The 72,089-nt window shown below is 40.7% G+C and overlaps 2 protein-coding genes, 1 long non-coding RNA gene and 1 gene segment (V, D, J or C); 2 read left to right on the top strand and 2 right to left on the bottom strand.

The window, feature by feature from the left end:
• The window catches only part of psen1 (presenilin 1), a 17,471-nt gene extending 7,065 nt beyond the window's left edge, over positions 1-10,406 (top strand). Inside the window, exons 6-11 of one of the 2 annotated variants that reach the window (XM_084045530.1) lie at positions 1-105; positions 1,417-1,515; positions 1,815-1,919; positions 2,041-2,238; positions 6,024-6,142; positions 7,293-10,406. The exon at positions 1-105 is cut by the window's left edge and continues 116 nt beyond it. In XM_084045530.1, coding sequence (XP_083901656.1) covers positions 1-105; positions 1,417-1,515; positions 1,815-1,919; positions 2,041-2,238; positions 6,024-6,142; positions 7,293-7,448 — 782 coding nt within the window. In that variant the 3' untranslated portion in view covers positions 7,449-10,406. The remainder of the gene's footprint in view (positions 106-1,416; positions 1,516-1,814; positions 1,920-2,040; positions 2,239-6,023; positions 6,143-7,292) is intronic. The other variant, XM_084045531.1, reaches the window with a different exon arrangement.
• A 7,662-nt stretch (positions 10,407-18,068) lies between these two features.
• paplna (papilin a, proteoglycan-like sulfated glycoprotein) lies at positions 18,069-47,834 on the top strand. 2 transcript variants are annotated; one of them, XM_084045078.1, is made up of 27 exons: positions 18,069-18,259; positions 20,847-20,909; positions 21,723-21,826; positions 27,293-27,353; positions 27,547-27,649; positions 29,353-29,483; positions 30,789-30,912; positions 31,164-31,244; positions 31,462-31,634; positions 31,990-32,113; positions 32,464-32,590; positions 35,240-35,444; positions 36,015-36,191; positions 36,473-36,623; positions 36,908-36,988; positions 38,386-38,599; positions 39,136-39,223; positions 39,597-39,723; positions 41,173-41,686; positions 43,079-43,237; positions 43,395-43,522; positions 43,869-43,920; positions 44,343-44,489; positions 44,790-44,917; positions 45,396-45,504; positions 46,192-46,367; positions 46,523-47,834. In XM_084045078.1, exons 2-27 carry the CDS (start codon positions 20,853-20,855, stop codon positions 46,681-46,683), a joined length of 3,702 nt encoding a protein of 1,233 aa, XP_083901204.1. In that variant the 5' UTR covers positions 18,069-18,259; positions 20,847-20,852; the 3' UTR covers positions 46,684-47,834. The 2 variants fall into 2 exon arrangements, with proteins under 2 accessions (XP_083901204.1, XP_083901205.1); XM_084045079.1 differs by having other exon boundaries at positions 45,399-45,504.
• Positions 47,835-49,888: 2,054 nt separating this feature from the next.
• Positions 49,889-53,844, bottom strand: LOC311036535 (T cell receptor beta chain MC.7.G5-like). The segment is given in 5 exons: positions 53,648-53,844; positions 51,371-51,706; positions 51,190-51,243; positions 50,823-50,929; positions 49,889-50,531 (listed from the first exon to the last, which is right to left on the bottom strand).
• A 7,375-nt stretch (positions 53,845-61,219) lies between these two features.
• On the bottom strand, positions 61,220-62,677 carry LOC311035958. Its single transcript, XR_014599814.1, has 3 exons — positions 62,473-62,677; positions 62,204-62,438; positions 61,220-61,522 (listed from the first exon to the last, which is right to left on the bottom strand). It is a non-coding gene; the product is annotated as an uncharacterized lncRNA (long non-coding RNA).
• Between the last annotated feature and the right edge of the window lie 9,412 nt (positions 62,678-72,089).

Below are 72,089 nucleotides of genomic sequence, written 5' to 3' on the forward strand. Positions count from 1 at the left end.
AGCAGGCCTACCTCATCATGATCAGTGCCCTCATGGCTCTGGTCTTCATCAAGTACCTGCCAGAGTGGACCGCCTGGCTCATACTGGCCGTCATATCTGTCTATGGTAAAACATACATGTTCCTTTGTCTTTGGCCCTCCAGCCCCCTTACGCACTTTGTTCGGCACGTGCCGAATTTGAAGTTGATCGGTACGAAGGTTCATGCAATACACAAAGGACAGATACACACACTCATGCATGCCGAGTCGCCAACGTTTGCACAATTTATAGACAAGTTACACTAAAACCACCACAGAACAGAATCAATTTGGAATTGAGGACAATAATTAATCTTGAGGACAAAACCTGGGATATCAGGCAATACTGTACATAGTTTTTGTCCTCTGTATAATGTTATTTTCTCTTTTTATGTTCTTACTGTGGTGTTTTTTCTCTGGTGGTATAGTGGTGTATACAGTGTATAAAGAGTGTCACAATAAAGGATGACAAACATCTCTTAATGGTTTATTGAGAGTAACGGTGTGGCTTTAGAGCTGCGACCTGCAAACAGAGAAAATGTGGGGAGCAAAACAAATATGAGAAGATGTGTGAGCTAAACTTAAGTCCACCAGTATGTCAGCTTAAGAGCCACTTTACATGCCAAGATAAGGGCTGATTTCCTGCAAGCTGCCTTTCTTCGCGAGAGGGAGACTATTGGATATACTGTCAGATTCTCAGTCTCAGATATGATGTGATTGTTTGAGAGGGGCAGAGAGAACAGACATCAGGAGGTGCAGCTATAAAGAATAGGACCACTGCAGCATATACAGTACATCATGTTAATGTGAACACTAGCAGTGTTAGAATATCATTATTACTCTGATGAAGACTAGTTTTATTTATTGTTTTTTTTTTTTTTTTACTCTTTTTTTTTAAATTAAGTTTGTAATTATATATTTTTTGTATGTTTCTGTATGTCTTTTTTTGTGGTTTCTTTTTTTACATAAATGGACTTTGTGAGAGCTTTGTGCAAAGCAAACTCATCTGGTCCCTTGAGCAGGTTAGGTTGAGCCTCATGTTAAATGCTTAGCTTGTGTTGACATTATGGGCATCTAACTGGGATTTGTATAGTATACATAGCAGCTTAGAAATAAAGATCAGGACACGGCCCAGCTTTTTGCCAAAGGACAAATAACTTTTGACAACTGCTGTAGGGATCAGACCTATGATCTTTATGATAAGGGATAGATTCCCTTAAGCACAAGGCTGCCCTGCCACCGTAAGTGAAACCAGAAACACAGTGTGTATTGACTCAAACTGAGGCCTCTGGTTATCACATATGTCATCTCTGCACACGGCTCTGACCCTCTCAAAGAGCTCTCTGTCTGTTCTCTGATAACATGGTCTGTCTGGACTCTGTCCCCCACTCCTCCATAGATCTGTTAGCCGTCCTGTGTCCTAAAGGCCCTCTGAGGATCCTGGTGGAGACGGCTCAGGAGCGGGACGAGCCCATCTTCCCAGCTCTCATTTACTCTTGTAAGATGTTTTTTTTAACTCTTGGTTAATATTGGATTATTTATTTGCATTGGTGATAACACACAGATGTTGGCTAATAAATACAACGCATAAATAAGAATTGTATTCATTAAAGATGAAGTACAGTATGTTCAAATGTGAAATGGTGGGGGAAATTGTCACTTATTGAGTTATTGTCTTACGCATATCTGGCAAAAGGAATAACATGCCATTTAAATGGTTTAAACTTTAAAGCTGTGCTGTTTTTCATGCAAAAAAAAAGAACTCCCTTTTATATGCATGTCTTCTTTTGATAACAGCTACCATGGTGTGGCTGGTCAACATGGCAGATACAGAATGGCCTCCTAAGAGGAATTCAACTGAAACAGAAGCAGCATCTCCACAAGAGAGTCAAGGTGAGCAAGGTGTGTGTGTCCACAAGAAAATAATTGGACTGGGTGGATGCTTCAATATCCGTTATCCAATCCCTTGCTCTAATTCTGCACTCAGTTTAATCTGTTATCATTTGTCCTGTGCTCGTTGTAGACTCGAATCCATCATCTCCAGTAGCAACTGCCCCACCGCCCTCCAGTCCTCCGCCAGAGGAGGAAGGAGGATTCACACCCAACTGGGTGGGACAGCAGCAGCACCAGCTCGGGCCCCTCCAGTCCACAGAGGAAACTAGGAGACAGATTCAACAGATGCCCTCTGCTCGCCCCCCTGTAGAGGACGACGATGAGGAGAGTGAGTGCAGAGAATCGTAATACTTAGTTTGGTTGCATTTAGTGTAGTTAAATCAATTCTTGGTTTGGCTTAGTAAGTTAGAATTATTTAGGTCTAATTTTGTTGGTCCAGTGTATTTTTGAACTTTGACTTTGAGCTTTGAGTCTATACAGTAGGCTATAGTACAAAAGACCACCATGAGAAGAAGTTAAGGGGATGGAGACTGGCAATTAAAGAGGCAATGCCATGATTATGGTACTTCTTCTGTTTTTATGTGTCTATGTAGGGAGTTGACATTACAACTTTAGACCACCTGGTGTGGTTAAACTGTGTGAGTATAGATAGATAGACCTTTATTGATCCCGCCAGCTCAGTCGCCTCGTGGTCAGAGTATCTGCCCTGAGATTGGTAGGTCGGAGTTTCAATTCATCTGTGGCCTAGTCATACCAAAGACTATAAAAATGGTACCGATAGCCTCCCTGCTTGGCACTCAGCATCAAGGAATGGTTTTGGGGGTAAGTCCCTGCGACATAAGTAGTGTCATGTCTGGGGGGACAGCAACAAGATACCTAAAAATAATCATAGAAAGATGCAAAGAGATGCGAAGGTGAAGAAACTGTGCATCCTGCTTTGCCGCGCGTCTTTACAAACACAATTGTCCCGTGTTCGGAGGAGGGAAGCTGGGCAGGCAGGGTGATATTTGTCAATGCACGTACTCCTACGGGCTGGGGTGGCAACTGTCAGCAGGGAGTTGTTAGGCGGGAGGAGTACAGTAGGGCAGAGGTTCTACGTCCTCCTGTTGGGGGCTCCTTACTGGCAGGTTTGCCAGTAGGATACAACCGCAGTGACAACACAGAAATGTGTGTGGGGAGGAATTAATTGAGATAATGACTAAATTGGGGAGAAAAAGGGGTAAAAGAGATCACTTGAATAGATTTTAAACTACAACCCAACTTTCACGCTCATATTCACTTTTACTTCACCAGGCACTTCAGGCTGCCATGCCCTGAGGTGCTTCTGTTTTGGGACGTCATGCACGTAGCGGCATGAGCTGTGGTTGGTCTACTTTCAAGGGGACAGACATGCGTCCATACACACATACAGACAAACCCTGTTTAGCCATGCTGTAAAAAGCATTGATGCAAAAAAAGGAATCATCACATATAGTTTGTTCACAGTGTGAACATGAGTGTGTAACTGCGTGCATGCATGCGTCAAAGCAAGAGAAAATGTGAATAACTGATGTTCACCACACTGTATTTTAAATTGCAGAGAATATAGTTACATTTACGTCAATGTGAATACATTTACGACAATGTGAATCTAACTTCCACAGTCAAGGCCCGCTGTAACTTATGGGGGACTGACAGTAATTATCCCCTAATCTATCATTTACTGTATTTGACACTCTGTTCACAGGGTGAATTGGGTGCTCTGTGTCTTCCTCAGAAGTAATCGCGTTTAGAAGTGTCATACATTTCATGGACCTTGGTATGGGTGGAGTTTCATGGACCTTGGTGGGGGATGATCATTATAGGCGGCCTTTTGGGTTGAAAAGTTCAAAGGTCAATCAATATATTTTTCATTCTATACTGTGGCATAGTTTTTTATAATATTTTACAGTATGACTTGTTTTATTACAATAGTTATCAACTTTATATTTTAATTAAATTAATTTTAATGCAGATAATGGAGATAATCTGCTAATATCTATCTTTAAACTATGGACCGTATAAAGAGTAATCAATTTGCTCAAGTCAAAACCTTAACTAAAATCATTATCTAGGCTCATGGAACTTCCATAAATTGTAAACAAAATCCAAATCTGTCATATCTACACAGCCACAAAAATACCCTTCTTAGTGTTATTACTATCGCTTGCCCCAGCCTCAGTATAAATCTCTGCCCCGTTTTTCACATCAGACAAAACACTTAACTCTTTCACTGCAAGATTAAATAAATGAATTGCCCACTGCCAGCGATTTTTGGTTTTCCTTACCTTTTTCAACTAGTCACAGAATATTTATATCCAATATGATCGATCCCCCGATGGTTGCTAAACACGGAGGGTTTCACTGTGCTTTCACGAGAAAAAAAAAGTCATCGCGACCCCCCGGTCGCTTGTTACAGGCCGTTGAATATAGCTCGTTTCGTCAAAAATGCAGGAAGAAAAAAAGTTACAGCCATTTCTCCAAATACGCTAAGCCAGGAAGGGAATGGTGGTGTAGATCTTTCGATCACGTGATCTCCTGGATCTGTGTGACTTGTGGATGAAAATGGTCACTTGTGTGTTAGAGAACAGCGCCAACTGGTGGAAACCACTGAAAACGAAAAAGTCTTTGTCTTTGGCAGTGAAAGAATTAAGATTACCCCTCATGCACAGAGTCTTTACTTACACTTACTACATGTAATCATCTTCCAGTTCCCCATTCTCAGTCTTTATAGGAATGTTTTATGACTTTCCCTTTTTCCGTGAAATGAGTGTGTGTGTTCCTGAACATGTGTCTCTGAATAACCTTGCATGTCTGACAGCGGGGACTGGTTTTGGTAATGGCAGATTTGAATGTGATTATTCACACGAATTACTAGTTTTCGTGGCTGTACTTTTCGGGGGGCCCTCCTCTGTTCCTTCTCTCTCAACACGAAGCCTCCCAAGAAAATACTAGGTAGGAACCCAAGTTTTACTGTATAATTACAGTCAAGAAGCAAATTTGTATGGAGAGTTTAATGTGAATTTGTCCCACCCTAAATGTGGCGCCCTGCCGTTTGTGGGCCCCCACTGTTAGGATCACTGTAGGAATATTGTCAGGGCTCTTCGTCTCTGAGCCTTATTCTCCTCCTTGCTACTGGTTGATTGTGATTTTGGTCGTCTAGATATTTTGAAACAATTATACAGCTGCAGTTATTACAAGAGGCATTGGATACAAACTAAAGTGTAGAATAGGTCATCTTATCTTGCTGATCATGGAAAAGGCCATGTTGCATTAAAAGGTGGTCAAGCATAAGCAAGATGCTTAAAGGCACAATAATTAAGTGATATTGTTTTGTTAAAATCGGCATTAACACATCCACCGCCAAAGACGGATATATTGTGACTACTTGAAAAGGTAAAAAAAATCGTTAAAAACGCTGGCACTGGCTGTACCCTGTTTTTAAAAACCTCTGGCACTCAATGTGTTAAAAAGATATATATATTCTGATAGCAATCATTGCTATAGAGTGTTTGTTCAGGAGAGGGTGTCTCCCTGTCTCTCCAGCTCTTTAATAAACAAAAATGCATTTTCAGGTCGTTATACCAATTTTATCCAATCAGGAGAGCGAACTCGTAGAAGATACTGCCTAAACAAGTAAAATTAGAAGTAATGACACAAAGAAGTGAGCAGACAACATTGGAACTAGAACACTATGAAATTGAAGCTGAATGGTACTCTCTCCTGATTGCTTAAAGAGCTGGAGAGAAAGGGAGATCCTGTTATTGAAGAAACACTCCATAACAATGACTAACTACTATTAGAATATAGAGATTTAACCTTTTAACAAAAAAGAGAAGAAAAGAAAAAAGTTTTGTTTTAACCAAAACATAATTTCACACTACCTTTTAAACATGGGTTTGCTGTAGGTGAATCCACAATGTACTACCTACATAATTGTGACACCACAGGTTCGAATCCATCTTGAGACCTGTTTAACATTACATCTCTTCTATAATGTCTACTTCCCATCTCTCCACTGTAATCTCCAACAGAGCAGAAATGTCTTTAAATAATCATTAAAATGCTTAAAAGTGAATGTTTTTGTATTCTCAGGGGGTGTAAAGCTGGGCCTGGGAGACTTCATCTTCTACAGCATGTTGGTGGGGAAGGCCTCGGCCGCAGCCAGCGGAGACTGGAACACCACACTTGCCTGCTTCGTGGCCATCCTCATTGTGAGTGACCGCACGTGTTTACTTTAGTGTCGGGCTAGGCAGCACTGCCACTCTATTATAGAGTGATAATATCTACTGAGCTGAGACTGGTACACACATCATTCCCATGATGCAAACCATACACTGTACAGTGCCATATATTAGGGCTGCCTGCCACGGTGACCGGTGTTACATGGTGTGCAGGCACACACAGATTACATTACCTGGCCACCGATAACGGTTTTACATTTCCTTTATTATTATTTTGAATAAAATTCAGTACTTATCCTAGTGCTCTCTGATAAGATATGTCTCTGTCTACTTGTATAACCCTGTGCCAAGTGTGTCAAGTTGGATATGTACTGGTTGACAAAGGTAATGAAGTTATATAAAGCTGACTGCACACGGAAGTAAAATATAGAAATAAATATACTGTGTATAGAGAGATAAAGTAGGCTTTGCACATGTGCATCCGCTGTTTTTTAATCATAGTTTATTTATTGGCCCCTACACCGCGGCAACCCTAACACACACACACACACACACACACACGCACTTTCTAACTAACTTCTTTCATGCAAGCAAACTGTGAAAGTAAGTATCCATTATTTACATCCATATATTCATCTTAAGGCATTTTCGCTTTATTTAGGCAGGATAGCGTACAGAGACCATTCTGTGCGCACCAAAGCAACAGAACATTCTGAAATGGTGAGAGCCCAGGTGGAATATCTTGTGGCCATTCTTGTCATGACCACGACCAGTTGTTTTGGTGCCTGACTCAACCACAATGTCATATCAGTCTCTCAACACTCGTGTTTATGTAAAGGAGTGTTTAGGTTGAGTAACGGTGTGATTTTGTCAAGAGCGGAATCAGTTTCGCAACCAATCTCCTATGATGTAGGTATTTCAGTGCGGTAATAAGAATAATGTTTATATATACACAGTGTATACTCTAGTGAAGATGCATTTTAGAATACATATGTCCAGTAATTCAAGATTCTATTCTAAAACATAAATATTTCAAAAGCAAAGATCAGTAACTCATGATGTAGTGCAGCGATCATAGGGTATATCCTTTCAAATGGTGGACATCACATTTTGATGTGATGTGATATGCTTCATGCTTACCTCAACATAGTTTAGAACATCTCCTTCTTCCTCCACACAGGGCCTATGTCTGACCCTCCTACTCCTCGCCATCTTCAAGAAGGCTCTTCCAGCCCTGCCCATTTCTATTTTCTTCGGCTTGGTCTTCTACTTTGCTACAGACAACCTGGTACGGCCCTTCATGGACCAGCTAGCACTACACCAGTTCTATATTTAGCAGGACTCTGGCCTCCATGCAACCCTTACCACCACCCACCGCACCCATAGCTCTCTGGTGAACAAGCTGTGTTCCCCCTCACATTCGGGGGAACAACGGGCAACCTCGGGGCCTCCCTACTTCCTGCCGGATCTTTCACCAGAACCCCAGTCTCCTCTTACGTGTGTGTTCATGACTGGACGCAAGTTTATTTTGGTTCTGCCTTGGATAACAACAACTGTTGTTTTTAAGCTATGATTTTCATTTTCATTTTCATTTTCATTTGGTTATTTGTTTCGCAAAAGTGATCTTGCGCCTCTTATGAGGCGATGTGTGGCCATGGTTTGACTGTGGCTTGAGGGAGGTTTGCTTGACTTTCGGACCTGAACTACTTCTACCTACCAAAGGCCTCAGGCGCAATCCAAGAAGTATGAGGAAATATGAGGGACTAGTTCATAAAATGGAAATGTCTCCAAGGCCTTCATTTCATTTTTATGGACATAAAGTGACATTCTGTGGACGGTGATAATGATGATAATACTGGAATTGTAAAGTTGAGTCTTTCCAGTTTATCCATTTGTGTATGAGCTGTCACATAAGAGCATGCTTCCACCATGACTCTTAAAGGAGCTTTTTTTTTTTGCTGCTTTTTGGGTGAAATAGTTGGTGGACTGTGGGAGGGGATGTTTTTTTTGTTCATCCTTTATAAAAAAGAAAAATACAAAATTAAACAAGACAATTGAATGGGGAATAACAGGGGATGTGCCCTGGAACCTTTATGTTGTTCTTAGGTCTTTTTTGCTGTTGCATTTATTGAATGTTAGGTTAAATTCTACCCCAGTGAAGCCAAGAGCAAACGTTCACATTAAATGGCTTGTTAACATTGTTGATGCTCGTCATAGTAACCATGGATGCACAGCTAACTGCAAACAATCTGGGCAAGGAAAACAACTTCAACAAATTCAAACTTCGAACTTAAAAATGTCAGAAAAACCGAATAACAATTGGCAACGCCTTTGTCCAGAATTTGTCTTCTTAGCTTTTCCACCCTCTTCAAAAGCTCACAAAACTGAACCAGAACTCGTACAGCTTGGCTACACTGGACATGCTACGTATCCGTACCGCCGGTGGAGTCGAATGGAAGCAGGCTAGAGCTTGTTACTGGCTACACCAAGAACGTTCTGCCAGTGTTTTGCGTTTGAGTTGCATTTTTCTCACACACCAGGGAAGATAAAGACTAAAGTGTTTTGCCAAGTTTTTATTTTATTTTATTTTTTGACATCTATGGATAAGTAAATATTTATAACGGATATAAAAAATGTTATTGTCTAACGTCCATTCAAGTTATTTAAAAAAAGGTTTAACTACAAATCAAAGTAGGCCAAGGAACTCAGCAGGAGTTTTTCATATTTATTTTTTATTGTCTGGGCATCACTTGGTGTGCAAAGGAGAACAACTGGAGGAAGCCTCTGTTCCTCCTCCTAAGCACGATCAACTTTACACAATTCCATATTTAGCTAAAGTTAATTTACTGTATCCTGTACATGTGTAAGTACTTGTATAGTATGCATGTTTACTCTTAATACCCATTGCATATCTGTCCAGATCATTATTGATTGCACATTTATTGGTTTTATAATACAAATTTTCATATCAAGCGTTTTATATTTTATATTTAATCCCCTCATTCCTTCCCTGGTGAGTGATCTACTCGTAGCCCCTCCCCCTCCCTCTGGCAAGAGATTCTACTGCGAGGAGAGCTTCTGACCAAGTTTTTATGGGCTTTCATGTTTTAATAGACTTCACAAAAACACAGTTTAAAAAAAATAATAATTTGATGTATAAGGGCTGCGTAACACGTGAAAAATGTAAGACTTATTTTATGATTGTTGCGCAGAACTTAAGCACGACCTATACCTTATCGCATTCGGTGTAGCCGGTTCCAGACATATTTTAGTCTATGGTTCCAGCAACTCCTCCATGAACGGAACGCATCTGTTGCGTGCCCAGTGTAGCCCAGGGGTAAATCAGACACTTTGACTGCACAACAGCTTATACTCAACAGGATGTATGGAAAATCGTGGATCAGTTTGATGTGGAAAACGTGTGTAGAGTTACCTTAGATTTATGTTGTGACGTGGCCTCTTCAAGAGATTCATTTACCTTTTTACCGTTCATTTTTTTACCAAGTTCACACACAACAAATTATTTTTCAGCAAATGTGTGGGAATGTAGTTTCAGGGTTAGGGAAGGGTTTTCCACAGTCTCACGTGGGACCTGTGCAGTGCCTTGCTCATGGGCGCTTCATTAGTAGACATTTAGGCAGGGGACAGTGTTATTTATTCACTTTGCCCTGCCCAGACTTTTCCCCAGCTCATCCCAGGAGTGAAACCTAAACATTTTCGGTTACGAGCCCACTCTCTAACCTTCAGGCTACTGCTGCACCCACTTTGCTTTCCTGGTGCTGTCTCGAACTGTGCACTTCATGCATCTAAGACTTAAGTGATGCAGAGTAAATTGGCAGATGCTGTTGTGTTTTGTTAAGATATGCAGAGAGAAAAAAAATAGTGGGGCTTGTCCTACACAGGGTTCCTACACGGGTTGGGGAAATGCCTTTTAAAAGCCTGGAAAATGTTGGAATAGGACCAAAAAAAGTTTGTTTAGTCTGGTACTGTAGACACAATTTTGGTTCAAAAACAGCTGTGAAAAACAATGCTAAGTTAGAGTGATATTTTGTAGTGTTGACTGAATTCAGCGGCCCTGTTGCTCTGCTTCCATCACATTAAGCATCCACTGAAATGACTGATTTTGAACTTGCAGCAGAAATGTGTAGGAACCCTGCTAGCCCTCGAATCCATGGCTTCTCATACATGAGATAAGGTGCACTGATGGCTCTTTAAATGTTGCACTCAAATGTAATGCTTCCTTCCTGGGGCAAAATCTGCACACAATGGGAATATTAAAATACATGTGCTGCGACTGTTTTTCTTCCATCTTGTTTCTGGGAAATGTTGAGTGATTGACCTTTATTTTCTGTCTTTCACATGTGTATGCAATTCATTTCAGATTTTGTTCCTTTTTTAAATAAAGAATAAAACTTAAAACTAAAGGCAGGGTTTCAGTAATTCTTACAGATTTTGTTAATGTCCAAATATCTACATTACATTAGGCCTACTTGGATTGGACTTGGTTCCCAGTCTATCCCCATTTCTGTCTTGAGAGCTTTATCATAGTGAAATTGCACTAGTGATGTCATGTACAGCTCAACCAGTATAAAACACTTCCACGTTTATTCTTTCAAATATGCTATGTCTTTTTAATTATGATTACATTTGTTATCACTCATTTTGTATGTGGTTAGTACGTGTCACTTTTTAATTGTGGCCATTTCACTTGAAATGAAATCGTCCACATATATTCTTTATTCTAACTATACCTTTGCTGTTTTCTTTTCAAGTTAAGTCTCCTATTTTGGCCATGTTGAGCATAGGCTCCTCATGTTTGACAACAGAATTGCACAATCGTGAGAACATTGCAGAAATTCCATTGAATACTGGTAAATACTGGCATTCCGTGCCTGTCCTCTATGCCAGCTCGCCACCAGTGTGATTGGCATTCCGCCTAGAATGCTTGGAAGTATTAACTATCGCCATGGGGACCATTTGGACTCACCACTGGGCCAAGACAGTGGCACAATATGGCAGTTTACCCAGATTATTTAGTCCCATGCTGTGGTCCCCAATGTGGCATAAGAATGTTGTAGCTCGGCTGGGAAGCAATTATACAGTTAATTCCTATATAAGGCTGCACTTGTATCGATTCCAGGCTGTATTACACAATCTACTTGAGACCAATTGGGCTGGATTCCCAGATTTAACATTAAACCTAGTTTAATATAGTGTTTCAACCAATAGAGGAGAAGCCCCAGTGGAGGAAATCTTGCTTCCTGGTCACACAATCCTTGGAACAAAATGTATATAATACTGCATATATTAAGAGTAGATTGAAAGGGGAGTGTTTATTGATAAGTGGAGTTGACTACAGTACAAAGAGGTCAACCTTCATCCTCTGGCTGGGTAGAGTGTAGGGTGTGTGTGTTGTGTGATTTTTGCATCACCACCTGTGTGGATCAGAAGCCTCCCAGGATAGTTCTCCTAATGGGATTAAGGTGCTTTTCCATGTATGACATGCAAGCATTTGGAGGGATTAGACTTAAGTAACCACAAAGACAGATAAACACAGACACTCAACTAGTTGAGGGCGAAAGGAGACTATAAAACCAAAACCACAGCGCCATATTCTACTCCAGTCTGTATTTCCAGACAGGCAAACCAACAAAGAAGTTGAAACTAGAAAGGAAGGAACGTGCAGAATGTCGAAGGACAAACTTGAGGGCCTGGTGCAGCGCATGGAGGAGACGCTGTTGGAGATGGAGCATCTCAAGGTGCATTGTGGCAAGCAGAGCGAGGAGCTGAGCCAGCTGGTGGTGGAGCTCCGCAGGGAGAACCAGGAGCTGGTGGAGAAATACAATCAGCTTGCTGTGGAAATGAAAGAGGCCAAGGAGATCATAGATCAGCTGCAGGACACCAAGCACGCCTTCAATGCCAAAGAGAGACAGGCACGGAAGCTCAGCCGGCATCTGTAAAGCCATACTGTATTTATGCAGAACATAACATGATTTTTAAGTGAAACATGTGACGCATGATAGTTAAAAATCTGTTATTTTCGTACACTGGTACAGTCGTGGTCATGCGAAGAGGTATAAATTAACGTTTTCAGAGACAAGGAAGTGGAGTGGATGGGAGCAGGACTGGCGTCAGGCTCTATTGGTGGATCTCAGCTGGAAATGGAAAGGCTGACAGCGCGAGGATGTTGAATGGAGGAAACTTTCACGTTTGTGGCAGGTTTTCAAGGGACTGGGCGTGTACGCCAGGCAGATCCATGTTCCCAAATGTACAGCAAATGTATATGTTTATGTCTGACTCACACGTGTGTGTACATTTTGTCCAGTATAGGGGATGAATGTAAAGCTGAGGTAATTTCAATGTTAACTTAAAGGCTGTGGCTTAGTGCTCTTTTTAAAGCCATGGCTAGACGTAATGACCAGGGATCAAAATTGGTGGTTTCCAAAAAAAAACAAAAGTGGATGTGGAAAATTTGGAATTTGGTTGCAGAGGGGCTTTTTCAAAGCAGTCAATAGATTACACGTATAGCATCGTGCTCATTAGTTTTCTATAATTAAACCAACAACAGCAATGTGCTTGGCAGCCAGACTACATTGCCCTTATAAAAGGTTTTTATTGTAAAGCAGACCTTGCTTATCACAATATATTGAGTGACCCGGAGAAGTGGGTGGCCACCTATTTTAAGTCTTTCGAAGAATCAAAGTGCTAAAAATGTCTTGTTATCCTCTCCCTCTCTCTTTCTAGGAGTTGCCTTAAATGTCCCTCAACACCGGATCAGAATCAAAGCCAGAGCAAAGAAAAATATGCTGCTTGAAAGAAAGAAAGAAACAAACAAACAAACAAACAAACAAACAAACAGAAAAAGAAACTCAATAAAGTATTTAAAGATTTAAAGTATTTAATTTTAAGCAGTGGGTATTTTATACCTATACATTTAGCTTTCTTGAGTGCAATACAAATAAAGCATTCCTGCAAGAGACGGGCGCAGATAGCAACATTGACATTTTCAATTACTTTAGTCATTTTTACATTTTTTACAATACATTTATCAGGAAAACTGTAAGCAGCCCCTCTCCATGGCAGGAATGATTGGCATTTAAGATAAAATGAACCTTTATTGATCCTCACATTTCTTTAATAAAGTAAATACCAAAACAGAACAACTGCCATTCCCGTCATAAAATGAAAGTTAAATATGTCAACAAAATATAAAATGTGAAGAAAAAAAATCATCCTATATAGCCACACCACAAAAAGATGTCTGTCATAAGAGGAAAACAACCGTAGTTGGCATTGTCATTAAGTTGCATCTTTGGCATTTTAAGACTATTCCGTTGGTTTGTTTATGTATGAGAGGAACCTTTGGCTCGATGGTCTCCGTCACACCTCCATGCTGTATGTATGTAAGCTAAGAACAGCCAGGACAATCATAAAGAGCTGTAAACAGTAGAAAGTTTGTGCAAGAGCTATTAAGATTACACCCAAATACATATTTTCCATGCCACAGGACCTTCCACAATTACAGCTTGATTGGACCTTTCTTCCTTGAGTGGAGTTGAAGGGAACAGTTTGTTTCAAAACCCTAACCCCAAAAGAAGGAAGGGGGAGGAGAGAGAGAGAGAAAGCTTTGGGAAACATATGGTGGCAGTTTCCTAAACATAGCTTTCATGGTGGCTACAGTGGTTTCCTCTTTAAAACCCAAAATAATGTCTTATCTCTCCAGACTTCATGTGGTGTTTAACAAGCTGTACATGTGAGTGATTACCATGTCAATAAATTGTCAAGCTCCACGGGAGAGTTTCTATGACCCCTGTTGAATTACGGCCCCTACACTTTTATTCATTACACGCACACGCACACGCACACACACACACACACACACACACACACACACACACACACACACACACACACACACACACACACACACACACACACACACCCACACACACACACACACTGTATTCATATGTATTTGTTTTAATCAACATGCAATCCTTGGATGATTATGGCCATGTTTGAATACATGTGTAATAACCAGGGGGTTGCTTATCTGAAGGAATACCCATGACAATGACTTGAGATATTCTTTTATTGTGGCAAAACAGCTCACAAAATGCCAAACCAACTCAATATAACAGCACAGAAGGGAGCTCTGTCCCTCTCCAGTGTATGCCACCATCTGTAAAGCAAGCTGTCAATGACAGTAAGGCTGGCCTTGCTCTCTTTATCCAGCACTGATAATGCAGACCACCTAGGGCACTGGCCCGCCATGATCCAGACTCAGTTTAGGACCACATCACTGTCATGTTCCTGTCACATCTGTGGCTTGATGGGCACAGGGGCTGCAGCGCTGTCACTGCTCTCATCCTCGGTCCAGCTGTTGTTGGCTTGGTGAACGTCTACTAGGGTTGGTGAGCTTGGGGGAAGAGGTCCTTATTGCTCAGCTTGGTGCTGAAGTTGTTGATTCTTGTAATTTGTTGCCCATTGGTGTTGACTTCGACTGTTCGGTCCCCTCATTGTGGGTAGCTGGCTGGGCCAGAGTGACAGTGTCTTGCTGGTCGTTGTGGGTGGCTTCTTTTGTCAGCTCCTTTGCTCTGCCGATGAATCATCACCATTTTATTGTCTCCGCCAGGCCGAAAGGCATGGCGAGAGAGTATGTTTTACCCCCTGTCCGTCCGTCCGTCCGTCCGTGTGTCCGTCCGTCCGTCATTCGATCTGTCTGTGTACAGCTCTGGCACCGTTGGCTTGCTCGCAGCCAAACTGTGCACGCACAGTCCCTGGATACCAGAGCAGAACCTCTGCCCCAAATGTTTCACAGGGGCCTGTTATAGCGCCACCAGGAGGCCGATTTGTGCAAAACACATTTTTTGACAGTACTGCTACAGATTTTGTCCAAAAATCCCACAAATCGGTACACAGTATCTCTATAGTCATTAAACGAAACGGGTCTTTCAGATTTCTCATATTCCATCCTGATTGGCTAAAAATGTCTTCCAAAGTTTGCAGGAGTGCACCGTTTTGAACAAAATGCCTCAAATCATGAACACAGCACGCAATTTTCGTGAAATTTGGCACGCACATTCCCATTAGGCCGAGGAAGAACTACCATCAGCCTCATGGTGGCGCTATAACAGGCCGATTCGTGTTTTTACCTATAATTGCACCGATCTGTGTAAAACTTTGTATGCACACTCCCTATAGGTCAAGGAAAAACCTTTGCCCTGCATTTTTCACATCTGCCTTTTATAGCGCCACCAGGAGGCCGACTTGTGTAAAACACATTTTTTTATACTACTCCTTCCAATTTTATCCAAATTTCACGCAAATCGGTACACATGATCTCTATAGTCATGTGATCACGACGGATGTGTTTGATTTTTCATATTCCATACTGATTGGCTAAGATTGACATCTAAAGTTTGCATTATTGGCTTGTTTTAAACAAAATTCTGCAAATCATGAACGCACCGTCCAATTGCGCTCAAACTTTGCACGCACATTCACACTATGTTGAGGAACAAATGCCACCCTTTTAACATTGGCCTGTTATAGCACCACCAACAGGTCTAATTTAGCGAAACACATGTTTTTAACAAAATGCCTCAAATCATGAATGCAGTCAGTGTCTGATTGTCGTGCAAGGCCTAAGAAGAAATGGCACCCTTTTCACGTTGGCCTATTATAGCGCCACCAGGAGGCCACAATAGCCTACCTGACCTGGCGGAGACCTGTGCTCCGAGGAGCACTTTTTCTAGTTATTATTGCATTTGACGGCATAGACTCCTATGCTCTTTTTCTCCCCTCTGGTGAACAATTGTGTCCTGGCTTCGTCTACGAAGACAGACCAATCAAATCACTGTTCCAGGGCACCCAGAAGAGCAGTATTTCAGCCTCTCCTCCGGTCTGAGGCTCGTCAATGCATGTTTCGCCCGGACTTTTAATGCCAATGTGAGGTCAGGTGCCTAGCCTTTTTGTTGACAGACCAGCCATTGTGTCAAGCCATTATTTCAAGTTGGACCTGCAGCTATCGTAGGTTCATCTCCTTTGAAACAAATAAACGTAGCACGTTCCTTAGGTCTTGGGCACTGCACTGTTGGCAGGACCAAACAGCAGGGAGTGGTGACTGTCAAGGACCCATGGTGCTGCCGGCAGCAATGGCACCTCACTGTCAATGTAGGTGGGTTGATTATCTGCAGGAATTGCCATGATTATTACTTATTAAAATACTATTTTATTGTTGCAAAATATCTCACGAAGCCCAAACCAACTAGTAGGCCTATAGAAGGGAAGGTGCTCCCTTGTTCAATCACCTATCTGTCATGGTGTCTCATAATCACACATAGGCCTAAATGGATAAATCAACGACAAAACAACATGGCACATTAATCCACACAGTCCCCATCACACATGACCAATAATAACAAAATAAGACAATAAAACAATAACAGAACACGCCCAGTAGGAAATATCCCACAGCCACATAGTCCAGTGGTTCTCAACCTTTTCAGGGTGTGACCCCCCAAAATAATCATATGTGAACTTGGGACCCCCCACCCTGACAAGCACTTGGAATTGTATAGAGTTGAGGCATTAATATTGTGAAAATAGCAGATCTACAAGCTCACACGTTGTGAGGCGCTGAAGCTTGTAGATTGGCTATTTTCACAATTTTGGCCTCTTTCTTGCATTGTTTGACAATTTGGCCAATGTTTGACCAGTTTTTGTAGTATAGTTTGTTGATTACTTTTGATGTAGTAATGGTCTTTTTCTTTTCTTTAAAAATGTTTTTGTTGAGGTATTAAAAAGGTCTTCAAAGTCCTTAAATTGTCACTTCACTGTCATCTGGACCCCCCCCCCCCCCCCCCCCAAAAAAAAAAGCGTAGTAGCGCCCAGGAAGCAATAGTTTATCATGTGACATTTCACATTTGAGATGAACAAAAATAATGATAGACTAACTGTCTTAATTTGGCTATAGCCTATGTGTTGTTGGGGCAAATTTTCAAAAGAGATGACTCTGGATGATTACCCTGGTATTACAACAGTACCCAGTTCCAAAAGTGCACCGTGGGAGCGCATGATAATGATGCGTTGGTCAGGGAAAAGTGGGAATAAACTGTTCACAAACCCATCTAGTGTGTGCTATGCTTAGAGGCGATCTTACAACAAACGAACATGTTGATTAACTGTTATTTTTATAGTCTGAAATTACGGTCTAAAATTGCTGGTCTCCCTGAAAAACGATTCTCCTTTTCTGTCATCAGCCCACCATAATTGCGTTGTATGCGCGGTGATTATAAGCAAGTGGTGGAAGAAGTACTAGGCTACTACTCACATGTTGTACTTTTAAGTAAAAGTACCAATACCACATTGTAGAAATACTCTGTTACAAATAAAAGTCCGGTGGGTTACTCAAATTTGACCTGAGTAAAAGTACAAAAGTAATTGGTATCAAAATATAGCCTACTTAAATTAACAAAAGCAGAAAGTAGGCCCTACTCATTATGCAGAATGTCCCATTTCACAATTTTTCAAAAATCCTTTGAAAATAGCAGATCTACAAGCTCACAATGCATTGCATCGTGACACATTGTGAGCTTGTAGATCTGCTATTTTCAAATGGCCAAAATGGGCTGAACTGGTTAATGTTTGTTTTGTAATAATAATCCAAATCTACAGAGTAACTAACTAAAGTTTTCAAATAATTGTAGCGGAGTAAAAGTACAATATTTGCCTCTGAGATGTGGAGTAGGCTAGTTAGTAAAAGTACTGAAAATTGGAAATTCTCCAGTAAATTAAAAATACCTCAAAACTGAACTCAAGTAACTTGAGAGTAAATGTAATTAGTTACTTTCCACCACTGATTATAAGCCGAGTGATGTGATGACGGCGCAGAGGAGGGTTTCACCCACTGGACTTTAAAAGCTCTTCCTCTTGTCAATTTACTGTTGGAAACAAGGAGGGCAAAGGGGGCGCTTCTTCAGAAAAGGACGGTGAGCTCACACACCAGATCACCAGATCACACCAGATCAACTGATACACAAGCCAAGCTAGCGTTTGATCGCTGCTGACTAAGTCCCGGGGCGAGGATTCAGGATCCAGGTGTTTTGGAGTTCTAAGAAACGCGTCTATAAACCTTTTTACTGGGTGAGTTCTTTACGTTTATAGGCTTATTGGATGGCATTTTGAACCGGGGTTTGAGACAAATTAAGAGCGAAAAAAGTTAGATGCGAAACTGACTTTGTTATATAAAAAAGGTTTTAACTTTTAAATAGAATAATTTCACATATTTACTCAGGGTAAGATCTGCTGGGCGGCCGCTGACCGCAAACGTGCGTTCAATTAAACCAGTAGTTACTAGATCTCAAACTTTTTCATGTCAAGAACCCCCAAATTGACACTTATTTAGCCCGCGGCGCGGACCCCCATTAGAAAAGATATTCCAGGGACCACACATAAGAGAAGATTTTTACGGCTCTAGCAGTGATTCTCAACCATTTTAAATTCAAGGACTCCCAGTTTGACATGTATACGGACCCCCATTTAATGGCATTTATATCTCTGGAACTCCAATTTATATTGTAAAATCAATGTCAATTTAACTTAGAGAGTGTACAATGTCCATTTGTACACTCTCTGAGTTACATACCCATAAGGGTCCATTTGGTTCCTAATTATCCATCATTTAGCTGGGACCCCCTGGAACTCCCTCAAGGACCCCTGGTGTAAAGCACCCATTATGTGTTGCCCAGTAACAGTGGTTAAGTATGATTGTGGTTATGAAGGCTTACAGTGGCCTCTAAAGTTTTTATTTTGTCAGATACCCTCATGAACTGTTTTCATAGCTAAGTATGCTAAAAAGAACTATGATGTAATGAACTACTAAACGGTTCAATAATCCTACCTTTAACTTGACTTGATGCAGATATGAATGTGACAGATCCTTTCTGTTGCCTCATTGTGTGTGTGTGTGTGTGTGTGTGTGTGTGTGTGTGTGTGTGTGTGTGTGTGTGTGTGTGTGTGTGTGTGTGTGTGTGTGTGTGTGCGCGTGCGTGCGTGCGTGCGTGTGTGGTATGTGCATGCTTGCATGCATCTATTCTGTGTGTATCGAGTGTGCATCTTATTTCTGTATGCTATAGATTATAGAATCATTTGGGCGGCATAGTTTAGTAGTGGCCATCCGGGAATCAGAAATTCACTGGTTCCCCTTCATGTCCATTCCATACAGGCTAGGTCTTTTGTGCAGAGCAGTGAACACTTGTATATGTTCTGCTGAGAGAATAGTGGTTTGAGCAGCTACAATGAGACTCGCCATAACTTGTCCAGTCAGATCAGTGTGGACAAAACGTGGTCACAGCCTGTCCCCCAATCCCTCCAACCTTCCAGCTCTCTGGCACAGCTATGTGACTGACATTTCGCTCATTCATTTTAGAGTGTCCTCGACTGCAGATGAAATGTTCTGGTGTCTTGGCAGGAGCATCCATTCTTGCCCCCTGGTTTTTCTCAGGGAAAATGCCTTGGTACAAAACAAACACACACTAAAAACTCTCATCCTACTGTCAGAACAACTGATTGGGACAGCAAGTATGCCACACCATTTTGGTTCACATACTGAAGCATAAATATGCTTCTCAATTAAGTGAGATGCCGGGAAAGTGATTAAGGCTGCTGTTCAGTAATACCATTCCCACAGGGACAGTTTCTCTTGGGGGTTTCTCTACTAGTGCTCTATCCTTCTAGACAGCTACCCCCTGGCATTTTTTAAACTTTGCTGTGTCTTTGTGCCAAGGATATACAATACAGGGCAATGGTTCCCTGCAAATTAACCTTTACTCTCTATTATAAATCACTGCTGAAGTTATAGCAGATGAGAGAGAGAGAGAGAGAGAGAGAGAGAGAGAGAGAGAGAGAGAGAGAGAGAGAGAGAGAGAGAGAGAGAGAGAGAGAGAGAGAGAGAGAGAGAGAGAGAGAGAGAGAGAGAGAGAGAGAGAGAGAGAGAGAGAGAATAACATGTGACACATGTTTGAATCTTTCAGGTTAAGTGGAACCTGCAAACACAATTATGTGGTACATGCACACACTAACTGGTTATGGCACCAGGGCACTCAAAAACGTGAGTGTTTATTTAACTAAGAGAGTTAAATAAACTTAAACTTAAACCCAGGGTGACCCGATAGCTGAGTGATTGCCCAACAGCGAGTCCCTGGTTCGATTCCTGGCCGGACAGAACTTTTGCTGCATGTCACGGCCCTACTCTCTCCGTGTTTCCTGTCTCTCTCTACACTGAACAATCTGAAATAAAGCATAACAATGCTAAAGAATTAATCTACCCTCCCTCACACAAAAAGAAAAAAGATAACACTTAAAACCTATATACTTCATTGACAAGGGTCCTCCAGGGCTCTATACTTAGTCAACTACTTTTTTCCCTCTACACTACATATCTTTGCTTAAATGAACGATCTCACAACGCGTCACAAATCTGCTATTTTTGCCAAATATTCCTCCCCAGAATAGGGACGCTAGGTTTCATGTGGTTAAATGAATACTCAGGATTTTGCAGTGCACTTTGCAGTGCACTAAAAAGGGGTAATGTCATATTTTTGCCCCCGGGTGTCCCTTTGATTCTTGTCAACAGAGTTGTTGTCCTGGCATGCATTCTGAAAGGTTGCCTAAAGTATAAGAGCCTATATTAGTCATAATGACTAACTGTTGGTGTTTCGTTTCTTTCCAGTGAACAATGAAGATGCTGGCGCCTCTGGCTGTCCTTCAGCTGTTCCTGGTTCCAGCTCTTATGGTAAACATCCCTTCAGTGTGAATGAATGCATTGCATCAGAGAACGCAGATGCTGGGAAAATGTGTACAGAACTAAAAAAAACACAGTAAAGTTCTCAGTGTTAATTGATCCATTTGTAACTCTTGAGAGTGTACAAATGGACCCACAAGTGTCCACATTTTTGGACCACAGGTTTCTTAGCATTTCTATGATGTTATGACACCCTAGGATGAATGGTACAGTAAAAAAAAGAAGCTATCAAAATATGCGATCTAGTGCAAGGCCTATTGGCGCACGTTTTTAGCTGTGGCGGACCCGGGATGGAGTTATGAAATTGTTCTGCTGTACCATTCATCCTAGGATATCATAACATCATAGAAAAGGTAAGAAAACCGTGGTCCAAAATTCCCCTTTAACCTTAACCCTTGCCCGGTCCATTTTGAGTCAGCTTTTGAATTGAATCCACCATGATACATTGTCTATCCACCTGTTTCTTGGCTGTGTGTTTTCCACTTCCTGTCGGATTTCATTGGATATCATTAGTCATCTGACCGGTTTCATTGGATTTCATTGGATCAAAAGACAGGAAGTGGAACACAGTGAAAAGCCTAGGAAACAGGTGGATAGGCAAAGTCATATTTTATACCACACACAAAACATAATGCAGCTGGCTCCTGCCTCAACACTTTTTCTAGTCATTAATGTTTGTTTTTAGTGATGTGATGGAGCTTGAAGTGTAATCTCTTTTAATATAGCTCTGAAATGTTTGCTGTGTATTTCATGGCATATGGCAAGTAGGGTATGAGTGTAAAGAGGTGTTTTGTGTCTTATCAGGTACCCAATGGAGACTACTGGGAGGCGTGGGGTCCATATGGAGAGTGCAGTCGAAGCTGTGGTAGTGGTGTGACTGTGAGGACAAGACGCTGCATCACTGTGAGGTAAGAAAATGTCTCTTTACTTGTGCTTTGATATCCCCACATGTATATACTGTATTTTCATGTACTTACAAGTAGCAGAACACAGGCCAGTGCTCATCCACTGGCACGTGAATACTCAAATACACACACACACACACACACACACACACACACACACACACACACACACACACACACACACACACACACACACACACACACACACACACAAACAACCAATTCCACCACTACCACACACACACACACCTCAAGTTTTTATTTTATTGTGAGGTTCATGAGTACATAGACTTCTTCGAAGAATGCAGCTAATTGAGAGGTTCAGAAGTATATTGTTTGTTTTCTTGGCAGTGCAAAGGTTCACAGGAAGTGGGCTTGTCTTAAATCCAGAACTGATTACTGGGAGTGGTTGTTTAGCATGAAAAGGACTCATCTGAGCTGGGCGTTGACTGCTAAAGGGGATGGGTTGAAGGTTTGGTTTGGACAGGTTAAAAATCTTAAAGGCAAAGCATGTGAAGGAATCAGTTGAACTAAAATCAGCGTTTCTATGTATTTCTTGATCACACACTATAATGACATGTTCAATGTAACCCGGCAGTGTTATGTTCGCCTTTAATTTCCGTGACATTCCAGAGCATCTAAATAAATAGGATAGAGTGAAGACCAGGTTGTCCTGTGCCAGCTCAAATAGTAAGCTCTCTGTTCATAAATCATACTTCTGGAATCCAGGCGGCATGTTCCCTCTTGCAATTCCATGAAGTGATATGCATTTATGAGGCAGAATATTTTGAACATTTCCTCTGTGCCACTCCCATTGAGGGTCACTCTTCCCAAGATTGGCATAATAACTCCAAAGCACCCCCCCCCCCTCCACACACACACACACACACACACACACACACACACACACACACACACACACACACACACACACACACACACACACACACACACACACACACACACACACACACACACACACAGTCTCATAAACAATAAATATGTTGTATACATTTTGAGAAGGTAATTCCGCAAATTATATTGTTATCTAGATATGGACTGGTACAGTATGTACATGTTGGAAGTTGTGCCTTGTCTGTTGCCCTACCTTTAAGATTTTGAGAAATTGAGCAAGTTAGATTTGATAAATAATAGTCATCTTAACCTGGTTATAACAGCCATATGCTCTAAAAAACAATCCACTAACTTAGTACTTTGCATATATGACTAACTACTCTGCATTTTAAAATAAAGTGTGACAGTATGCCTCTTAATAATATGTTATGAGAATATGGGTTATTCCCACTGGAAGGAGGGACTGCAAACATGCTCAAGCACAGTTCTTCTAGTTCAGAACTTGGTATGTACTGTACTTGGTATGAGGCAATACGTATGGGTTCCTTTCAACAGCACAACTTAAGAACAAGGACAACCTAGAGTTGTGCATAGTTGAGCCATATCGCCATTTGCCTCAGTGTATATTATTACCATATTACCTAAATGATATACACAATTCATTTTAACAAGCACTGTATTGTGGCATAGTTCACTTTCATTTGGGGTGTCTGGAAGTGTGTTTATTCATTTGAAGGTCAAATATTATGAAAATACCAAACTTGATCATAATTATTATGTCATGTCAGGAAACTCAATGCAGGTAAGTGAAATGGCTTTAGACAAGCTTTTAAATGCAACCAATCTAATCATTTTAAAACATTGTATGATAATTTGTTGATCAATAATTGAACTTGACCTTTGATCACCAAATTGCACTAGACATCATATAGTATTTACTGTACATTCTATGAAGTTTCATGGCCTTGTGTTGAAAGTGTATTGAGTCATTGTACAGAGAGTGTTGTGCATATTACTCAGGAAGAGTAATACGTTCCTAGTTATTACTCCTTTAAAAGGTAATGATATTACTTGGTAATAAGTTATATTACATATTAAATTATATATTATATTACATATTACTTTGGCGTATGGGACATGGTCAAACAGATCTACAAGCTAACAACGCATTGCAACATGTTGGAGATCTGTTCACACCTGGGCCATTCATTCTCTGTTGCAGTACACAGTACAGTATTCCCTCTGTTTTGTCATCGAACAGAGAACCATAGCTGAGCTGGGATGACAGCTTCTATATTTATTAACTTACAACTTTTTCAAGTGGTCTGAGTAACATGTAGTTAAATAGTTAATGGTAGTGTTCAAATATTTTTTATTGCTTCATGCACATTTATTTATTTAAACATTAGTGCACACAGGTGATAAATATGAGAATTTGATCCCGCTGCCAGTATTCTGTTAGATCCAAACCCACAAGGCAAACCTTCGCACCATGGGCGACCGGGCTTTCTGCTCGGCCGCCCCTGAACTGTGGAACGCACTCCCTGTCCATCTGAGAGCTCCACAGTCACTTGATTCCTTCAAGAGAGGACTAAAGACTTACCTTTTTAGAAAAGCTTTTCCTTAGCTGGTTTTACCTCTAGGCTTTATGCCCCATGTTTTAATAGTTTTACTCTAGTCTCCTAATTGTTGTTTTCTTTTATTGGTGTGATGTCTCTGTTTTTATGCAATTGCCTTCTGTAGCACTTTGAGATTTCTTGTAAATGTAAAGTGCGTTATAAATAAAATCCATTATTATTATTATTATAGATCCTGCTGGCACTGTTTCTGACATGCCCAATTAGTCATCCAGTTAGTCAGTCACTCACCCAGGAACTGAGGTTATTTTCCGATAAACTATGAGTAAGAATGAGAGTGGGAATGGAGCCTGGTCCTGTCTGTGTTTAGTTTTGTCTGGCTGATTAGTCATAAGATGCACCTGTGCATCCTGTCATCAGAGCTGATTGTTGAGTCCTTGAACTAATGCTCTCATCAGGTAATTACATGTTAATAATGCAGCAACTAGAAGATCATTTGGCACATGCATGCTTTACGGGAGAACAAAAACGGTTTAATTTGTTGTGGGGCAGAAATAAGTTAAAGACAGATTGTAAGACTTTAAAATCGAGAGTTGCCTGCCTCCAGCAGAAAACAAAGCAGTGATTTCTCACATTGAGCTCCAGTTCTAATGCAATGAATTCTGGGACAGGGGTTTGGCCTTTTGCCTCAACAATTTTGCAAATCATGGGCCCTCCATTGCTGTGATTCCTTGTATTGTTACAAATGTAATAGGAAACACACTTAACAATGGAAAATCTGATATTTAGAGACCTTTTACACATTACACTTGCACTCGATTCAATAATGAAAGTTACTAACTAATCTGATCTGCAGTGTAAAACCGCTGTGTAAAGCACAGCAGTAAATACATTGCGCACCGCTCTGTGTCACTGCCTATTTCAATACAAAGTTACTTACTAATCTGATTATACATGTCCATATACCAATGACAACAATGGGAGTGTGATTCCCAGTGATTGGGGTGTCGTTACCATGATTTGTTGGTGCAAAAGGCATAACAGTCTGGCCTTATATTAGTTAGCACAAAAGACCATTTATTACAGTTAATTACAGTTCTTGTTATAAAACAATAGGGAGAGTGAAAAGCAGAACAATGCATTATCTTTCTTGCATTCATTTTCATTATGTTTAAAAAACCAAATGTAGCCTTACATGTCTGTAACTCTGAGAGTGTACAAATGGATTTTCTTTTTCATGGCATGTGGAGCATACATTTTGGGGGTTTCAATTAATAGAGCTACTATAATAGCAAGTTTATGTGTGTATACATTTTTAGCGGCGCTAGTTAGCGGCGCTAGTTAGCGGCGCTAGCCGCTCTATACCTTTAGGTATAGAGCGGATATTAGCCCTCTATGCCTGGCTTTTGCGTCAACGTTCTGATTGGTCAGGTGCGCCAACGTTCTGATTGGTCAGGTGCGTCAACGTTCTGATTGGTCAGGTGCGCCAAAGTTGTGATTGGTCACTATTCATGACATCACTATGATGTCATGAATATAGAATTCGATGTCTATATAAACGATGACAATGACTTCATCTTATTATTCATTTGGCTAAAGTCTCCGTCTAGGTAAGTTATTTAAAGTTAATATGACGAATAGAAAGAGAAAGATACAAGAACAGATGAAGGGTGAATGTATAGAAAGTCTGAGTTCGGGACCCAGTCATCCGTTATGACAGAATGGTTTGATAGAGACGATCGAGAATCCAAGAGTCCGTTAAGGTTCTGATTGGTCAGGCCCGTCAAGGTTCTGATTGGTCAGGCCCGTCAAGGTTCTGATTGGTCAGGCCCGTCAAGGTTGTGATTTGTCAGGCAAGGGGTCTATTCATGACATCACTATGATGTCAAGGTTTATTTTTTATTTCCTCATGTTTTTTTTTGTATATATTTTTATTTGGCTAAAGTCTCCTTCTAGGTAAGTTATTTAAAGTTAGATCCTCAATTTAACTTTATCTGTCGTCGACGCTCTGATTGGTCAGACCCGTCAACAAAGTGATTGGTCAAGCTTCACATGACACATGGCTATAAACACATTATAAACACATATCGATGACATAATGTATTCAAAGGCGCCGCTACCTTCACACAGGGTGTGATTTTTTTTATATGCATCTGCATGTGTCTCTGTTGTCTTAATTCACATTTTGTAGTAATAGAAGCCCCACTAGAAGCAATAGTAGCTTCAAGCTCTAGTGGTATGACATCATACGAGTTAGCCATCCATTTGGCTTTAAGGATGATTTCAAATGCTGAAATACTGCCCTAGACTATAAGAATACCATATGAATAAAATGAGTAAGTCTTGCCATTTGAAAAAGAATGTTGCCTACTGTAGGAACCTCTGTCAAGTCTCAGATAAGATGTCTTAACAGTGTTTGCACACCAAAATCCTTAGTGTTAAAGGGACTACACCATGAATTTAAAAAATAATAATAATATTTAATATCATATTGTTTATGTCCCTCAAACGTTTTTCAAAAGGTTTGAGCCTAAATCAAGCCTCAGATATACTCATTCCAACTAACTTCTCTCTGGCTTATAAAGCACTTTCAGCTGCAATACCAAAACGTCCTGTTGGGCAGAGGGGTGCTACTGAGCAATTCTGTCTGTCAAAATACATGGGCAGAAATGCAAGTGATGTAAGCAACATTGCCATTCTGAGATGGCCTGTTCAGACACGCCCATTCTGAAAATCTCTGAAATGAGAATGAATGACTGAATGTTAAAAAAAAATATTTTTTGGGGTACAAGAGACACTGGGGAGCCCAACCCCCCAAAAAAAATGTCATGGTGTATCCCCTTTAATTTAACTCAGTGTTACACAGAATGCAAATGGAATACTTGGTCCATTTTTACACTAAGTGAAATTAGCAAAAGATTTTACTGCGTGCCCAAGCAACATGTTACAAAAATGTGAACAGATAAGGTGCAATACAAAACCATTTCAGATGTCTTTTAGCTAATGATGTCTTATTTAATTGCCATTCTCATAATAGGACTGATGGAGGTCACAACTGTGTGGGACCAGAGAAGTCATACCGCTCCTGCAACATCCAGGTGAATAACATGACTCAATAATGTCATCATAAAGACTTAAACCACACTTTTCAGTGGTTTTTATGAGACTTTTACACCCCGTCATTTACAGTATGTGATTTCCATGACAGTTTATCCTTTTTTGCATCACTACTCAATTCACCCTTAGCCTCCTCCCTCTTGACCTCTCCATTATGTGTTTGTTTCCACACAGGACTGTCCAGAGGGATCTAGAGACTTCAGAGAGGAGCAGTGCTCCCAGTTTGATGGAACTGACTTCCAGGGAAAACGCTACAAGTGGCTCCCCTACTATGGAGGTGATTAACTAAACGGGAGGGAATGGAGTGTTTTGGCTGATAATTCAGGGTATGTTAGTATAAACCTGAATTCATGTACATATACTACACACAGGCACCTATAGGTTGTGTGGTATAGCCTGTAGGTGTAGAGTGCTGTTTACTGTGTAGGTCAGGTGAGAGCTGACCAATTTGAGTCCATTTGACTTTGTACAATATAAAGTATTGTATTAAGGGAAATTAACAAACGGGGGTAAGCATCCAAATTACATAAGTTATTCCTAATTCAGGGGGTTTCTAGTAAAGAGAGTCAGAAAACGATAATATCTGACAAAGGTGGAGTGTTTAACTTACCACCGACATCTTTCACAGAGGAGAGCGAGCGTGTCTTTGTGAGGAGCGCTTCTACTTGTATAGCCCAAGGCTGATCAGAACGCATGTGTCAGCGCTTCCTAATCAGATGCTATCGCTTGATTAAGTAGGCGAACGGGTACAAACGGGTCCAATCAGCCGCCGCGGACTAGCCGTTGTCCGTGGTGCTGAACTCTCTCCTCAGAGACCCCCAGCTCTCCTCAAAGACGCCGCCTGTCGGAATGGGTCCGAAATGACGGCGTTGGGGGTGTGCATTTTGTTTGGACCTCACAGAAGTGGTTGGGAGCAGCCAATGCAGTTGAGTTTTTACATAGGAGAAGGGTTGTGGGGTGGAAGTATCAGAGAAATGAAAGAGACAGTGGTCTTTCAGCAGCAGCATTTTTAAAACAAAACATATTTTTGTGGTTGATGGATTGTTCGTTATTTTGGCCACAAAATGTGACTTTGTTTCAGAGTTGCAGGCTTTTTTTCTGACAAGAATCCACTAAAAACAGTGTGCCTCTGATAGTTACATATTCAATGGGTAGCCTAAACAAGCAAACTTAAAAATTACAAATTTAATTTTAGAACTTATTAACTTGGGCACCCCAATATTAGGTGCATGTAAGGTCGCATTAGGCCCTAAGTTTACAAAATAGTATGACCTAATCATGTATCACAGATGCAGGCTATGATGGCAACATAAAAAGCAGTATCTCTTTTCACCTCCCGGTCACTCTGTAGTTTCATCATTGAGGTGCATAGAGATTCACATACATGCACTTTCACACGCACACGGGCACGTGCACAGTCAGTGTCTACGCCATCATCCTGCTTTGATGAGAGCTGGACCAGTTACCCTGAGTCTACCTGGGTTAGCTATGGCAGTGCCAGTCCACCACGGGTTGTGGTGGCTTGTATTTGATTATGAACAACATTTGTTGCTCCAACCTTTTTACGTCCTAGCATCTCTTATTTATTTTGTGACTCATCATGAATAAAAAACAATGTCATAGTTGCCCAAATTGTATTTCTTTCAATTGAAGTTGTATTGCGTCTCTCCAAAAAGATTTATTGTTCTGTTACTAAAAAATATTTCAGACATTCATTTAGGCTTCACTCTATCCAGCACAATTCTGGTTTACCTAAACATGGACTTGTGCTCACTGAGGTCATGGCCTAGATGTTGATTATCATGCATGCCTGCACAGAATGAAAACGAATGTGAAAGAGGAACTGACCAATTGGCACATTGTGAACGTTCCATCTGAGAATCGTAGGGGAACACTGCCGGAGTGGGTTTTATGTAGATGGGTGATTATTTGAGAATTAAAATCCAGGAACATTAAGCTATGTCTCTAACCCTTTAACAGCGGATAACCCGTGTGAGCTTAACTGCATGCCCAGAGGAGAAAACTTCTTCTACCGCCACCGCAGCGCTGTGGCCAATGGTACACCCTGCCACCCTGGACGGAGGGATGTCTGTGTGGATGGAGTCTGCAAGGTAGGCCTGTGGGATGAGATGAGATTATGAGGTAACATTCATTGGGTGAGGTGAGATGATGAGGTACTGTGGATGGGATGACATGAGATGAGACAACACTAACACTATGAGTGATGTTTACATGTGACTGTATGGATGGAGACAAGATTAAATACAATTAGATGAAATTATAGTAGATGAGAGGAGATTGTAGTAACACAAGAGAGTAGTGGAGAAGATATGCTAAATGATAGTTATGAGATGTGATATGAAAAGTAAAAGATAAGAGACCTTTCATAGGAAGTAAAGACACTTATTTTTGCCTTTTTTTTAGTCAAGTCCTTCTTCACTCTTGTACTCTCATTTGCTCATCTTTTTATTTCATGGCAATTCAGGAGTCTAGCTGTCTGTAAGAGGGTTGGCCTGTGTGTGTCCTTTTGTTTGTGTGTTTGTTCTGAGCTAATCTTACAAACCACTTGACCATTTGTTTTCACATGTTTTTGAAATATTTAACTTTATTCTTATAATGGAAGTCAAGGGGTCTCGAAGTTTCAGTCACACATCATACTGTAAATATGTGACAGACGACTGATGTCACAGCCTGGCTACATGAAGTCGATACACATGAGTCGATTTTTTTTATCTTTGTACAGAGTGCTTTAAATGTTTTCATGAAATGTCACATAATACACCAGTATTAACCAGAATGGACCCAGTGAATAGGACTTAGCAGCAGGATAAAATATTAGTTTCAGTATGTGGCATATCAAACACTTCTCCATTTGTCCAAACACATTCAGTTCTCACATAATTATCGCAGCAACCTGTTGGCCTTTTGTATTTTTGAATGCCTCAGTCATTTAACCTCCAACATAATGTTGTCTTCAGCTATGTTTTGGCTGGCTACAGTCCAAATCACAATTTATGATCAAATATTTATTCTTGGACCCTAGTAACCTCTTTGTTAGAAAATACCTTTATACGCTTAACCTCCGGTGTCATGTTTTTGTCACCTAGTTTTCAGTTTGCTCCCATGCAAAACACATTCCATTCGCCCAGATCATCCATTCTCACAAATAAAACCTTTTTAAACCCAGATTAATACAAGCCTGGATCCTAATCTTGCTTGTCTGCCTTTTGAAGACAAGCAAATATTGTCTTTGCACTTACCAATTCTTATTGTGTTCGTGTTTACGCTTGTGTTTGCCTGTCTACCACCTCATACAGTCTTTTGAAATGCTCTTTGGTAACATTTCCATCCTCCTTAACCTTAATTCCTCTTAACGCTTGTTCTCCTGTTTCCTTGACCCCCCCCCCCCCCCCTAGCGTCTGGGATGTGACAACATGTTGGAGTCAAACCAGCAGGAGGACCCCTGCCTGCAGTGTGGGGGCAATGGCCAGTCTTGCTCTCTTGTCAAGAACACCTTCTCCCTTCGTACCCTGCCTACAGGTACACAGACCTGACCCCCCCCCCCCCTTTTTTCTGTTCTCAATTTATCTATACTTTCTGGTAGATTAACTGCCTTTCACCACTCATTGACCTAAATTACATGTTGGGTTCTGAGATAATATGAGGACAAAATGTAGTTTTTTGTTATTATTACAAAGAGTCACAGGCAGACTATTACAGTACTTGAAAAGAGTGGCAGATAGATTTGGACTGATTTATGAAACACAAATATGAACTCTTCTGTATCTCAGGCTACAACCAGATGTTTATCATCCCTGTTGGAGCCACCTCCATTAGCATCAGGGAAACGGTTCCCACACGCAACTACCTGGGTGAGTCCTGGCAAGACCTGACAACATAACACATTATAAGAGAATGAGAGCTGTTCATTATTTAAAAAAACATGAATATAAAATGATGCATATAGTTTCACTCCATACCAGAACATTACAAAATATAAATAATACCAAGCAGTGAGATAAATACAGGATTAGCAAAGGAATTGATCATTCATTAGTTAATGCAATGACAATGCCAATGTCTCTTTAGCTATCAAGAATCTGCGTGGCGAGTACTACCTGAATGGTCACTGGGTAATTGAGTTTTCACGGGCCACACCTGTCGCTGGCACAATGCTGTACTACCAGCGTGGCCCTGAGGGTGACAACACCCCTGAGACCATCATTGGTCGTGGTCCCACCACCGAACCCCTTGTCATTGAGGTAAGACATGTATGACTGTGTGTTTTGGGTGCCCGCTTTTAACCTGCTGTTGTTTTTCTTGTTTTGTTATCTTCATAATTCTTCATAAACATGCAGAATTATGTAATTGAACTAACTATAACTGGTGTCACTGAACGAATGATATTTGGTTCAACATCTGTCAACACATCCCTGCATGATATCATATTAATGAATTGAATACCTGTGATATAGTGAGTGACACCTATTGCGATGTTGACAAAATGAATGGACAGACTGAAGTAGCAGACTAAAAGATTTGTAACTTCTGTTTGTGTAAATGACCTCAGTCAATATAACCAGAGTGTGGCGACATTCTCTGTCCTGCTACATGTAGTTGATCAGCCAGGAGCCAAACCAGGGTGTGGAGTATGAATACTACCTGCCTAATGGACGCTCAAGACAGGGATACTACTGGAGCTTTGGGTCTTGGACTGCCTGCACCAAGGAGTGTGGATCAGGTCAGTCACGGGGGAAACTCACAAGAAAAAATATAAATGACTTGAAGAGGAGTCACAATAACACACACAAAAGATACTCCAATGACTGTTTTGCTCTAAATGCCACAGTAGCTCATTTTCAAAAAGTAAATATTAAGTTGATTATTTTCTCCTTAAACCAAGTAAATGCGCTATCACTGAATACCCTAAACATAATTAATTATATGTATTATTATAATGTATCCATTAGAGGATATGACAGTTATGCACTGTGATTTACGTTTTACATAATATAGTGTTCCGTCAACTAAAATTACAACCTGGCCTCTTCCTTGTTTTACTGACTCAAATCTCTGCCTGTCCTCCATTAGGGTACCAGTCTCGTCTGGTGTTCTGTGCCATTGATAATGAGGCCTACCCTGACTACCTCTGTGCCGCTCTGCCACGGCCCGCCAACAACCGCACCTGCAACCCTCATCAGTGCCCAACCACTCAAAGGTGAGTCAGGAAGTCCTTAACAGATAATGAGTTGATAAGGAGTGGGTTTTCTAAACACATCTGGAGACCGGGTTCATCTTTGTTCAGTTGTAAGGGAAATGAAAACCAGTCTTTTATATAATGTGTCAAATTATAAAGGTTTGTGTTGTATATATGATAACATGTGTGACAAAACACGGTTACACACTGTTGTGTCACTTAATTATGTTAGATTTGCTTCTCACTCATATACTGTTCTCACTGCTATATTGTTTGGGCTGAAACCCAGACTTGTGTAGTTAAAGTGTATCAAATTAAGTTTTCTTGATATATTGTCTGGGTTGTACAATTACTATATAACTTGTTATACAATATCCAGATTTTTTTTCAGACACTACCTGTTTATGTGATCGCAAGTGTCAAAAGGTAGATGTTGCTCAGTGTAGTTCTCACCTTTGTTGGCGTGTTGTGACTGTCTAAAAAGGCTGGCGTACCTGTATCCACCACAGTTGTGGAGGCCCTCAGAAAGACCCAGAACTTATATATTCAGGTAACCCAGGGTTCGTGGAGTCTTAGTGAAGTTGTGTGTCACCTCAAACACAGGGGGAGATCTATGAAACCAAGATTTAGTAGGCTAATGTTGATTATTTAACCTGGTTTTACTCAGGGAAACTTTCTCATCAACACTATGCTTCCATACGGTATATTCACTTTCAAACATTCATGCCTTCTATTATAGTCTTCTATGATTGGAAGCTGAGCTACAACATGCATGTTGTTGATCAACATCTAAGTCAATAACTTTGGCTCAAAAACTGAAAACCATCTGAATCCTAAGCTGCACATAGTCTTCCTCCTCGGATGTGTTTGACTTTAGTACTTAGTGTCTGTGTTTTAGCATGAGAGTCTGTTCTTCCACATTGGGGTCAGGAGAACAAAGGCTTGGGGCAACTGTCCAGCTCAGAGATCCCTCTTTAAACTGTTTTGACGCCCTCCTTTTTTGTTAGACGCACTTAACACTTCTTCCCTGGGAGTCAGAAAGGGTTCACTTGTGACTTGACACCAGTTGCCTCAAAGGGTTCCCCCACTTTTCACCTCTAACCTCTGGCCCCTTCCTCTGATCACTGAGCTGGGCTGCTGTCTGATTGCTTTAGCAAACCAGTCGAGTCTATAAAGTGCTCTTGTCTGTGTCCATTAATGTAGTTGTCAATGTTAACTGCACAAGTGAGGTGTTTGTGGGTTAAGGGTTATGTAGTCTAGGGGTCTTGAGCTATGTTGTTATGACCTCTTGTTACAGCCATTACAAGGATGGGAGACCTCAAGGTAAATTATGGCTGAACTCTAATTTTGTTAATCAAAATAAACTAAAGGAGATGGGATGTGTACATACTAAAGTACTGTGTGATGGGTGCTGCATGGGAGATGACAGCATGTTTGGGGGAAATGTTGTACGAAAGAGACAAAGTGGTTGTTGGGCAACCACTGGTCCTAACTCCTAAGTAGATCCACATGTATTAAAGAAGCATCAGGTTGAGTAAGAAGCCAGTTGCGCACAAGTGATGTCATATAATAGTGTATTGTAATTTAACTTTCTAGAATTGGCATAATTGGCATTGACATATTGGCTATAGAGAAACGTTTGATGTACAGTAGAGGAACCTCATCAATACATTGATGTACTGTAAGACCAGAAAAAAAAGCAATGAAATAATTTTGTACTGCTAATCATTATAATAGTTACAATCATGTATAATACCCATAATCACAGCATCTAGCAAAAACAATCAAGTTAATAATTTTAGTTTTAATCTTGGCAGTGTAGTGTGGCAGACATGGAAGGAGGCACCACCACCATCAGAGAGGCCTGGTAGTAAATAGCTGGGGCTCCAGTGACTCTGTGGTATTTCCTGGTCCTCCACTTTGATGCAGCGGCTGCTCAGAAATCTGAGACGCCTTTGAACCTTGAGTTGCACCCATAAGCATGAGTTATACTTAGTTTCGTGCAGGTGTTGCACACTGAAAATAGCCAATCTACAAGCTCACAACGCACTGCACTGCTATGCGTTGTGAGCTTGTAGATCTGCTGTTTTCAGTGGCAGACACCGGTACGCAACTATATAAATCAGACATTATTAGTCCCCAGCTTAAAGATGTGTTTAAAAGAACATGTCAGACCATTGATGGTTCACTTCACACACGTCCTTGTGATAAGATGTATAGCGTATTAGTATGTTAGGAAGTGAATTGAATTTGTAATAGTTGGAACTTGTTCGTCCTTATATGCTATTATTGTTGTCTGTTCTACAATATGTATCCTTGTTGCTTCTAGAAAATAGTGTATGTTACTAACCAGGAAAACAAACCATCTGCTACTCAGCTGGCTTGGCTGGTGTGGGAATGGATCATGACTTGGATGGGTGTCTGTTTTAACTAGTGCTTGAGAATACATGCACATGTCTAGTTGGGCACAGTGTGGTGATATGTTACAACCGTGTGTTGTAACATGTCATATTCATATCAATTGTGAAATTTCAATATTTTTTTTTGTACAATCTTCGGCATTAAATTAGCAGGATTATGTAGGCATCTAATTTTGAAATGAAACTCAAGATTTTGCCAATTCCATGTTTGATCTGTCACCTAACTTCCACTTCATGGTGGTCATCCCAGCTGGCAAACTGGCGAGTGGAACACCTGCTCGGTGACGTGTGGTGGAGGCTCCCAGGTGCGCAGCGTGCAGTGTGTCTCCCATGACGTCTCAGGACCCCGCGTGGTGGAGGACGCCATTTGCGCTGCCTACTCACTGGCTCCTCCCACTCTGCAGACCTGCAACATGCAGAAATGTGCCGAGTACCGGGTCGCAAGGTGGACTGTGGTGAGTCACTGTGGTCTTAGTTCAGCTGATCCTGGTCATACAATGAACCCTTCCATCACCATGTAATCACTACACAGTAAAATCCAAAATGAGTTAAAGGAGTAGTTCACCGCAAAATATATTTTTTTGGGTGAACTACAAAAAAAATATTTTTGAATTAGACTTTTACTAGACTTTTTTTTGTTTTTGTCACATTCCTAAGCCAATAATTTGATGACCGGTGGAGAGAGCTCCTACTTTTTACTTTTTAGGAGACTCAAAGAGTCTCCTACTGAGTCTCCTATTGACCGATGACCCTGTAATGAAATTATTGGCTCAGGAATGCGACAAAAAAACAAAAAATCTTCACGAATTCAAGGCTTCATGGGGTGAGAAATTGATATAAAATAAGTACTTTTTGCTGTGAACTACTCCTTTTAGAACATTTAAGAGGAATAGTGACACATGTAACCTGCAAGGCTGTGTTGTATTAAGCAGTGGTCCTCAAAGTGGGGTCCAGGGACCCTCAGGGGTCCTTGACATGCACACGTTTGAGAATCACTGGCATTAAGTGTAATATTACCTGTGCAGTGCTCAGTGACCTGCGGAACAGGTGAGCAGACCAGAGAGGTGACCTGTGTGGGCTCTGGAGGAATGAAACTGGAGGAGACGTCTTGCAGCAGCTTATTTCGCCCGGCCTCAATCCAGCCATGCGAGATGACTCCCTGCCCAATTCAAATCAGCTGGCATGTTGGAGATTGGGGTTTGGTGAGTGAATATTACGTACACTGTAGAGGACACGTCTGTGAAGAGACAACAATGAACACACACAAAGTACATAATACAGACACACATTATATACTGTAGATAGATATATCTGGACATAATAGAAATAATCATTAATGGATTTCCTGATGATTTTCTCCGTCACACTCAGAAATAAAATCTAAACAGTTTTCTTTATTGTTCCATATTATGCCTTAGATTGACAGGCATTTTGGCTATCCAGCCTCCATCAGTGATGACTTTCTCTCCATCTTTCTGCACAGTGCTCTAAGAGCTGTGGCTCTGGTCTTCGGGAGCGTCAGGTGATCTGCTCAGATAGAGACAGGAACCTGTATCCAGTGGAGCAGTGCAACGCCAACCCCAAACCCTCTACAGTGGAGGCCTGTAACCCCCAGTCCTGCCGCAGCCCACAGGGTGAGGAGACATAGAATCATTTATGATAAGATCAAACGGGAATAATCCCTTTGAGATCGTATAGCTCTCCTTTTGGGTGTTTGGCTAATCCTAATCCTAACCCTGAACTGCATTAAACCGAAGTGAAGTGAATTTAACTTGAATACAGTGAACTCTTCTGATCTGGACATGGCTTCAATATCTGTGATAATGGTCCTCACTGTGAACCTGCTGCAAGGTATTTTATTTAAATCGCTGAACTATTTGACGCAGTGTTTCATGTGTATTTCCTTCTTTGTGTCCAGTGGTGCCCAGCATGCAGGACCCAAGAGGCCATGACAACACACAGACAGGATTCCAACCCTACGTTCCAGACCGTGCAACAGGTTGGCCTTTGATCTCAGCATATGATTTTTTATATAATAATAATACACTTTATTTATACAGCACTTTTAAAAGAGTTACAAAACACTTCACAAATGTGAAAGAAACAAGCAAACAAGAATGCAGAAAAACGAGAAAAATTAAAAAGCACATGATGATACAAATGTGCAAAAGAAACATGAAACATGATCAAAGCATAAAAGGAGCAAAACAGACTAATCAGGTAGTAAAAGCAAGTCTATGAAAGTGTGTTTTGAGAAGAGATTTAAAAGACAACACTGGACTTGCTAGCCTGATCTCCTCAGGCAGGTCATTCTAAAGTCTTTTCATATATTCACCTGTCGATCTATGCCTCTTTCCTCTTCTAGGATCTTGTCTTGTAAGAAGACTCTAATTAAAGGCCCTAGAAAACACTACTTTACTGTAAACCTTTGAGAGAATGGTTGCATTCCAACTCAGATTCTTGTTTATTCATTAATTGCCTGCTGATTCACGACACATGACGCTTCCTTGGTCTAGAATATCACCATGCTAAGATTCTATGCCATGCTTGCTATTAAATAGAAACATTCTACTTGGGAGTTCCTAAAGCACTACAGTTAATTTTCAACCAAAACTCTCTCTTTTGAAACTCTACGCTATGCTATTATAACTCCTGTCAATTTGTCGTTGGCAGGCCCTCCTTATGCCACCGCTGTCCCTCCCAACTGGTCCTCTGTCCTCATCCAGCCCCCTGTCCCTAGCACTAATTATCCAAGCCTGATTGGCATGTTTTCAGGGGGGCCGTGGGCATTGTCAGCCTGATTAAAATATTTGCGAGGCACTGGAGTGTGATAGTGAGTGCCGGCCAGTGCTCTGGTGTTTCTGGCATGTACTGGGCGCTATCCAGCATCGTAATGCACCAGTGGCCAGGAATTGAGAGGTTGCAAGTTTTTGTTGCGTGCTATGTCAGGCTCTTTGCTTGCATTTTGACACTGTAGCGGTGGTCTCGTTCTGCTTTGTGTCCCAGTATTCTCTCATCATTCTTTTCCCTAATGAGATAGTTTTAAAAAATGGAGAGCAAATCTAAAAAGGGGGGGGGGCTGAACATGTCGTTAAGTGAGGCCATCACACAGTGTGGGCTCTGTGTCTCTAATGTACAGCTGTACTGTATGACGGAAATAAGCATGGTGTGAAACAGAGAGAGAGAGAGAGAGAGAGAGAGAGAGAGAGAGAGAGAGAGAATGAGGGGACAGACATACAGACAGACAGACAGACAGACAGACAGACAGACAGACAGACAGACGCATAGCATACAAAAAAAAAAAAAAAAAAGAACTTCACATTATTGACAACCCCTCCCTGACTGTGTTCAGTGTGTGAATTCTCCCCACTTATTCCCGCATGCCTTCCCTTTCAGTCCGCAGGCCAGAGACAGCAGACCCAACCCAAAGCAACACGGTCCACGACCCTCACAGCTCCGCCCCTGTCCTCCACTGCAGCCAGTCCTATTATGGCTGCTGCACCGACGGACACACCACTGCCAGGGGCCCAAGGGGACAGGGCTGCTCACAGAGCCAAGTCCCCGGCCCTGCTCCTCGCGTTCCTGCCCTGCCCTCATGCACAAACACCAGGTACCCAAGCTTTCGAACCCTAACCTAACCCCTCATTACTCTGTGGCTCCCAGAGAGGGACATATGGAGAATAATATGGGGTCTGTTGTAGACAGAGTGTCTCTCATGGGTGTGATGTTTTTTATGCTCAAGTGACCACCTCCATAACCAGGGAATTCTTTACTGTTATGTAATGTATGGACCACAATAATTACCACTCAGTGGCCAAGCTGAGGCGGACATTTCCCAAGAAATGTTGTGGCTCTAGTGTCTAGTATACAAACTGTTTTTATTGCTTCTATCTATAAAGGAATAAGAGATTGTGTAGGCTTTGTTTTGCCTGACCCTCGTGGGCTACTACAATTACAGCACTGGTGTTATTTTTTTACATTGCTTGTGAATGTTTGTGATTTATTTGTTGTGTCTATCTTGTTGTTGATCATTGTTTGGAATTTTGTTTCTGTTCTGGTGCTGGTCTCTTTGACAAAGATTGTGTTGAACCAGGCAAAGTTAAATTAAGTAAATTAAGTCTGCTTCCTTCCCTCCTGTGTGTTTAGATATGGCTGTTGTCAAGATGGCCTGACCACTGCCCAGGGTCTCAACATGGAGGGCTGTCAGGAGTACAGGGTCCCTGCTGTCTCCACTGTAAGCAAACCTTGTTGATGAGGGATATATGGGAGTATTGTCTGATAGAAACAGGTCAAATAATCAAATGTTCTAGTATGAGTAGAATGAAATAGATACATTTAGCATATATAGTAGCAGGTATGTATAGGTAAAGTGTAAAATAGCAACAGATGCAGCTGTAGTGTGTACATAAGGTGCATCAATAGAACAGTAACAGATATTGTGCAAATCATCTCACCTGCAGGTGAGGAGATAAAGGCATAAGGGACCCTTCCGCCCAGGTCTAATCCTGGGCTAGGAGACTCTGCTAAATTAGAATCAGTCAGGCTCTACTTATGACGGCTGGCTCTCTTCTCCTCATCACCCCCCTCTGTCTCTGACATTCCCTCAGGCTGCTCCTTCCCTTCCCACTGAGAACGGAGTGCAGTGTCGCACCACCACCTACGGCTGCTGTTTCGACCGGACCACCCCTGCTGGAGGCGCCAACGGAGAGGGTTGCCCAGACCCCCCCAACCACAGTAAGATTTCAAAAATGCCTTCTTCAGCGTGTTCCCGGTTAGATTCCCGGCTGGCCGGACTGTTTGCTGTGTGTCATTCCCCTGCTGTCTCCTTCTCACTGTCACTATTGAAATAAAGCAGAAATACAAAAAGAAAGAAAAAAAGACATGCATAAGATACACAGTCACAATGTGGTAGTTATGTTAAGTTAAGAGTTACCTCTTATGTGGCACAACAGGCAGCTCAGGTGGAGTATTCTCAGGTTAAAGCCTGATATATTTATATTGTTTTGTTATAGCCCGACTTACTATGACAAAGTGCTGTGTGATGCGTCACTCAACATAAAGAATAAACATATTTTCAGTGGACATGTAATCCACATCCAGACATCATGCATGCAATAAGACTGATCTGGGGTGTATGGTGGCTCGGGCAGTTAGTGCACAGACCATTATGTTCCTTGAGTGTGCAAGGACCCTGGTCAAATCCTACCCTTGTCTTGTCTCTCACGTCTCCCCTCTCTCTGCCCCTGATTTCTTGTGTCTCTGCACTGACCTGCTGAATAAAGCATTAAATGCCCCAAATAAATCTTAAAAAAGAAAAATCACAGATCTCTAAAAAGCTCTGCAAAACTATGGTGGAAGCCACTGGAAGTTGCTGCAGGTAGGCGGACATATTTAATTTATTGTAGATCAGTGTTGAAAACACATTGGTATTGTTGAGCAATGCGTCGCACTGTAACACTTTGTCATCAAAGCAATAAACATAACTCTGGTTTAAGTGCCTCACCCAGGGGTGGTTGTTGAGGGCAGGGATATTGCTTCTCATGCACTTTGCCAGGCGATCTATGGGTATTCTCATTTTATGTTGTGACACTTGGAGCTGTGGTACTGTGTAATATCATGTTTCTATAACAGTGAGTTTATGCAACCTAAGATTACATTTCGGACAGTATTTTATTGTGGATACCCAAATGAGTTGAAGAGATTGCATGCTGCTAAAACCCTCATTTATTTCCTCAGACTATAGTTTACATGCAAACTTTTGGTTGTGAAAGATAGAGTCCCAGTTTTCTTTTCTTGCTGGGCTCGAAGTTACAGCAATGTGTAATCGTATGGTGTAATAAATAACCATAGGTTTTGCAAGATACAAAACAAGAGAGCTGGTGCTAGAGATCATTGGTTTGTACCAATTGTCCTAGCAGAGAATTGGAAACTTTTTTTTGTACTTTTCCGTGAATATGAACAGGAGGACTAACTAGAGGCTCTGTTATTTTCTCTTTGTTGTGTTGCTTTTGTATGCAAATTTCTGTTTTGTATGCAAATCTGTGTACTGTAGATAACAGCCTCTCTGCCCTGCCCTTGTTCTGCGCATCTATGCAAAAAAAGAAAAAGAGTTGATGAAATGTGAGACTTTTAATGATTCAGGTAAGATGCAGAGATTCTATTTTATTTGTTCTTGTCCTGTAGTTGAGCGCTCCACCTGCTCCCTGCCCCGTGCTGCCGGTTCCTGCTCTGGCTGGACAACACGCTACCATTATGATGTCATCACCGCAAAGTGTGTCCACTTCTGGTACGGAGGCTGCCATGGCAACAACAACAACTACATGACTCGCGCCGAGTGCCAGAGGGTGTGCCAGCCAGGCAGACAGGGTCAGCAGGTCCCGGGACCTGTCGCTACCGGTGGAGGGTCCACTTCTAGGGGTTCTGGAGGCTCTGGAAGAGCCACAGGTGGAAGAACCACAGCTACTGGGTCTAGAGTAGAAGGATCCACTGCTGGAGGGTCCACGACTGGAGAGTCCACAGCCGTGCAGCCCGCTGCTGGCCATGACATGAGCAGGGTTTTCACCACACAGGGCGGCTCAAACCCCAGCGGTAGGCATGGCTCCAATGCCGCCACCCACGCCCACCGGGCTAGGATCAGAATGCATGCCCGTAGGCCCGCCTCCTTTCCTGCTGTGCAGCACACGGGTCCAGCAGCCAGGTAAGATACTATCTGGACTTTGGGATCGAAGCCTAGTCATCTCTACCCCAACCCAACCCCCGTAACCTTCCTGCTGCCAGTGGCCTCCCGCTCTGGCCAGCTGCCATCACACTCCATCTGAAGGAACCTGCCATATTCGGTCCTGGCCTTGCCCGAAGTCTGAGCAGGGCCAGGGTGTGCCGAAAAGGAGCCCAAACTCACACGATCCAAAGACAAACCGTATGCATTCACCCACCCACACAAATATTTGTAGTGTAATATATACACATACTATGCATACATGTTCTTAGTTACTGTAGATGCACATTTTTTGGATGATTATTATAAAACCTTGCTTGCTCAGGCTTGTACTTTGCTTTGAGAAATACACCACTTGCTACACTGTCGCTACACTACCTAAAGCGCCACAGACTCTCGCCTCTCTCTCGCTCATGCCTACTGTACCTGAGCAGCCAATGCTTCACCTCCTGTTTAAAATCTCAGGAAAAGTTGAGGACTTCACAGCGACCTTAAATGGACACTTCTGCATTGTTTCTGGGACTCTTTGCTGTCTTCTCGTAGCACACACCTTAAAGTTGTGTCAGTCTTCTAGTGCCTGCTACCTCACTGCTGTGTCAGGCACCAGTTTTGTGCCTTGTATTGTTGTCACCTTTTGATGTCATCCGACTAAACTAATAAAAGGATCTGCTGTGATGCTCCATTCGTTCTAGTCTGTCTGTAGTCACTAAACTCCACGTTTACACCTTCTTCTACCTTTATGTCCGGTTCCGTACTAGTTCCTTTCCTAGGACAACACATTGTAGCCTATTTCTTTTTAGTAGATGTGGGTTAGCTTTCAGTGGTACTGTACATAGGGCAACTTTTTGGGCAGCATCAATTGGCAATATTGCAGGAAAATACCCCTGGGAATTATTGCATTACATTACATGGGGAACCTATTATTGTAAGTAAACATTTGTTCTCAGTTCCTATCGTCTTTTATGCTACTGGGAAGGTTCCATATCTACATTGTCCAAACAGTTTCCTAGTGTTCCTGTAGACCACCCTTAGCTTCTAACACTTGTAGAGTGAGTATGTGAATTTCCTTGTCTCTTAGTGGGTTGTATTGTCCATTTCTTCAGTACTGTCAGTGCATGTTCTTCATACAGCCCAATGCTGTTTCTCTTTCTCAGCCCTCTACTGAAAGCCAGACTATGGCTGATCTTTATGCCTGCTTTGGTGATCATCACTAGCACTAGTACCAAGAGTGGAGCATAAAGTGACTTCTTTCTTTCTTTACTTCATCCCTTCATTCCCTCCCCCTTTCTTTCTTTCTTTCTTTCCTTCCTTCCTTCCCCTTTCTTTCTTTTTTTCTTTTCTGTCTCTGTCTTGCACCCCATTACTTTCCTTCAGTTTGATCCTAGGAGGAGTGAGCATCGATAAGACGGACCCCTCCACAGTTGAAGCTCTGGTGGGCCAGACGGTGGTTCTGCCCTGCAGAGTAACTCCACCTCCTTCCTCAACCATCATAGTGGAGTGGAGAAAGGATGGTGTCCCTCTCTCCACTAGCAGGTTAGTGAAAATACAGCCACTCATGGATTCATTTGAAGAGACAATTGGATAAAACCAGCTGATTTGAACTCATTCTGATTTGCTTCTAAGGTTGTGTTTTTTTTTATGTATCTTAAATAGTTTTTGAATTCACTTCCCTTTTTCATATTCTTCCCAGGCATCACCAGCAGCCTAATGGCTCTTTGTTAGTTGGTCCTCTCATGAAGTCGGATTCAGGTTGGTTCCTGTGTGTAGCCACACGTGAACAGACTAGAGACCACCGCTACGTATACTTGTCTGTCTCAGGTAATATAGCACCCCTCTAGTATAAATAGTATTCAACACAGTGAATGCAAACAAGAATGTAAAATAATATTTCTGTCAATCCAAAATGATGTGTAACCTATGTTGTATAAATCTAAACCAATAAGTTGAAAGTCTGATGTCATAGGGTGTATCAGAACATGCTCATCTTGTGTGTGTGTGTGTGTGTGTGTGTGTGTGTGTGTGTGTGTGTGTGTGTGTGTGTGTGTGTGTGTGTGTGTGTGTGTGTGTGTGTGTGTGTGTGTGTGTGTGTGTGTGTGTGTGTGTGTGTGTGTGTGTGTGTGTGTGTGTGTGTGTGTGTGTGTGTGTGTGTGTGTGTGTGACACAGAACCTCCGTTTGTCCCAACTCCACCGCTGCCAGGTGATGGACCATCTCCCAAGTAAGCGCCATCTCTACTCACTGGTTCTGACTCTCTAGTGTACAGTATACTGTATATCCATTAGGGGGCGCCAGTGGCTCAGGGGTTAGTGCGGCCATCTCCAGGCTTTGTGTAGAGGTGTCCCTGAGCAAGACACTGACTGAACCCCTAATTGCTCATTTGGAGCAGCACCCTTATAGGATGAGTCAAATGAAAGAGAAGTAATTTCTCCTCAGGGATCACAACAAATACCCTTATTAGAAACACTCATCCATGTGCTGTAACAGGTTGCGAGAAATGAGAAGTGTATTGTGGACAACAGGTTCAATATTATGAATACTTTATTACTGTATGGTGTGTGCTCGTGCGTGCGTGTCCAAACATGGTGAATGGGACATGCACACATAAACAAACTAAAACATATACCTGTGATACTCACTCAGGTTCAGCATAGAGCGATCAGGATCTTCTCTGCTGGAAATTCGAGCAGGACAAACTGCCACACTGTCCTGCAGGATACTGCCTGCCTCAGCCCTCCCCTCTGTGAACATTCACTGGACCAGGGACGGACAGGCCCTCAGCTCATCCAGGTAAGATTGACTGATATTGCTTGCATTATTGTGTTCAATACAGATTTTCGGAATCTTTTCTAAACCACTTGTTCTAGAAGAGTTTTTTAATTTCAAGGACCCCCAGTTTGGTATGCATTTGGCCATGGACTCCCATAATAACTCTCAGCGTTACAGACCTATAATAGTCAATTTGGTTCCTAACTATCAGCTATTTATTTAGCTGGTTCCCACTCCCCACAGCTGACCCCACTTTGAGAACCACTGCTGTAGAACACTCTCAATATGACTCTTGTTTGACTGTCTGACTGCTTGTTGCAGGCACACCCACCTTACAGATGGCACCCTGACCATCACCCAGCTCAAGTCTGATGACTCAGGGGTCTACACCTGCACTGCCTCCACCCACCACCAGCTGGAGCAGAGGCAGCTACAGCTCAGAGTCCAAGGTATACTAATGGCACCATCAGCACCATCTGCTGACTAGTACTGAAACTGAAACCTTGCTAATTCAAATCCCAGCACTGACAAGGCAGCTGTATTTGTTTATTTATTTAATTTTAATACATAGAGATAATAACATGCAGTTTAACATAGTTCAAGTCAAGTCAATATAAGAATAGGCAGACCACCTCCAACCACTGCACATGTGCTATTTATATTGTATTAGCGTACATTTACCATACAGATGGGTTAAAATAGCATTGTTACATAACATACGTTAGTGTAGTTGACCAGATAAAACAATGCTAGTCAAGGTGCATATCACAACATTTGGAAAGTACTTCCGCATTCAAACCTCACCTCAATGTCTAAATACATGGTTTCAAGTCAGTCCTCCTTTGGATATCTCCTCTATACAGTATACATTTAATTAGGTCAAGTTGATAATAATGCTGTTCATCTTGCCCTGGTGTCATTCTGTAGCAGAACTGAGGATCACCACAGCTCCTAACAACATCCAGGTGTCTCAGGGCAGCAACGCCGTGCTCCCCTGTGTGGTGTCAGGAGAAAATGTCAACGTAGCATGGTCCAGGTATTAATTAATAGAACAATATGTCCTAAATGACTTACATAATTTATCCTGTTAGATTGAACAGGACTGAACTGGTTCTCATGTCTTAAGCCAGACTCAAAAATGTGCACGTTTTGTGAAGAGTGGCCCAACGGATGTTTACTTTGGTCTATTGGTCTATCTGGCGTGCCATGCCTTTTTGAAGTTAATTGGTTAATATCCTTAAAACGAAACAAGATATGAACAACCCGTATGTCAGTTTTGATAAGCTTGGTCCATTATTGACCGGTAGCAATTGGACCTATGGTTTTGATGTAATTTTAAAAAAAATCTTTAATCAAATTCAAAATGGCAGACAATCTAGTGAGATGGACTTGTGTAGTTCTTCAGGCAAATTTGTAGAATTAGGATAAATATCTGTAGCATTTTTTGTGTAAATAAGACTCACGGCTTAGGAGTTATGACTTTTGAACTTTGATAATAGCGTTTGGCCAATTGGTGTAATTTTTTGTGTGTTCAAGTAATGCACACAACTTCCACTCACTGTAAAATGTCATGTCTCTACCGTTTACCATCTCACGGAAATTCTCAAAGGAGGAAAAAAAACTAGCACAAAAACAAGGGTTTCAGATCAGGCTTGAACCACTAACAATATCAGAAGACCAACTAGCCTGAACCGGGTCATGGCTTCTTCCTGTGTTACCATAGAAATGGTGTTCCAGTGCTTCCAGACGGTCGTAATGTTCTGATGTCATCAGACGGGAGTCTGATCTTGAACAACGTGCAGCCGGTGGACGAGGGTACCTATACCTGTAACGCCTACACTGGAATCTACTCTGTCAGCGCCACGGCTGAAGTCAGGGTGCACAAAGACACTCAGCAAGGTGAAATAAAAAGTGTAATTATTTCCCCTCTGATCTCGATGTGTGTATCTGAACAAATCTGACGTTATACTAAAGACTGTAAACCTATTGATAAAAATAGATCTCAACCTGTCTACACAAAATAACACTGGTTTCCTCTCCTATGTCTCATCCAGCTATAGACGTGCCGCCAGAATGCGTGGACCAGCCTGAGCTTGCCAACTGTGAATTGATAGTGTATGCCCGTCTCTGCTCAAACCCTTATTACAACAGTTTCTGCTGTGCAAGCTGTACCAGGCATTCGCAGAAGAATGACAGGATTGGCCGGCTGGGATAGAGCCATGCACAGCTGAGAAAGCTTAAAAAACTTGAACGACTATTGGACGGAATGGGGAAGGGTAAATCACTGTCGCTAACATTGGAGGACCAACTTGGAGGACTGCATGTTGCGTTTTGAACTTATGGAACCGCCAACAGGATTCAAAATACCACAACCCTGATCCTACTGGACTGTGTAATGAAACATGTACTGATGTGCCACAATGCATAAAAAGGGACATATTGTCACTGTCGGGTGGAAACCTTGTCCAAAACTGTTACTTTTACAGGAAATGTAAAAAAGAACCTGTGTTCCAATGGATCGAGTGTAGTTATTATTTAGTCACAAGCTGGTTCAATATTTATGGAACCCACATACACACTTTACCTCCCTCTCTTTGTGCTTGTAGATCGGCAATTTTTTTGCTACTTTGTGTGACACTAGTATGACAAAGTAGGGCATTCATTTACAGAGAAAGAATATATATACGTTGAAATATGGAGATGCAGGGTTTCTGCCCAACAGCAACGATATGCTTTAGGTGTAGATAACATCTGTCAGATTGAATTTAATCTACAGCATAATTATGCTTGTTCAGGGAGTGTTTTTGAATACTGCTACTCAAAACATGTAAAGCAGGAATGTAAACTGTGGTTAATAGAAAGAAGTTGGGTGCCATAGCTGTGAGTAGTATATGTGATGACGCAACAGCAAAACTTTGGCAAGATGTGTATGTGCACTCGCACACGCACGCACGCGCACGCGCACGCGCACACGCACGCGCACACGCACACGCACACACACACTTTTGTTCTGACTCTCTCTTTTCTCTCTCTCTCTCTCTCTCTGCCCCCCTAATCTTTCAGGTATTCTTTCCTTATTTCCTGGACCCATAGCATGCGACATGGTCTCTATTTTAAAGAGACTCAGTTAACCTGCCTTTGGGGTCATTCAAAGAATTTACCAATCCATTCCCATTGAAGTTTTCTTTGATTGTTGTACCATTTCAGACAATTGTGTTTTAGTGCTCTAATGCAGATGTGTCTATAAAATATTCATAAAGGATTGTACATTCTGTTGTGAGGTGACTTCACCAGAACTGTGATTTTATCTTGTATTTGTGTTTGTTTTTTGTAATTATTTGATAATAAGAATGATATTTTGCTTAATTCTGTGGTGGTTTAGTGTATATATTTTCTTTGCAACGTGTCATTCCACCTTTTACCACTAGAATTGTAGAAACGGAGAGGCCACTGAACAAACACTCAGCAATGATTACTATCAGCATAGAGCTATTTTACAAATACTCTAACAAACAAATATCACTTACTTATCATTTTAACTTTAAGAGTGTACTCATGGACTGGGATTTTACTGTGTACACTACAGATAAACACTGTTCTAGACCCTTGGCTTTTGGCCACAGCATACAAATTACTAAATTAGGGCCCCAGATGATGTGTTAAACAGGAATGATTTTTTCACTGACTTCGATTTATGTAAGCGTATAATGGAAATTGAACAGGTTTCAACTGCCCAAGGTTTCTGAAATTCACTCAACACATGAATAAACTTTGATTAACAAAAATACCAAAACTAAAGTATACAAATGACTGATAAAAGTGGTGATAATCGGATATGCCCTTTATTTTTGGCTAAATATGTACAAAACAGTACATGTACAGCTAGCTACATAGGGATCCCAGTGCTTAAACTACAATATATTATGATATTTCATTATTGAAGTAGTGTTAAAAGTAGCGATATCATACACATTGATAATTTATATTCATTGATATTCATTAGTATAGTTTTATTTAATTAAGACTTGCAATCACAAATGTGTTTTGCATCTGTGTTCTTGCATTCAAACCAGGAGACTAAAACACACAACAGTATTTATAAACCAGATTATAAGTAACAGCTGGTGACAACACACACACACACACACACACACACACACACTGCATCAACAGTTGACATAGAAAATAATACACGCTCTCTCTTCAGTTTCTGTTTGCACAGAGACCTGCAGAGATGGTGGTTGCAGAGAGGCAGGTGTTCTTTGCACGGCATAAGGTTGTGGTTAGGTTGAAGGTTTCACATCTGTCATTTCTTGGTACTAAACATGATCTACAGCCTACGCCGTGACCACATCCTCTTCTCTAGTGCTGTTCTCTACTCCCCTGCAGTTTCATATCTGCCACCAACATATACAACCCTCACATTTACAAAGATGAGAACAATGATTTCCTGTACTGCTACTGGGGTGTTGTAACCTCACACTTGCCTATGCAAATGTCAACTGTGTGCAGTGGAAAAACTGAAAAACAAATTTGACAACCAATAACCTAAGGAACGTCAAATTAATAATTATTGGGGAGATCCTTATAAGTCACAAACAGTTTGCAATGCGGTAAATGTCAAAAGAGGGATCTTTGAAAGTTATCTTTCAGTTTTTATCAGAGGAAAAAAGACATGACCAAAAACAACCCTCCTTAGGAGCAGCAGAATTAAACTGATCTCAGATCTGATTACGCTTATGGAAACTTTGCTTCACATGTGGGCAAGAAATAGATGAGTTCTCATGTATGTCACAGAAAGGCATTCTGCTGAAAATACACCACCATCGACCCTCCTACACTAAATGTGTGCTGATATATGGATGATGAGGGCACCTTTATTGACAGGCTGAGCCTTGATAACTGATTGAGCTCAGATCTAATAATGCTTATGGAAACTTCTCTTCACAAGTGGGGAAGAAATAGATTAATTCTCATAAATTTGACTGATACGTATGTTGCTAAAAACACTACGCTACACTACTGTATCTGTGCTGATGGGAATGATAATGGCGGGACCCAAACTTAAACTATTGTTAACTTGATTTGAGGGGAAATACTAATGTAGAATATGTATATCATCCAAACCAGTTTATACAAAATTAACATTTAATAACTTTGATGGGAACAAATTATCCAAAATCATTATTGACAAGAGAGCAATACAAAGTTGACATACTGTAAGTTGTGTTTTGGCAGTGGGAGTAAATAATAGTTATTTAGTATGTTGTATCTTGTTGCCTTTAGTTTAGCTAATTCAAGTTGACAATCGCATTGGCCTTGTGTTTATTTGTATGAGAAATACACAAGCCTGGGAAGCATAGTCATACTGATCTCTGACACGTCTGTCACATACCTCTGGTCAAAAAGAAGAAACTTGATTTTCTGAAAAACTTTAATTGAGTATACACTACAGTACTTCATATATGTCATGATAAATCTGTTAGCAACTGCACAAAAAGAGACATTAATTACAAAGGAAATGAATAGGCTATAATGATGTATTCACATGCTTTTACTTTTACACATGCATTCATTTTGGTAAGAAAAAGTGTCAGATATAGTTCCTCTTGTAAATACAGGATTGGCCGAGTATTTGATCAGTTTTCTTCCTTTCCTTTGACATAAGATAGAACATATCTACAAAGCCACTATACACATCAAAATATATCTACTATGCTTTAAAGCTAGAAATGATGTAAGTTTAATGTCCTCTCCCAATGGAGAGATTTGCAAGTGTAACACCCGGGATTCTAAACCTGATCTCCTGCATGGGAAACAAAGCATCTACTGCTCATTCAAGAGGGAAGCCACCATTGACCAGGGGATATATTGGGCTTATGAGCTTCAGGCAGGACTAGTTAAAATGACCTTATAATAATTCAAATGGAATATAAGGATGAAAATTACGGATTGTAGCTTTAAATTTGTATTACTGAATGAAAGAAAATGATAGTTCATCTCCTGAACTTGGTTGCCATGGTGACTGCTCAGAATTCAGTTGCATTGCTTCTTAGATTGCCCCTGTGTAACAGAATGAAATTATATTTAGTGTCTTATTTTTACAATAATATGTTTACTACAAAAAACAATACCTTCCATGCTTTAGTTCACTCCACTTAACTTACAGTCACAGTCTTTTGTGAACTATTTTATCTGCTTAGTGTACAGTACATCACAATCCAAATCACTTTATTTTATGATTATAAGTAGAGCAGTTTATCTTGGTGACCTTGATGCGGGGACATTCACAAGTCACACATTGTACAGATGTGCATGTTAAAGGGACAATATACTGAAAGAACAAGAACCAACCTGAATCCTCCACAGTAAAGCCATGAGGAAGAGTCCATAGAAGCTGCTCTTGGCGAGGAAGAAGATGTAGGACAGCTTGGCAGTTTGTGTGATCTTCAAATACTCTTCTGTAGAAAATTAAAACATACATTTAATAACACACAGTTATTTGCTTCCAAATAGTCAAACTACATACTTTTGACATCTATTAATCAAAACAAAACAAAAATAAAAAAAGTCATTGGTGGAAAGGTTTTTGTCTGAAGCAACTTAAGTGTGCCATGAGTATATATATATATTTTTAGCATGCATTGCCTCAGTGGGAATGATGCTCCATATCTCTGACAGAGTCAATGCCTATACTGGACAATACAAATAGTGTTCTTACCTTTTGTGATGCCTGTACCTGCACCTGCACCTGCACCTGCACCTTCACCTTCACCTTACAGAAACACAGAAATGATTAGACAAAATTAGATTAGTTTAATTGGGTGCTTGCCTTTTTTTTACCATACAAATTATCAACACAGGCAATGTTTTAGTATATCCCACTACATATCTAAATATACCTGAAACTCCGTAAATTGACTTTTCGTAAGGGGTGGTAGTATTCCCATCAAAGAAGCCGATAATGCAGTCAAATTTATTGTTGGCTTGGTTCCACTCCTCAGCTGGGACCTTCAATCGGCTGGTGATGGTGTACAGTTTGGTGTCTTCATCCTGCAAGGCTGCATTATCAGTCACCACTCCTGCAATGCGATTGACCTCGTTTACCTCCCAGGACACAGTGACATGGTCTGGGTAGAAGCCAGCGGCCACACATACAAGGGTCTTCTTTTTACACTCCTTTGTAGAAGGTGGAAGGATTTCGACTGTGGGTGGTGGTGTGCCTTTGACTTTAGGGTCTGGAATTGGATAGACAAAAAAGTAATTTAACTAAAGCTTTTTGAAGGTCCTCAAAGTATGCAGTGCTCCAACCTACAGTAAAATACATAATTGTTAATTATAAGTTATATCCTGACTTCTAGATGTAGAAAGACACACAACAATTAAATTACAATGTCATCATCTGATTCTGCATAGAAATTACAGGTTAAAATATTTGTGTGTTTGTTTTCAGCAGACTCAAAAGATGAATTCACATTTCAAAATGGTTTTCTTTATTATAAACTGCTAATAGCAACAAAAGGAAAATAATAAACAATAGAAGCGATTGGACCGCAGGTTAAACTGGTTTCTATCAGCCTACAGTATAATTTACCCATATAAAAATATTAAAAGTTCAGAGAAAATTCAAGGTAAGAACTTTAGGTACGTTCTAGTTAATTTCTTAACAGTTAGTTTGATGCCACTGCCAAAGTAAGCAAATTCGTAATTGTTCACACTGACTGAGTTTGTACTCAGTAAAAACTGAAATTCACCCTAATTATCAACCCAAATTTGTATAAAACTTTTGTTTTAGTTTTTCTTTTTTTATTCCCTGGCCCAATGCGTTGAACATCTTTCTGACCTTTTGTCATTGTATCACTGTTTCTATCCTTTTTCTTTTCTTTTTTTGTCTTTACTAAACTACTGAACTACTGTATAATCAATATAAGTTCTTCATAGTTAAGTATTACCCTAAATCCAATCAGATTACACATTATGTATAGCATTGCATAACATTACATTTAGTATTGTTGTTTGTTACCTTACCTAAGACCGTTAGTTTAGTTCCATTCCCAAAGAAAGCCTCAGACTGGGAGCTCACAGAGGCTTGTGCACTGATAAGAACTTATGCTATGAGAGTGATAATCTGGGCATTGTGCCATTACCACAGCTCTACCGCTGAAGAACATACTGTAGATTCTGCTTATACGCTAAAACAAGGCAAACTATCAAAATGTCTAAAAGTATGAGTATGTCATTAAGTATAGATTTTGCACATTCTCCTTACTTACATTCCTCGATTATTTATGATACATTTTCTTACCTAAACAGTGAGGTTTTTTTTTTTCAGCTCCAAACTATGCCTTCGATAACGTGTGTTAAGAGCTTAACAGTGTGTTAAATGTTAAGAGCTTAGTAAATAACATTTAGAAATTAGTCTTCCTTTGTGGCACTTTAATAAGACTTCCATAGTACCAATGCAGTTCTCTCTGTATCTCAATGGAATCTCACTTAAGTCAACTAATTAAACATTATGTTTATTATTATGACTTTTAAATGTTATTGGAGTCAATATATAAACAAAGCCTTGCGAAAGATTTTAAAAAGAGAACCAAAGAAGAAAGTGTTCTAATGACATAGCATATATTTCACAGTATTGTCTGACAATATTTAGTGAACATTACATATATTTTCTCACCTGACCATTAGTTTGGTTCCTTCACCAAAGTAAGCAAAGTTTGGCAAATCCACCAGCACCGTGCACACAATCAGCATTTAAATTGACCTCAAGCTGTTGCATATGGCCCTCTTTTTTAATTCAGATTGTAGTCAAAGGTTTGCTGGCCTCTTATTTTTCCACACTATATTACTACTTACCTTTATCGACAGTCTGTTGCTACTATTTGTGTACAAAACGTATTAAATTCTATAATTGTCAGCCTCACAATTATTTTGTCTCACTTATTGCTGGAATCATGAAGTGAAAATTTCATAGCTTACTTACCAAGAACAGTCAATTTTGTGCCTTGGCCGAAATAGGCTTCGTTATTGGCACAGCAACAAAGCTCAACACCAAAAAGTTGAGTGTACTAATACAACTGTAAACATTTTACCTAAACTACTGTTATAGTTGACATGCCATTGAAATAAACCAGTGTTTGTTACATGTATTTTAACCATAATATGCATTGTCTTACCCAAAACAGTCAACTTTGTTCCACTTCCAAAGTATGCTTCGTTTGCATTGTCACAGTATAGAAATAGTGTGCATGAATCTGCCATCATTCCTTACCAGAATTATTTCAGAACACAGTACAGTATATTGTCCATCTATCCCTATTTCTGTGCTGCTAAGGAAACATGAAATGCAACAAAAATATACATTAAGATAATAATATTATATTTACCTAAAACTGTCAGTTTGGTCCCATTGCCAAAGTATGCAGGTTCAGTGTTGGTCACAGTGTTCTCAGTTCAGTCCAATATTTCAGGTTTTACATTAACCCACATGCTTGCAATTTGCATGTGGGTTTTCAACCATACATGCTTGCAATTTGCTATTTATTGCAGTACAGTAAAATTGTAAGAGTTCTGACTTACCCAAAACAGTGAGTTTTGTTCCATTTCCAAAGTAGACCTCGCTGCCAGTGTCACACTGATTGCATCCTCAACAGAAAAGTCCAAACTTTCCATAATCCTTAATTAGACAAATAACCAAACACACTCTTCATTATACATTTGGGTCTTAGATGTCCTTTAGATTGGCTCCAATGATCTCAATGGTTGTGTTTTTATGAAATAGGAGTGAGTAAAAACAGCCAGATTGAGCATGTAAGAATTGGATCATTTCTATTTTATTTTTCTCAGGTGACCAGTTAAAATCAAATATACATTGCCATGAATACATTGGAGTCCCTCATGGTGTTGGATATTGATGTTTTTCCCTGTAACAATGGTATCAGGTACTGAACAGTGCTCTACACAATACAAGTGAATGGGAGGAGGTTTTTGTACGGCAGCTCTATAGGATTGTATCACCGTGGCCCCCTGTCCCCACAGTGAAAAAGCATTACACAAAAACCTCGATTATTTCTCAGTCTCTCTTTTTGCCTAACCCCACTTGACTTGTCCATATCTCACCCCCCATCTCTCTCTATCTGCCCCTGAGAACAGGTGCACAGCCAGGGGGGATGCTGAAAGAGTTTGAACTTCTTCCATGCTGATTGGTGCTATTTCTGTCAGCTCTAAGAAAAGCAGTGAGAGTGGGGAGGGGAGGAAAGGTAAGCTTTTTGTGTTTCCTTGTAGGTGCTCTGTTGGTCACATGTTTACATCCCTCCCAGTTGCCATTTTTCTTAAGATATCATGACATCCTGAGCTGCAGCTTGAAACATATTAAGGATGTAGGCATTGTAGAGGTCCCAGTTTTAACTGCATGAATATTGAGATTCTTGTGCACAAAAGCCCCTTGGGTGTTTTGTGTTATCCTTTTAGTATAAGCTTTGACTGTAGGCCTACTACCTGTAGACCTAAATCGTGTTAATAAAGAATGCAATCAATCAATCAATCAATCAATCAATCAATCAATCTGTCTGCCAGAAGAATTGTTTGGAAACGTCAAATATTGCTCTTATTTCAGCTGTCCTACACAGAATGTCCCACAGAGTATAGGCCTGGTTGGTTTAGCAAAATTATTCTTTTAGATTGTAGTAAGCCTAAGCCTACTATAAACCATTAATGTAACTTCTACAATGACAGCTACCGTTACACTGAGTAACTCTGTGCACTGATGTAATAAATTATGCAACATGGACAGTCCAATTGGTCTAGTTCATAAGTTGTTTCCTTTGGATTTATTCAAAGGCCATTCAAGCATTGGCATTTACTGCATCCTTTATTAGTTGACCCATTAAGCATCTGTTTAATTGTGAAGCCTGTAGTACTAGTAAAAAAAACTATCAATCTATCAGACACCCCAAATGAAAGGAGATGAGCTTCGGTTTGGGCTCAAAGTTATGCACAGTTTGCTTGCACACCTCTTGCCTTGTTATTGTCTCTGCCAGGCCAAAAGGCATTGCGAGAGTATGTTTTGCTATTTTGCACCCTGTCCGTCCTGTGTGTGTGTGTCATTCTGTCTGTGGACAGCTAATCTCCGGCACCGCTGGCTTGATCGCAGCGAAACTGAGCACACACACTCCCTGGATGCCAATTCAGAACCTCTGCCCCATTTTTTCACATGGGTCTGTTATAGCGCCACCAGGAGGCCACTTGTTGCAAAACATATTTCTTGACAGTACTCCTACAGATTTTGTCCAGACATCACGCAAATCGGTACACAGTATCTCTATAGTCATTAAACGAAACAGGTCTTTCAGATTTTTCATATTCCATCCTGATTGGCTAAAATGGATTCCAAAGTTTGCAGGAGTGCTCTGCTTTGAACAAAATGCCTTAAATCATGAACACAGCATGCAATTTCCGTGAAATTTTGCACGCACAATCCCATATGCCGAGGAAGAAATGGCACTTGAATTTCAAATCAGCCTCATGGTGGCGCTATAACAGGCCGATTCGTATTTTTACCTATAACTGCACCGATCTGTGTAAAACTTTGTATGCGCACTCCCTAGAGGTCAAGGAAAAATCATGAACGTAGCGTCCGATTGCGGTCAAACTTTGAACGCACAGCCACACTATGTTGAGGAACAAATGCCACCCTTTTAACATTGGCCTGTTAGCGCCACCAGCAGGTCTAGCAAAACAAATCATGAATGCAGTGTCCAATTGCCGTGCAAGGCGTAAGAAAAAATGGCACCCTTTTCACATTGGGCTATTATAGCACCACCAGGAGGCCACAGTAACCTACCTGACCTGGCTCCGAGGAGCGCTTTTTCTAGTTGGAGATATATTGATCAGCGTGATATAACTACAGTCTTATAGCCTCTGATATGGATGGCAGGAAATGTGTGTTTGGTAAAATCTCCACTGCACACGGACCACATTCTCCAACCACAATGGGGCCCCTGGTGACGCTTTAATGGGGCCCGACATTCCTTTGAAGATGGCGCGCCTCCGTCGCCTCCACCGAAAAAAACCCGCTCCCTTACGTATCGCCTCCTAACAATAATAATAATCTGATTGATTGATTGAATACTTAATTAACAGTTTGCAAAGACAAGCACAAGGAAGTAGTACAGTAAGAAAGCACTATGTTTATTGGGGTCCTTTGTACTCAATTCATCGAAACATTTAATAACAGGGGGGGGGGGGGTACTGCAATGTAGAAATACTCTGTTAAATAGTCCGGAATTCAGAGTAAAAGTACAAACGTATTCGTATCAAAATGTAAACAAGGTACCAAAAGTAAAAGTACTCTAATGCAGAATGTCCCATTTCACAAGTTTTCAAATGTATTAATGTATAAATATCTTTAGGCATTGTGAGCTACTTTCAAATGGCCGAAATGTTTATAGGACTGAAGTGGGTAATGTAGCCTATGTTTTGTAATAATAATCAAAATCTACAAAAGTATACTAAGTTACTAAAGTGTTCAAATAATTGTATTGGAGTAAAAGTATTATTTGCCTCTGAGATGTACAGTATATAGTGGAGTAGAAATAAAAGTACTGAAAATGGAAATAATTACTTGTGTACATTCGTAAATCTTAGTTACTTTACACCACTGTTGACAGGTGTGTTTGATTACTCCCACACCAATTTCAACCCACCTATCAATTGTGTGCCCCGCCCCCTTGCGTATGCGCTCACCAAAAGGAAGTTTACGGGGGACTAGTGTCTTTTTTCTTTGGTGGACAGGGTTTTGAGGTTACGTTTCGTTCAGGCATAATTTGTGTGAGGTTTAGTTAGGATTAAGGTTAGGGGTAGGCATAGTTTTAGTGAGGTTAAATGTTAGGTTTTAGACGCAATCTCAAGGCGAAACACCAAAGAAAACAGGGAGTCCTGTCCGGAAGTTTCCAGTCCAGCAATCATTCCGGGCGGCCGTCGGGTAGGAAAATGCTTGGACCGGTCCGGTCCGTGTGCACTGCAGCTCGTGGAAATAGGATATATTTAGTGCTTAGGTTTGAGGTACTTTTACTTTACTGGAGTATTTCAACTTTGGAATGTTATATCTCTACGAGAGTCTTTGCTACCACCCCCCCCCCCCCCCCCCCCCCCCCAGATTGCCCTGAAATGATAGCAGCAAAGCCCGTACTTCTCCAAATATGTACAAATAAAAAATATAAGGTGCTTACCCGCGTGCCCCAAATGTTAACTCGGTGTCCGGCGTGTTTGTGCAATGTATTAGTCCATATTTCAATAAAGAATTGTTTTAATCCCGTTTGTGGCCGATTCTGTCAGAGTTGACATTTGGGGCACGCCGATAAGCACCTTATATTTTGTATTTGTACATGTTTGGAGAGGGGGGGGGGGGGGGGGGGGGAGGGTATTTTTCTTTTTGGGTTCTGGGTGAATGGTCACTTTAATTATAAATCACTAGGAATATTTAAGTTTGACATTTTTAGTGCTTATATATGCACTAATACATTGCACAAACACGGAGGACACCTGAAAGCATCTTACTCCCAAGATGTCTGTTGAGATGGAGGTGACCTTGACCTCATCCACCACACTAGCTGCAACAACCTGTATGTTAAGTTAACACTTCAGCACATCCAAGCCTATGGTGTACACAAAGACTATTTTAAACTCACCACGGTGACAACTGATGTGTTTAAAAAGTTCAGTGCAACAAGGCCACTGCCACATTTCCCCTCCAGATTTATCAGACGCAGCCACCTCTATTGCTCCAATCATTGCCCACATAACAAATCTCAGAGTCATGTCCCACAAGATTTCAAACTTGCGAGAGTAGCCTCTGTACAAAAAAGGAAACAAATTAGATCCCGGCAACTACCGCCCTGTTTCCATTCTATGTTCCATCTCGAAGGTTATATTGGTTAGTATACGATCAGATCAACAAGTATCTCACAGAAAGAAAGCTAATATACAAATTCCAATCTGGCTTCAGAACATCTCATTCCTCTGACAACAAATTGCAGGTTGAAAAAGCCCTTAGCTCCGAGCTTGGTAAAATCTGCTCATGGCTCTCTGATAGCAAACTAGGTAAAACTGAATCCATTCTTTTTGGGTCCACAATTTACCTCAGAGGCCACAGACTTTACGATCAGAGTGGGTGGCAATGTTATCACTAGGAAAGACGAGATTACCTCTCTGGGTTGTATTTTAGACATCTTTCCGATGATAAAATGGCAACAAAAAACTAATCAATAAAGTCAACCAAAAATATGATTTTTGGGCAGGATCTTCTCTTTGGTCAGTAGGAATACACTGAGGACACTAGCTGGCTAAGTTGGCACACTTAACCAATGTCATTTTGACTATGAATGCATCTCATGGTACTCTAGCACCTCAAAGGCACAAAAGTAAAAACTACAGACCTCTCAAAACAAACTAATCAGACTACTGTTAGACCTCACACCTAGGACTCACCTAACCGAGTACAGCAACATGCAATGGGCCTGGTTTTCAAGATACACAGGGGACCAGTGACCATGTACCTGTCACTACGAGAGTTGGCGCAAACATGAGGTTGAATTAATTCTGCTATTATGCCACCAAAATCCCTACCCTCCTTCAAAACTGCCATAAAGGAGCACATGTTTCATAAAAATCCACCGCTCATGTTATGACCTACTTTCTGTCAATACATTTCATGCAGTGATCATTTTTCTGTGTGTCTGAGTTTGGAACCGCTCGTTGTAAATCACATGACAACGGTGGATTTGTATTAAACAGTTAAAAGTTGTTTAATGCAATCAGATAGGACTTGGATGCAGATAGCATTTAAGTTGCATCCAAATGCATTTGCCAAAATATATTTTCTTCCTCTGTCTTCAAGCATGTGCTGTATGCAGAACTGTCTGAACGAGCTCCTGGCCACTATGGAGTCTGGCTTAATTTTGTGGTGAGTACATAATGCACACTGTCACTACACACCCCATACATACATGACAATATTTAGTTGTTTCTTTCACTGTGGCTGTATTCACTAATTAACATATGTGTATATATACTGCTTTGGGAAATCTGTGATTCCTTTCACCATTTCATTCACTGAACTCTCAGGAGAGGTTGTTTCCCTGTTGTTAATGGTCATTACACACCGGCGAATATACGCAAAATTCGGACTCGTTCCGAATAATTAAAAGACGCCTCTAGTACAGTTTTGTTATGTCAGTGTGTAAATGACAGCTCATGTTCGTCATCTGAAGTGACTTTACTCTAATGTAAATGAATGTTAATATGCTCTTTATTCAACCTGTAAATAATAGTAGTAGTAGTATTGTCAAATAGTAGGAGTGAAATAATACGTGTAGTAGTAGTCTAATAGTAGACATGACCATTCCGCCAATTTGTGTTTGAGTGTTCAATGTTTATTTTAAACACACAGGGGCTCTGTGAATTGATCAGTCATCAACACTGTACTACTGTATATGTGGACCACATTAAGCTGCCAGCTTTTTGTTGGATGAGGAAGAACATGAAAATATTGTGCATACATTATGTAGTAGTCAGTAGTAGTATTATATGAATCTAATTAGTACTGAGAGTACAAACCCATGCACAAGTACAGGGGGATACAACTAGTTATTCTTTCTAAACCTTGTTCACTAATAAAGAATACACTGATTTATACCACCTTTTCTTTTTATTGAAGCAGTAGATTGATCTTGGTGCTCCTCACCACTGCCCTCTAGTGTTCTAAACTATGTAAGATTAGACTCTTCAGCTATATTGAGAGTGTTCATTCAACAACACAAAACCTTTCAAATACATCAAATGGACACTAGCTTGATAAGACAAACATATGACACACACACTATACTTACAAGCATCCAAGAACAAGGCCTGTAACTGGCAGATGGCATAGATATGGCGTTTAAGAACATTCTACCGCTCGTAAGGCACATATAGGATCTGCTGCACCATGATGTCAGGCTACACTGAAATACACAGCGCTGTCCCCTGACATCAGGTTGTAGCTTAACAGTGAGCTTTTCCTCTTTGAATGCGCATTGGACTTGATGTTCTCTGGGTTTGCCACATTATTGTACATTAATCCCACCAGTCTGAGATGTGTGTGCTGACAATATTCCCTTTACCAGACTATGACTTCGGAGCTTTGATGAAGCTGTGAGCATTCGAATGTGGCATCCCTCTTTAACCAACATGTTATGAGGAGTCTACACAATTCAGTTGGTTTGATAACCCTGTTATCTACTACATGAACCAGAAGCAAGCCACTGGCAGTAGAATGGAAAAAAGGATGGGGCCTAGTATAGTCCCCTGGTGGTCAATGAAGTATATTGGGTGTAAGCTACACAGAACTTCTCTGATCTAGAGCATGGCAGCAGGGTTTGATGACATCACTACAGACGATGGGCCAAGCCACCTGTCACTGCCCCTTATCTCATATCCTCTCCTGTCCTAGAGATGATGATTATTGTTATATTTGAAAAGAAGGGTACAGCGTTTCTTATGATTTATTACCATTATAATAGAAACAGTCGCACAGTTAAACCTTCAATTATACAGTGAAATATTTCACTGGTGGATCCTGTGGTTACAAAATCATGATAATGTATTACATCTCGTGGTCTCATGTAGTTTGATATTGTCGTGTTCATCAGCTGTATCTGCCATAGGTTTTTGTATTAGAGTGCAGCTCTCTGTATCACTGTGTTTGCTAGCTGCACAGAAATACTCTCCAACATCTTCAGGTCTCCTCAGTTTTGGGACATAAAGATATGCTTCCTTCTCTCCATCTCCACGGATCACTGACAAGTTGCTTTTGAAAGTCTCCATACTTTCAGTTTTGTAATATACATGACCAATAAGCTTGAGGGCAGTGTCTCCCACTGAGCGTTGATACCAGAGAATCGTGTTGTAGTTTGGGATGCTGTGGTTACAGGACAGCTTGGCAGAACCATTCAGTTCTCCCAGCAGCTCAGCTGGTGTCTGATGAACAGTGTTTGCTTGACTGGGTAACACATCTGTCGAAAGAGAGTATGATTCAACTGCAGTAAATATCTTTCAGAGTGGAATCATTCAAAGCTACAATCCAGGATTTATTTTGATAAATGAAACATTATTTTAACCAGTCTGCGTTAATACAATTTATACTGTAGCACATCTGCAATGGTTGGAGGTGGTACCTTAACCTTAAACTTGAGGTTAATTTATACTTTGGCACACAACCCTTTTAACAAGTGAATCAGATGAAAATACATATTTCTGTCATTTGATGAAAAAGGTCACGTGAGAAAGTATATGTTTTATACGCTTATTCAGCGTTTCGATCACACAATGATCTTCATCAGGAATTTTCTGATGAAGATTGTGTGATCGAAACGTTGAATAATTAAAATTAAAGTATAGTACATTATGAGTTACCACAGTTGAAGAATAAAAATAAATAAATAAATGAAGTATCACATTAACATTCGTAACATTCTTCCAAACTTAAACATAATGTTTAAGACTGGAACTTCTACTTTACAGAGGAATTGTTACATGACATTAAATAATGGTTTAAGAAATAAACCTTTAATTCAGGAGAGTGATGCGGAATGTGATGAAATGCACTTAATGCAGTTGTCCCCTATACTGTTTTCACTCAGCATTCTGTATGTCATTTTTGCCCACAAATAAAAAAGTAGATGCATGAATGATACCTTTTATCCAGAAAAGAGTGATGATGAATGTGATGAGACGTGGTGGATTCATTGTGTCAGTCAGTGTTGTTGAATGTGAAGAGTCAACTGTAGTCTCTGCTGATCTGTGGAGGAGGTGGAAGTGATGTAGAAGGAACAGGAACATCTTCTAAACACGCAAAGATCAGTTACTGTAGTGATTTAACCTGTCTCTCCAATCATCTGTGTGCAGTACTGTCAAAGTGTATCTGTGTGTCTTTCAGATACAATAGCATTGTCATTCCGTCTACAGCATTAACTGTCTTGCTGTCTGTCAGATGGAAATGCCTGTCTGTGTGTTCTGTCAGTTACCACTGCCTTGTGTCTCCGTATTTTACAATTAGCTGTCAACTTGTCAGAAGAGAACGTGTATCTCTGTCTTTCTATCATGGAACGTGTATCTCACTGTCTGACTGTCCACCTTTCTGTTGTTGAACATGTATCTTTGTTTAGTTATGTCCTGTAATTTGCTCCTGCTCTTGTTGTATTGACTGTAGTCAGTAGACGGCTCATGTGGTTGTACAGGTGTGAAGGTTCAGATAAAGGATTTGTTGTGGAGTTTGGGACTTTTTAATCATTGTGTTATGAATGCAGCACAGAAATATTGTCCGCTGTCTTCAGGGTGCCTCAGTTTGAGGTAGGCCTCCTTCTCACCATTTCCACTTACGTTGAAATGATCTTTATGCTGCTCTTCAATCTTTTGAATCAATGTGTAGCTTGTATATCCTATCAGCTTCAGGGCAGTATCCCCCATGGAGTGCTGATAGCAGAGAATTGTGTCGTAGCTTTGGAAGTTGTGGCTGCAGGTCAGATTAACATGATGGTTCAGTTCACCCATCACATCGGCTGGAGTCTGAAGAACTGTTTTGGCTCTGCTGAGCAATGCGCCTGTAGAGAGTTTAACAGAGAATGTAAATGTTACATGTACTGTAGATCATTGCTCAAATAGTGCTGGAAGGAGGGTGTTGTGCTTTGTTGTCATTTTACTGTCAGGTTCAGTTACAGGAGTGACACCTTGTTTTCCTGGTAAAACAACGTTTAAACTACATGGAGATGAGTAACCCTCCCTCAGAAGACAAACATTCAGTTAACTTGTATACTAACAATCAAAAAAAACATTTTCAATATTTTTTTTTTAAAACTAAGCAATATCATCCAAGCCATGCCCATGAAGTATTATTTTCAGTAAATGGTCAAAACAAAAATGTATTACTGAATGTACCCTTGATCCAAAATAGTGGGAGGATAATTTGGATTAGAGCTCTGTTCATTTTGCGCATTGGTGCTGTTGAGTCTGAACCAATAATCTGAGAGAGACTCTTGATGAACCTGAAGCAGGAAAGGAAGTGATGTAGAAAGAGTAGAAATCATGTGATAAACATGGATTTTGGCGTCAAAGTCAAACCTCCAGTGAAGTGGGAGGCAGATTTTCTTTCGGCCATCAGGGGTCACACAAGTCTGTGAATGTCAGTACCCACAGTGACATGTGAAGCCAGAGAGAAAGTAGCCAATAGATGGCAATGTACTGTATATTCTGTACAGCAGAGCACATCTTTCATACCACCCTAAACAAATTGAGTCTTCAAATGCAGGTGTATTAACAGATGTTTATTTGAGGTCTTTTTGATTTAACCATTGCTGATAAATGGCAGTTTGTTGTTTTTGTATCGAGAAGAGTTGATCTGAGTCGATGTGCATCACTAGCTGCACAGTAATACACTGCACTGTGCTCTGATGCTTTTAGGTTGAGTATGGAAAGAGACCCGTTCTTTGAGGTATTCCCACCCAAATCGCCATTTAGAGTGAAATTCTCTTTAAACGACTCTTCCATTGTTTCAGCCTTGACATAGAGATATCCAATGAGTTTCATGGCTTTCTCTCCAGGTGATTGCTGGTACCACAGCATCATTCTATAGTCTGTTTTCTCATGTGTGCAGACCAGCTGTACGTTGTCTCCTGGGACTCTGAAGAGTTCAGATGGAATCTGGTCGACGTTGAGGCTGAGACCGAAGCCTAAATAGATACATAAGGAGAGAAACTACTGAAATAGTGAGCGGATAAAATGTTATATTAAAGACGGGCATCAAAGCCAAATTGTTTATTACCTGTGAGGAAACAGAAAATCACAAATCTGATCATTTTAACTTTCTGTCAGTTAAGGGAGCAACACAGAACCTAGAGCTACTTTTAACTCAAAGTTGAGACTCCAAACAGTAGAATATGACAGTCTTATAGGGCTATGTGGCTGGCTACCTCAATGAGACTACTGTATGCTTGTCGTGTGTCAGCTGAGCTTCCTGATGCTTGATAAAGGAAGTGACGTGGAAACACTATGGTGTCAGCTAACAATGATGATGTTTCCATCAAATCTAATTGAGACCTTGTGGAAGAATGTTGTTTTAACCCAATAACTATATTGCTATAAAAGTTGTAAAAATAAAGATTTGCATGGTTTAACTGCATAATGATGCCGTAGAACTGCTTGTATAATCATATTTTGCTGGTACAGTTAATCATTATGCAGACCACATCCTTAAAGGAGTAGTTCGACTTATTTTCTATCGATTACACACCCCATGAAGCCTTGAATTCATGTTTTCTTTTTGCTTTTGTCACATTACTGAGCGAATAATTTGATGAGCGGTGGTCTCTCTGGTCACAAATGCAGGTGATTTGTGTCTCCTACCACCTCCATGATGACTGTCTCCGCCGATCATCAAATTATTGGCTTAGGAATGCAACAAAAACAAAAAAAAATCCATGAATTCGAGGCTTCATGGGGTGTGTAATTGATAGAAAATAAGTAATGTTTTGGGTGAACTACTCCTTTAAATGTGCCAGCAGTGCCATTCAATGGACATGTAGTTTATAATTGTGACTGGAATTGTGAAGAAACCCAGGGTGTAAATAAATGAGGCAGATAACATTCAGCAGTTTATTGTACAGGCTGGACAGTGGACGTCCATGTATTTTGGCTCACAGCTACATGTAAAAATATGCCACACCAAATGGGTCATTAATCACCTTGTTTTCCTGCCATCACTGGGTGTGTGTAAAAAAAAAAAGTTTACAGATCAGTGCTAACTGATCTTTTTCACACATATTGACATGAATAGTTTCAAGTGAGCAGTCCAGTGAGCAGTCTGAGCACATCATTTTATTATAATAGTAAAACCTGTGAAGGAGGTAACATTACACAATTTATGTATGGCTGCCCTGTAAAAGGTCTTTTGGTAGCCTCGGATCAGTCAATCATAATATATGTATTTTTATCTTTTTGTCTTTACCCCCCCAATTTTCACTGGACATCCGCCTGTAAAGTCTGTATTTCTCCGAACATGTACAAATGCAAAATATAAGGTGCTTACCCCGGATGTTAACTCGACATTCGGAATCTTTGTGCACTGCATTAGTGTTTTTCTATAGATGTTTTTTTAATCCCGTCTGTTTACATTGCGTGTAATATAGGCATTCACCTGATGCGCCCCACCACTACCGCCCATTGAGGAATACAGGGAACTTCCGACAGAATCCGACACAGACGGTATTAAAACACATATCCCATATTCATATTCAAATTGCCTAGTCAACCGACGGTGGGTGAACGGTGGGTGGACGTGCACCGTTGCTCCGATGCGCACCAAACTTGGCACCAACACTGGTTAGGGGTCTGCCATTAGAATAGCCACACCAGGGACCACGTGTGCCACAGGCGCACCATTGCCCACTCTGTGTTCCTATTGGCTGGGGTTTAAACAGCCATAACTCCAGTTCCCAGCATGCTAAAGGCCCCAAACTTGGTAGGTGCTCTTAGACGGCTTGGCTGGGCTTTAAACAGCCACTAAGTGATGCCTTAATATGGTTCTTTGCGGTATCAGTGCTCATATCTCCTGTGACATAGTCCTCATATCTTATTATAATTACATAATACTATGTAAGCTACTACTGCACATGTTCCATTCTTGGGCAGTACGCATGACTTTCATGCAGTGGTGGAAGAAGTACTCCGATTTATTGCTTAAAGGGCAAGACCACTTTGGTAGAGGTTTGGGTTGTGTAGTTACCTTGCCATGATGTAACTCCAAAGGTGGGCAAGAAATCAAAAATAATTGCTCCATTGATTAGAAATTGATAATTCAAAATATGCTCCTCATTGACTTACATTGTACGGTAGCTCTCAACTTCCTGTTGATTTTGCCATTTTTAATAAGTAGAAAACCCGGACTGGATCGGCGGATCCGGATCCAGATCTTCAAATAGTAAAATCAACAGGAAGTTGACATCTTTATTAAAAAAACAAACAGTACTGGGTTTGGTGATGCTCTATATTGTCTGAATCAGCTTAGTTTGTGTTCGTTTATGGGCTAAAAGAGTGACTTTGAGAGCTGTTAAACCGTACAATGTAAGTCAATGAGGAGCATATTTTGAATTATCAATTTCTAATCAATGGAGCAATTATTTTTTATTTCTTGCCCACCTTTGGAGTTACATTATGGCAAGGTAACTACACAACCTAAACCTCTACCAAAGTGGTCTTACCCTTTAAGTAAAAGTAGCGTAGCTGGCGTAGCGGTCCGTAGGCTCCAAAGTAGCCTGACAGTGCGTTGCAAGTTCGAGTCCCGATCTCGATGGCCTTTGCTGCATGTCACTCCCCATCTCTCTCCCGATTTCCTGTCACCCTACTTTCCTGTAAATAAAGGCATAAAAGCTAAAAAAGATTGGTTAATGCTTGTTTTGTAATAATGAAATCTACAAAGTAACTTGTACTTTAAGTTTACAAATACTTGTAGTGGAGTATACATGAGATATTTGCCTCTGAATTGTAGATAGCTGGTAGGCCCTACCTCTATCAAATCATGAGTGGCCAATTACAAATACTACTTTTTTTGTAGTCATTGTGGACAGTGCAAAATGTCATGTATAAAGGTGACTGAAAATTATTTCTTCTATTGGGGAAATATTATGCATTATCATGCATTTTAACATGCATTGTCTTGCATGCAGAGACAGGAAACCAACAGTGGAGAGATGAGAGACACTATGGTACTCAGTCAGGTTAAGACTCTGTTCCAGCTCATGAGTAGCGTACTGTAGGTCTGTGCATTAACTGACTGAGCCAACAGGCACCCGTGAAGAGCGAGTTCTTAAGCTGTATGGCCCCCTACTGGAAGGCTGTAACATGAGATGTAATGAGGTAACTACACTGAAAGAAAACTGAAAGCAGACACATTATTAATGTGATTTTGTTTTTGTTCAGCCACAGACAGGGTTTGCATCAATGTGTTTGCTGAAGGCACAGAAGTACATGCCACTGTCCTCCGGCTGCAAGTCTTCAACAGTAAGAGAGACACTCCCAGTGATGTGCTTTGTGGATGAATATTTTTTTTCGAATTTATTTGAATCCCCATAATCAAGCTGACCACCAACACTGCTGTGGACAATGAGCCTCATGGACTCTCCTGGACGCTGTCTGTACCAGTACATATGATACAGAGAGATTGCATCTCTCTTATTACTGCAGTTCATCTCAGCAGATTTGGATGCATTACTCCAGCTGATTTCAGGGAACTGGGTGACATCCTGGCAGTGACCTGTGGGGACAAAATACTGTAGTAAACTGAAAGACTCCATATACAAGATACTGACCAATGATCATTTATAAGTGATAAGTCAGTCGTCAACATTTGTATTGTTACCCCCCCACCCACCCAAGTAAAAACCCACAATGTAAGCAAGATTTACATTTCACAACGTTTTGTTAAAAGTCCACACTGGCCCGTTATAGGAATATCTGTTATCACTGTATTAAAGAAAGACAACATTCTCACATCTGTTGCATATCATTTAAGTCTTGGCAAGTTCAAGTACCTTGAAACCAAAGTGATGAGATAAAGAAACTGACGAGAATTTGAGTAATCATATTAATCCCTTTAAAGAGAGGAACATAACACACAACGTATAAACAATGAAATGCTGTGACTAGTTCTCATAACCAGGGGGGGGGGCTACTTAGTATTGCTGTACAGAAGGAACCTCCCTGTTCTAATGTGTCAGTTGTGTTTTGGCACAGAATGGAAGGAGAATAGCGGTAAGAACGGATGGGTTAATGCAGGTGTCTTAATACAAATATGAAAAAATGTTGTTTTACAGGTACAGCGGGTATTGCATAACCGGGAGGGGCATGCATCCAACTGGCATCGTTCTAAACAAATTATAACAAATGGCCATTTCTAACAAATTCTAATTCAAAAGTTATAAATGTATAAACAGTTACATTTAATGAAAACTGCATCTCTGTCTGAGACTTTCTTTCTTTTCATTTTTAAGTTTAGCATTTTATGCTTTATTTTAGATATATAAGTGATAAGCCAGGGGTCAACATTTGTATTGTAATTTGTTTTATTTGCCAGAATCCATCACAAAGACACTTTAGAGTTAAAAAACAATTGAGGATAAAACAAAGTCAAAGACTTATTTCCATTGTGGTCCTCTCACATAAAACATGGAACAAAGAAATGATAGCTGATGAAAACATTTTTTTATCGCTAAAACAATCAAATAGTAGCAAATAAAATACAACACAATACATCCTTTGTTCAAACCTTAAGCTTACAGACTACTAAAATAAATGGAGGATTGTGTCAATAATTTAGAATGAGACAATGAATTATCAAATAATACTAATAAGTTTAATCTGCTACCCTGTCCAGTGCTCAGGCCTTTATTTAATTACTGTGTCCCTGTTGTTCCATTAGAATGCACTGGTTCTGAGGGTTCAAATTTCAAGGCTCTTCTGAGGGTTCAAGGTTCAGGATGGTTCACGTTTAAAGGTGAATAGTATTCACCTTGAAACGTGGACCACCCTGAAAACGCACTTTTATATTGAAGCTCAACCGTTTGGAGTTAACTGTGTTGTCAGCATGTATAATAATAATAATATTTAATATTTAGTATTTAGTTATTGGGAGGTGGAGTCAGGTGTGATCACATTCACCACTACTACTTCAGAGACTTGACTGACAAACTAGAAAAGTGTGCTCCTCAGAGTGCGGATTTCCACAAGGCCTAAGTGGAAATAAGTATTTCATTATACTTTTATGTATTTTCCTCAGTATGATTAATATTGTGTGTATTTTATTTGTATGCATTTAAAACAATCTCAATCAATCAATTACTTTGTATAATATGATATTATGGGTGCAGGTCATAGTCACTAGTGCCTGAAGGTATCTTTAGGGGGCCTCATTGATCAGAGAAGTACCTACATAGAACAATTAAATAAAAAGGAAGAAATGGCCATGAGAAAGGACATTTGTACCAAATGCTCATTAGACGATTTCCACTCTTTGAAAGATGGTGATGGATCTCTCTCTCTCTCTCTCTCTCTCTCTCTCTCAAACATGTGCTGTTTTTCTCTCTATTCCATCGCTGCTTCTCTTTATTCCATCTTATTTTCCTTTCTCTCTAGCTTCCTTTGACTTACTTTCTGTTCACAATATGTCTACTACAGTATGTAGGGATCCACCAGAGCCAGTGCATACTGTAATGTGTACATCCAATGGGATACACTGCTTTCCCCAGGAAGTTGGCTAAGCTGCAGTGAATTGAAATAAAAGGAGCTTGATGAGACTGTATGGTTTACTGTATGTTACCATGCATAGCATAATAGAATCAGCCTGCGTGTGCCAGTCAGCATCATAGGGTGCAGTGGTTTTTGTGTAGCTGTAGAATTGTCTGTGCCGCTGTGTGCCACTCACAGCACATAAATACACCCCGTTGTCACCTGGTACCACGTCCTTCACTGTGAAAGATCCACTTTCAACAACAGTCCTGTTGGCTGAAAATTTGTCCTCGCTGTAGTTTCCAAAGTCAGGCTTACTGTAAGGTGCAGTGTAGGCTATGAGTTTCATGCTTTCCCCAGGAAACTGCCGATACCAGTACATATGGAAGTAGGTGGCACCCTTATCATGAATGCAGTCCATCTGAACTGAATGACCCTTCTCTGTCAATATTATTACTGGTGTCTGAGAGACATCATTGCTCAAAGCTATACCTGAAACTGATACAAAAATACAATATGTTAGGAGACTAATAATAAAGTTTAATGTCAGAATGAATCTGCTTTCAAATATTGAATATTACATCTTCAGTATTTAGAATAATCAATGGTGGTTAACTGGTGGAGCTTCTTATACACAAAGTCTTTGATGATCATGGTGACAATAATAATACATTAATAATATAAATGTATATTAGTTAGTTATAAGAAGTATATTATGGACATTAACTCCACACTAACTCCACATTAACTCCATGACTAACACATTACACTCTACTGTACCTGCAGTCCAGAGCAAAGAAAGAGTCAAGATGACGAGAGGAGAGATCATGTTGGAGTGTAGGCTGTAGACACAGACCACTGTTATACTGGGAAATCCAGTTGACAGGTGTGTCTCATCGCCCACTGAACCGATGATATGCTCCTAAATGGGGTGCGTTTATTTCTGGGGTGGATTCCCACACTAACAAACTTAATTAACTGCTGTGTGTAATTCTTGGTGTCTGGAGGTAGTCTCACATAGCCAGACGATCAGAGATCTCCACCTACTGATATGTCTGGTGACATCTAAATTCAATGTAGAGGCTAAAACTGGGTGGAAACAATTTGGAAATGTAAAAATAAGCATTGCGGAACAAACGCAAAGACGTTGGGGCATCTTTTCATATTGGGACGGTATCAGGATTGTTTTTCGCCACAGTGGGCATAGGTTAGTTAGCGTTGGTCAAGGTTGTTTATATGTACTGTACATTACCTGTGATGCAGAACAGTACTACTGTTACGCTTGAGTAGTAGTAGTTTGAACATGATGTTCATGTGTGGGAAGACAGAGACCACCAGTGTCTCTGACTATCAGTAATCGGTAGTATTATCATTCAGTGGTACTGTATGAAGACTTGTCACGCTGTAATTTTGATATGACAACAGGGTGTCCCAGTGTTGTGTGATGATGTGGTTTGAGGTAGTCAACTGAATAAAAAAAATATATGCACTTAACTGTAGATGAGTATTAATGCCCTTATAGGACACTATGAGAGAGAGTTCTGACTTAATTCCCACACCGGCAGAGAATTTCTTCTCTCTGAAGCTAGGTTGATGTTCAGGCTTGGTATCTGATATGGTAACCAACTTGTTTCATTCCTTCTACTTGTAGTTTCTTCTTGGGTCAGTCTGTACCAGTACATTTGGTAGAAGCTAGGTCACTTGTTGTGACTGTATTCCAGTGCATTAGCAATAGCATTTACACCCATGTTTTTCCACAGTATGGTCTTCTGGTTGACATCACTTGCATCAGCAAGGCCTGTACCCAAAAATTGGTGCGGATTGGAGCATCAGTAGACTACACGGTTTATATACTAAAAAATATATCTTCTTCACAACTTGTCATTCCACTTCTTACCAGGAGAGGTCATGAAATTACCTATTGGTCTAGAAGGTGCAAGTGTGCGACTGCGCATCACGTGTACTGTATGAGGGATAGCCTTTTTTTAATATTACTGTACAGCAGTTTTGGATTTTTCACTCGGTTGTCTTGAACGAACGATGAGGGTATACTTTCTTCTAGGTCTCTCTTTGCTTAAATGTAAGTTTTATATAATTGTTCACATTTGGTCCCATTGCATTTCTGTGCACAGTCCATCAGTGAAGGTTAAATTGTACCATAATTCTTTCATCTACTGTAGTCACAGAGGGCAACATTCAAGTTCAGCAAACACCTCAAGACCTTGTTGTTCATCCTGGCTCATCCCTAAAAGTTGGATGTTCTTCTTCAGGGACCAGCAACCCTAACCTGTACTGGTATCGCTGGAC

The sequence above is a fragment of the Gymnoscopelus microlampas genome (assembly GCF_963454915.1).
Source record: "Gymnoscopelus microlampas genome assembly, chromosome: 20".
Lineage (NCBI taxonomy): Eukaryota > Metazoa > Chordata > Actinopteri > Myctophiformes > Myctophidae > Gymnoscopelus > Gymnoscopelus microlampas.

Bases quoted from the DNA above. Each gene is read 5' to 3' on its own strand.
- paplna (XM_084045078.1), top strand. From the start codon at position 20,853: ATGAAGATGCTGGCGCCTCTGGCTGTCCTTCAGCTGTTCCTGGTTCCA. The intron at 27,650-29,352 runs GTGATTAACTAA...ACCCTTTAACAG, and splicing joins GTGGCTCCCCTACTATGGAG to CGGATAACCCGTGTGAGCTT. The intron at 38,600-39,135 runs GTACCCAAGCTT...CTGTGTGTTTAG, and splicing joins CCCTCATGCACAAACACCAG to ATATGGCTGTTGTCAAGATG.